Below are 71,221 nucleotides of genomic sequence, written 5' to 3' on the forward strand. Positions count from 1 at the left end.
TGTCCCTCCCCGTTGCAGCACTGCACTGCACACCTACTGCTAGTGCTTTGCTGCCTGCAGTGAACGAACAAGAAAAATTCAGAGGAGAGAGAGAGAGGGTTGAAACTTGAAAGGCAGTTTCGCAGCATCTGCACTGCAGCAGCACAAGCAATGCTGCTGCTGCTGCGCCCGCGAATCTCTTGCCTTTACCGCTGCTCTCGCTCCTGTCTCAAAACCTTGTCCCATCTCGCAAGATCAGCACAGCTTTCCCCCCTTCCTTGGCCGCCTTTCCTGCCTGCCTGCTCCTCGGGCGCAGCGACCTCCTGCTGCTGACACTGCCGGTGCTCGAGTGGAGTTCTGCAGCGTGCTCTGTGCTCTCTCTCCTCTTTCTCATTGCAGTTGCAGCAGCCGCTTCCCCTTCCTGTCACCCGTCCGTCCAGCCAGCCAGCGTATCCCACCAATACATGCCTCCTGCCAGCGGCCACCCTTGTGTCTGTGTGTGGATGGCTGAGAGCCTCGTTTCATCAGAGTGGTAGCTGTGCTGCTGCTGCTGCTGCTGGGGTGACTTGACTGTTCGGGGACACTTAACTTTTTGCCACTCTCATGGTTGGCATGAGCCCAGTTGTCACCTTTCTACGCGGTACTATTTTGTTTCCCCAACTGACCAAAATTTCAAGTTTTATTTCGGCTACGTGGCACGGCGAGTCAGCTTACCAGCGTGGCAGGTGCACGCAAAAATACCTCGCTGCCCCTTGCCTTATCCTTTAAGCGTGTGGGCTCACTCCCCGTATCCTCAGCTGCCCCCATTCTTCTTCTCCCTCGCGTTGAGGAGCGGCGCGAGGACCTATGGTGTTTGGCGAAAGCAAAGTCGGTGGTGCTCGTGGATGTAGGTGTACATTCCTCTCCTCTCTTTCCCCTCTCGTCTCCTCTGTGGTTCCGGTTGCCACCTAGGGTTCCCCATGTGGTTAGGGTTTTGATTTTGTTTGGGGTCATTAAAGTTCATGGTTTGTGTGTTAGTGCGCTTCGTAGGTAGTTGATTTGTTCGTCTTGCAGAATGAAGTTGTCAGATTGCCCTCCTTGATAAGTAGGATATTGTATGGATTGTATTCAATGTGATGGCTGTGGAGTTGGATCAATTTTAATTCCAAACTGTTTTCATTGTCGACATGTGCCAGGATTGATCCTGGCAATGCGTTTAGAATTGTTGTTGAATGTGCTAAGTTAACTGCCAATTTGGAGTATGGGCCACTAGAAATGGAAGATTCAAGGCATGATGTCTGGTTTGACAGTAGGTCTGTGTTCAATCTAAGTAACTTTGTTGAGGAAATGGCTAACAACATTATCTAGGGGCCTAGTCATCAGCTAATTGTGTGGGGAGTTGATATAGAAAGTGGGACTGAGTGGAAGGTAACAACTAACAAGCAGTTTGTTGAAATGGTGGGGGCTAGGATGGATGTTAAGCTGTTGTATCTTGCCTGTGAGGTCAGGGAAAAGGGTCAGTCAGCACCAGCTGGGCATAATGCTAGTGGTCGTGCAACATCTAGGGTTATTGCCTAATCTGTAGCACAATCAGAAGCAGCTGATGATACAGCTATGTCTCCCGAAGCTGAAACTTTCAGTGCACCAGAACCTGCTGTTGATTGGAGCACTCTAACCATAATACCCAATGATGATCAAGATGGTGAGGCTACTATGTTGGCCGATGAAGATGCAGTATTTGAGGCATATGGGTTCAAAGCTGCAGAAGAGGAAGCAACAGCTGCTGCAGCTGAAGAAGTTCCTATCCCATCTATCCCACCAGAGATCCAGCAAGAAATGGAGGAAACAACTATCCCTGTTGATGACAAAGCTAGTTTAGAGCCACTTATTGACTGGGATAGGGACAATCCAGATATGGATGTTGGAGCCATTTATCCCTCAATGCTTGAGTTCAGACTTGCAGTTATACAACATGCAATTGTTAGGGAGTTTGAGTTGCACACTGAGAAATCAGACAAGAAAAGGTTCAGGGGTTGCTGCAATGCCAAGGGATGTCCTTAGAGGATTAGAGCTAAAAACAAGTTTGATGGCAGTGTCAGGGTACATATTTTTTGTTTGTATCTTATAATTTGTTACTTACACTTGAGCATCACCATCCCTTTACTAATATTGGTGGACTGATAGTCAATATGTTTGCATGTGCAGGTATAGATAAATAACAGGGAGCATAATTGTCCATCAATAAGCAGAGTTGAAGGTAGGATGGCATCTCAAGCATGGGTTGAAGAAAGGGCTATTCCACTCTTGAAGAGAAAACCAGGGATGGGTGCAAAGAAAGTGAAAGATGAGCTAGAAGAGAAGTACAAAATCTAGATACCCTACGAGACTGTGTGGTATGAAAGGCAAAGAGCTTCTGACATTTTATTTGGTAAGTGGGATGATTCTTATGATTGGTTGTATAGGTTCAAAGCTGAGGTAGAGCTTAGATCCCCTGGAATTGTTATTGAGATAGGTACAGTGGAAGTAAATGGGAAAATTCATTTTAGCAAATTTTTCTGTGCATTCAAGGCTAGCATTGATGGGTTTTTACAAGGTTGTAGGCCTTACATTAGCATAGACTCCACTACCCTCAATGGGCAGTGGAATGGGCACATGTCTGCTGCCAATGCTATTGATGGACATAACTGGATGTTCCCTATAGAATTTGGTCTATTTAATTGAGAAACCAAGGAAAATTGTACATGGTTCATGGAAAAATTGAGAGAATCGTTAGGCCTGATGGACAAATTAGCAGTCTGTACAGACGCTTGTAAAGGATTAGAGGCTGCTGTGAAGACTATTTTCTCTCAAGCTAAACATAGGGAGTGCTTCAAGCATCTAATGGACAACATGAAAAGAAATTTAGAGGTGCAATTTATTTCAAGTACATGTGGCCTGCTGATAGGGCCTATCTCCCTGACAAACATGAGTATTTCATGAGCAAGGTCATCGCTGCTTCTGCTGTAGTGTTGCTATGGCTAAATGAGTATCACAACTTGTTGTGGGCTAGATCTAAGTTCTCACCTGACATCAAAAGTGACTACATCAACAACAACTTGGCTGAATCCTAGAATTCATGGATCAAGGAGCACAAAGATCTTCCTCTATATGCCTTAGCTAATGCTATTAGGGAGCAGACATTGAAGTTATTTGTAAAGAGGAGGACTATATCTAGAGCTCTGAAGGGAACTATACTGCTTGTTGTAGTTCATTAGATGAATGCTGCATCAAAAGGATTGGGGCACTTGAAGATCACAAAACGGGATAGAAACCAAGCAGAGGTGTCAGTAGTGTACAAAGATGAAGAAGTGAGAAGACATGTTGTCTACTTAGATCAGAAAATATGCACTTGCAGAGAATGGGAGGTCAGTGGGAAGCCTTGCCAGCATGCATTGGCAGTCATCACCACAGGGAGGAACCCAAACATGGAACAATACATAGATATGGCCTTCTCAATTGACAAATTTAAAGCTGCATATGCAGGAGTAATACCAAACATCACTGACAGGAATCAGTGGCCTCAAGTGGACAAAGGTTTCAAGTTGCAGCCACCAGTTGCCAAGCCGAAAAAGAAAACTGCTGGAAGGCTGAGGAAGAAAAGGATTTTATCTTGCTTGGAGAGGACAGAGAAAGCAACAAGACAATCAAAGTGTGATGACTGTGGTGAACTTGGGCACAGGAAAGGAAGCTCCAACTGTCCTCTAACTGGCACTAAGAAAAGGTATCACTCTAACCAAATTTACATCATTGTTGTACTAATAATCTGACTAACTAACTAAAAATATAGGAAAAGGACCAAAAAGATTGAATCAACAGTGGGGAGGAGGAAGTCGAAGACTGATGCACCTAAGGAAAGTTCTTCATCCAAGCAACCTTCTCCCTCCAAGCTAGCTCTAAATACTCCAAGAACAAGGGCAACAACTGCTAGGGAAGCAGCAGCAGCAGCTGAAGCTGAATCTCAAGCACAACTAACTTCAATTCTACCTGCTAAGAGGTATGTTTCATCCATTTTCCATGTTTTGGTCCATATTATAGGTTCAATTACCCAACAATGCATCCCACGATACAGGAGGTTGCCCTTAGATGAGCCTGTACCACTAGAGATGGTTGTATGTGAAGATCACCATGCACCTGCTAAGAAGATGACGCCTAGGAAGAAACAATTGGCTTCGAAGGTGAACAAGGCCAATCCAACCAAGACCTAATATGTTTGATAAGTAAGAAGTCTTAATTTGAGCTATTTTGTAATGGCTATGTAGCCTTGAAAACCTGCAAACAATGGCTGTGTAATCTATTTTGTGCTGTCAGTACTGGCAAAAAACATGTAATGGCTGGGGATAATGGTTTTGTTGCCCTGCATCTCTCATTAGCAATTGTTGAACTTTGTTAGCTAGAAGACTACAAACTTTAGTGCCTATGTTGCTGGAACATGTAATGGATGTGTTGCCTTACTCATTTTGCAAATTGCATGTTTGTGGACAATTTTTCAAGCACTATCATATTCAGTTTGTAAACCACAACATGCAGCTGAATTAAATGCATTAGACATAACATGATCCATACATGAGGATGAGGTTCATAGGTACATCAGGTTCATCGGCATTTGCCAAATTACATATCACCCAAACACTACTTGATAAGGTACATAATCCCTACAACTAGCAGTCCACCAAGAACCAACACCAACAGCTTCACAATTGAGATCAAATTCTCCATCTATGATTGTATTTGCCTAGCACTGGATGGAATAGACTCTGCTTCAACCTCTCCTTCTCCTTCATCATCAGTAGCCACATCGTGCAGTGTCACCTTGCCTAGCTCAACCAGCTTCTTCAGGTACTTATTTTGCCATTCGAAGAAGGGACATGTAGTTGGATCCTAAAAACATATCAATGAAAATGAGCTTCAAACTCACCAATGTAGATCCCAATTAGCAAAAAAAAAGGGAAAATGGATAAGAAACGATATCAGACGCAAACAGATCTCACCCCTGGCACGTTCGTCGGGCACTTGAAGAAAACCCTACCATAGTTCTCCTCTGTCCATGCTCGTAGCTCGATGACCCGAGCCTGACCACACTCAGGGCACTGGATCAGTGGGAGCCCGGTCTCATCTCCAACCAAGATGCGGCGCCTAGGGCAAACGGTCGGTCTAGCCATCGGCCGATAAGCCCTGCTCCCTTGCCTCGGCGACTCTCCCCGCCAGCGAGGGGAAGACATGGCGCGGCGGATGGCGAGGTTAGCAAGAAGAAGGAGTGGGAGTGCACTGGAGAGTGTGGCGTTCAGATCCACTCCTGGAGAAGAAGAGAAAGGAGCCGTTGGAGAAGAAGAATGGGGCAGTTGAGGATATGGGGAGCGAGCCCACACGGATAAGGGATAAGGTAAGGGGCAGCGAGGTCTTTTTACGTGCACACAGCTAAAATGTCTACAAACTGAAAGTTTTGACCAGTTTGGGAAAAAAAAATTAGGGCCGCTTAGAAAAGTGGCAATTGAGCTCGTGCCAACTCGGCGAAAAGTTAAATATCCGACTGTTCGAGCACAGCTGCCTCCGCGTGCACAGGGTATAGATAGGAGCACAGCTGCGTCTGCGTCTACGTAGGAGACAGGAAGAGGGTGAGGCCGTGTGTGGGAGAGAGGCAGAGAGCAGTGAGCAGTGAGGATCGGAATCGGAGATGGCTTGGAATGGCCGCTTCGGCGATGACGATGAGGGCAGCGGCCTTGAGCTCAGCCTGGGCCTCCCGGGCTACTTCTCCGGATCGCCAACCCAAGCTGCAGGTGCCGCCGCGTTCATTCATGTGCTTCTTTGCCTGATCAGGAACGGGTTCCATGGCTTCAATGATTCGATCGTTGTGTTCTGTGTTGGCCTGGTGGTTTCAGGTTTCGAGGAGAAAGCAAGCGGCGGCCTTGCTGCTGCTGCGCGAGCGAAGGGAAGCAATGGCTTCAAGGCCAGGTAACCGATGAATCTTTCATTCTTTCTCGCCGCCTGTTGCCCTGTTACTGCTTCTCCTGCTTTTGGTTGCTCCTCTTTTCTTTTCCTGAAACGAAATCCGGAACAAAAGACGGGGGAATCCTGCTCCTCTGTTTAGTTGATGAGTACGTATTTACTGTTCTACTGGTGCTTCATCATCTGAAGTCTGAACTGCCTGAATTTCAATTCTTCAGGCCGGCGGCGGCTGCTCCGGTCGTGGGATGGCCGCCGGTGCGCGCATTCCGGCGGAACCTCGCCTCGTCGTCGTCCTCCCAGCCGTCCCGCGAGCCATCAAGCCAGAGAGGCAAGGAGCCCGCAAGCGCCGGCGGCAAGGCCGTGGAGCCCGGGAACAAGGGCCTGTTCGTCAAGATCAACATGGACGGCGTCCCCATCGGCCGGAAGCTCGACCTGGGCGCGCACGCCGGCTACGACACGCTCTCCGCCGCCGTCGACCACCTCTTCCGCGGCCTCCTCGCCGGTTCGTGCGTGCGTGCGTGCGGATCACCACACCACCATGCGAGTGTTATATGAACTGACGATCGATCTCTGCTTGCCGCCAGCTCAAACGTCGGGATCAGGCGGGGAGCGGCAGGCGGTCGCGGGGATCCTGAACGGCGGCGGCGAGTACATGCTGGTGTACGAGGACGACGAGGGCGACCAGATGCTGGTCGGGGACGTGCCGTGGCCGTGAGTTCACCAGATCAGTTCTCTTTCTTGTCTTGCGATCGTCAACGCGCGCGCCTGCTCTGTTTACTGACCGACCAAGTTTTTCTTGATTGGTTCTTGCGTTCGACCAGGATGTTCATCGCCTCCGCCAGGCGCCTGCGCGTGCTGAGGAGCTCCGATCTCAACCCGTCGTCGGTCAGTGACGTCGCTCTGAAATCTGTTTGTTCTATTGATATCTTAGCCTCAAAATGTTTTGCCTGATCCTTGCCCCCTTTGTTCTTGCTTTTGCAGCTGAGGGCAGCGAGCAGGAAGAGAGCTGCAGCTGAGTGCTGACCTGCCTGGTGTACCACCCTGGAGTCTGGACATTTTGCGGCCTTTTCGGAGGGCCACCTGTGTAAAATTGAAGCAGTTTCGTCGATTTTGGTCACCATTACCATGCTGTGACCAATTAGGGAAGCAAGATTTTTTTTTTTAATCTTGGGAAGCAAGAATCTAGTAGAGGTGATGAGGGGTGTCGGTAGGATCATCATGTAGCCCTAGTGCTAGGACCTGCAGTGTCTGAACTTTTCTGAAAGTTTGATAAGGTTTTCTTGGCGCTGGATAGGACAGTTACCCTGGACTTTTCTGCCCGTCCAAACCAACCAGCCAACAGTATTTTTCTCTCACAATAAACTAGCAAAAGCTTCGTTCTAAAGCATACCATATCATATATTCACGGTGTAGATCTGCTCATGTAGAGTCCAACACAATTGGATTTTCATTTTATGATTTTCAATGATTTACTATCATTTTTCAAATAATCTGCCAAAATAAAAATAAAAGATAAAAGAAAAACCACCAAGGGAGACCACCATGGAGGTCAAGTGATCGGTTTTGAGAGACGAGGAAGGAACTATTTCTAGTTTTAGAGTTGAAGAGAGAAAAAGTTGACTTTTGTGATAGTTGAGGAAGGCAAACTGGACTTTTTTTAAATCCAAATGGTGAAACAAAAATGCCCATACGTTTTTTTTAGCAACTCAAAAATGCCCATGCGTGCTCGCGTGGTTGGTTGGACCTTTGCAAAATTCCATGCTGTTAGCACCTGCTATAGATTTTTTTTTTAGTGGAAGCACCTGCTATAGATGTCAGGACTGGCCCAACATGGGCTCGAAAAGGCATGGTCCAATCCTACCGAGTCAGGCATGGCCGTGCCGAAGGCGCCCATGGGCCTGGGGTCGGCCCATACATGACACGCTGGGCTGGCCCGATAAACACCGCACGCCCTACAGGCCGGGCCAAACTATCGACTTGCACCAGGCAGCCTTCGAGTTCGAGGAGAACAAGCAACTGGCCAAGCATTATCTTGTCATCAAATCAAAAAAAAGAAGAAGAAAAAAACCCTGGCTGTGCATCATCAGGAGCGTGTGACGTCAGACGTCAAATTATCGGATAAGAGCGGAGTCTGAAGCAGAAGACAAGAAGAAGACTTATTGTTGCTAATCTATATCTCTATCCCTAATAATAAAAAGGCAAAATTTCTGATGTTTTTTTTGTTTCGTCCAGCCCATTCTATCTTAGCCCAACAATCCGGCCGACTCGCTCTATCCCTCTGCGTCTCATGACCGCAGCATAAGCTTTTGTTGTTTTATAAAGCGTTGCTACGTTGTTTTGAAGTGCTTGTCTCCTACCTCATGGAGAGATTTAAAAGGACTAAATTGAGGCTATTACGGACAAGATCGAGACCAAGGGCCAAGGTGACCGTTTGGTAGAGGTCCTCAACCCGCTCCATCAACAGCTCAGCGTGCTGCCGAACCAAACGGCCTCCGCCGTACCACTCTGTCGGTTGGAGGCGGCACGCCCGTGCGGGGAAGCTGCGCGCGGAGGCGGAGCAGACGTGTGGGTGGCGGAGTTACCGGGGCGCGATAGGCCAGTCGCAGTCGCTGGGTCGCGAGGCCCGGTGGTGGAGGCAAGGCGTCCGGAAGGGAGCCGACGAAAGAGGCGCCGGGATGGTAGAAGAGGAAGAGTCTCCAGGAGCTTTCGTATGGTGGTTTCCTGGTTGGAGTAGGAAAAAGGCGGCGGCGGTGCATGCTGTAATCTGTGGACGTATCACCGGAGTTAAATCCAATTGAAAGGATCGGTACAAGCCCAGCGCTAGACCGGCCTAAACCTGTTTCAACTGTTTTCAGTGCGTTCCTAAAGCACTTGCTTTTACCTTGACGTGAAAGCACAAATAAACCGTGACCCTTTTTTGGGTTGTTAAATGATCCAACAAAAGTAGTTATTTATATTATATAATGTTTGTGCACTACTTATTTCATGTTGAGTTCGCATCAACTAGCCTTACTTTTGCAAGTATTTAACATATTTAATTTAACAAGACATTGATGATTATTTCCAAAAGGATTTAGTTATATGATAGAAGAGAATAAGATGAAAACAAACACTAATTATGTTAAATGTCCTCCTGCCTCTAAATTCACAAGTTACAAAGTATAACTATGAATGTATATTGTTTCGTTCACACATTTTACCTGACTGTCTACACACGAATACTGTGAACATAGATTGTATATGCAAATAGAGATCATTGACCAACAATAAAGAGTAAATAAAAAGAGTCTCGGACTATGTTTAATTGTTTATTCCTTGAAAAGTAATGTTTAATTGTTTATTGGACTTGAATATGTTAGTGTTTTTTTTCTCACGTTGCAACACACGGGCATATTTGCTAGTAATAATAAAGAGGCAAAATTTCAGCCCATTTTTTTGTTCATTCAATTTTTTTGTCCGTCTCTCTCACTACCGAACAATGAAGAGTTTCTTTCGTCCAGACTTATATATAATTCGTGCTCATACGAGTTAGAATATGCACGGCTTGAATATATGTTCTTGAGGCTTGGATAGTTAGAATCCTAATCTAAATAGATCCAATGAGTCTCCGAATACAATTCTAATCTAAATACAAAAGGTTTATAGTTTTATTTTCTGTTTTTATTTTTCCGTGGCCAAGTCACGTAGCAGAAATAGAATTCTAATAATATTTCTATCTATTTATTATCCTCCCGACATGTTGAGACTTTTTATTTTTGCCAGTGCTACGTTTCCTGATTGTTTTGTGATTTCCTTTTATTTAGCATCGAGTGTTTTTTTTGAGCATTTTCTGTTTTATTCTGTGTTCGAACGTTTCCCATTTTATTTTGCTTGTCTCCGTAGGAGGTACAGTCGGTTTTGGAGCATTTTCCGATTCCTTGTCTGTTTTTCGATCTACGGTGGTTTCCTTATTTTCTGGACTTTCGAGTTGTTTTTTTCACGTACAAAGTTTTCTTTTCCTGGTTTCCAATTCTAATTTGGATTTAGTTTTTTTTTCAATGGCTTCCGTGATTTTAGATTTGATTTTTGTTTTTAAATTTCTTTTTACAATGGCAAGTTTCATTTTCCTATTGGATTTTCATGTTTTCTATTTTTATTTTTCTTTGCAGCGATATTATAGACTCTGATTCCAAGATGCATCAAGCAACGGTAGGAAGTTCAATTTCAAGACGAAGTCCATAAATCGTTCACCTAACAGCACAACATGTTCTGTTGCAACACAAAAGCGTCTAGGTCACCACACAACATATTCCGTTGCAATGCACGAGTATGTTTTTTATTAAAAGAAGGTAAACAATAAATACAATATTACAGGTCTTTTAAACATTGATTCTTATTTATAATAAACAAATATTTTTATTACTAAGTTGTTGGTTTTAATTAGGAATAAATTATTATTATTATTATATGTGAAAGGATCAAAATGTCCAAGAGGGGGTGAATTGAGCTAATTCTAAATCTTTTTCAATAATTAAGTCATATGGTTAGCCCAATTAACCTCTTGTGCCTAGAATATGTTTATATTGATCTACCGCACAAAAGTTTAGCAACATATGTTCCAATCCTACTCTAGCATGGTAATTCTATGAATGTAAATGACAAGAATTGAATTGCTCAAAGTAAATACTCAAAGTAAAGAGAGGAGAAACACGGCGATATTTTGCCGAGGTATCGGAGAGTCGCCACTCCCCACTAGTCCTCGTTGGAGCACCCGCGCAAGGGTGTAGCTCCCCCTTAATCCGCGCAAGGATCAAGTGCTCTCTACGGGTTGATTCTTCGACACTCCGTCGCGGTGAATCACCCACAACCGCTCACAACTTGAGTTGGGTCATCCACAAGCTCCGTCGGATGATCACCAAGCTCCCAATCACCACCAAGCCATCTAGGCAATGGCGATTATCAAGAGTAACAAGCACGAACTCTCACTTGACCACGACAAGCCTAATGAGAAGGATGGATGCACACTTTGCTACTCTTGCTTTCACTAACGAGGACCCTCTTTGTGATTCTCAAATACCAATCACCTCACAAGGACCTTGCTCTTCTTGGCACTCTCAAAGATGTTTCTCAGATGTTGGAATGAGCAAAAGTAACCCCTCACACGAATGGAGGAAGTATTTATAACCTTGGTTGAAAAACAAACTGTTATGTGCCTCTGGGGGTGACCGGACGCTCCGGTCATATTGACCGGATGCTCCGGTCAGTTCTCCCTGAACTCTAGTGTTTAAGTTGTGACTGGACGCTGGACAGCGTCCGGTCAGCACTGACTGGACGTGTCTGGTCACAATTTTCCCTCTCTGAAACCTTACTGGAGTCGACCGGACACTGGCACCCAGCGTCCGGTCACTCACCTCTCAGCGTCCGGTCGCGTCTAGACGGTTTCACCTTGATCAAATGAACTGTTCGGACTCTGCGCCAGTGTTCAGTCACTCTAGAACCAGTGTTTGGTCAGCATTTGACCCTTCATTCACTTCCAACTCTCGATCATACGTGAATGAAGTTTGCTCCAATGGTTCTAAGGGCTTTTTAGGAGCTACCTAGTGCTAGATTTAGCAAGTGTGCCCCACACCTAACCCACTAGACTCACCTAGGTCAAGCTACCCGTCCATACCCCCTTAATAGTGTGGCCAAAGGAAAAACAAAGTCCTAAACTACTATAAGTGTCTCCTCAACACCAAACGACACTTAGAACTAGTCCATCCTTAACCTTATCGTCCATCCTTTAAAAACCGAAATGATTTTCATCGTAGGGGCATGACCACCATGATAGCCCAATCGATCTCCATTACCATGACCTAACTTAATTGTCTCTGCAAAACACATGTTAGTCACAGTAATCACGTATTGTCATTAATCACCGAAACCTAACTAGGGGCCTAGATGCTTTCAATCTCCTCCTTTTTGGTGATTGATGACAATACCACCTCGAGTATGTAAAAGAGTTGAGGTTTTTAACATGCTTGGATCATATAAGCTTTTGTCAATAAGAACAGAAGAGTTAGGCAAGCTTATATGACCCAAGCCAACATAATGTACTCCAAAGGTATGAAATAAGCATGAGTATAAGTAATAAAGCTTATTTGCATCGGAGTTAAACGCGGAAGCAAAGCAAATGAGCATAACACAAGTGATATGACAAATAAATAATTCAAAGTAGAGAGCACACATGTCACATATCACATAAATATCACGATCACAATTGTCGGTGTTTTGGACCGGCGAGCCCTCAACCGACTAGTGAAAATGTACTGCGTGCCTCTAATCCTAGATGGTGATGCAAAGAGACACAAGGTTTATACTGGTTTAGACAATAAGTGCCCTACGTCTAGTTTGAGAGAGCGATGTTGTATTCCTTGCACCGAGGTGCTTGTAGTAGGGGTTTACAAGCAGGGTGAGAGAGGGAGCTAGTCCTAGGTCTCTGCGTAGTGGCATGAGTTGCTTGAGATGTTGATCTCTTGCAGAGAGGAAGAGTGTGTGTTACAGAGCGTTGCGCATTGCTTGCGCGTGTATCTGTGAGTCAGTGAGTATCCGTCGTCAGTTCATCCCTAGAAGCGGCCCCGGTCACTCCCTTTTATAGTCGAAGGGAGGCACAGGGGCGTTACATGCATTTGCTACGTGGCGTTTCATGAGCGGAGGTGGCATGCCGAGCCCTGTAGCTTGTCACTATGGAAGCATGGTTGGTGGAGCAGCCTTGTCCTCGATGCACTGGAGCGACGCGCCGGTCACGCCTGATCCTGTGCGATGTGGGAGCTCCTGCAGCTTGGCGCAGAGTATGGTGCGTATTGCAGATGATGTGTCGGTTGCTGTATGTTGACAACGTAGAGAGCCGAGGCCTAGTCGGTGCAGAGGCTGGACCACTGTGGGGGCCTCGATGGGCATGAGTCCCGAGGCGATCGAGACCTCGAAGCGGATAGCCGAGGCTTGGAGGGAGCAGTTGGTCTTTGTACATTGATTCTGAGGTGACAGGGACCCGGACATGACTCTCCACGCTGCGCTGTCCTTGGAGCAGGTGGGGTTAGGTAGCACAGTGCCGCATGGGTGTCCGTCGTGGGCACAGTGCCGAGCATAGCGGCCGGTAACCCCTGCCCCGTCCTGTCCCGGACGGCATGGCGTCGATATGACTCATGTCTCGTCGGCCACTCCACTGTGTTGAGCCATCGTTCGGCTGATATCGCGGGAGCGGTTGAACGTGTTAGTTGGACGTGACGTCCTATCGGAGAAGTTGGTCAAGGTGGAGGTGACGGGGTTGTTGCCGAGCCAGCCTCGAGCAAGGCGGAGAATCAGTACCTCATCCGAGGCCTTGCATGTGGGGCCTCGAGCGAGGCGGAGAATCGGTACCTTGTCCGAGGCCTTACATGCGAGGTCTCGAGCGAGGCGGAGAATTGATTTCTTGTTCGAGGCCTTACGTGCGAGGCCTCGAGCGAGGCAAAGAATCGGTACCTCATCCGAGGCCTTACATGCGGGGCCTCGAGCGAGGTGGAGAATCGGTTCCTCGTCCGAGGCCTTACGTGTGGGGCCTCGTGCGAGGCGGAGAATCGGTTCCTCGTCCGAGGCCTTACATGCGGGGCCTCGAGCGAGTTGGGGAATCGGTACCTCGTCTGAGGCCTTACAGTTTGGGGCCTCGAGTGAGGCGGAGAGTCAGTACCTCGTTCGAGGCCTTGCGGTTTTGTTCTGGGCTAAGCCCACTTTGGGTGAGCCTAGATATTGTTCGAGGTGGGCCGAGCGGCCAAGCCGATCCTCGGATGAGGTTGTCTCTTAGTTTTGATTTTTACAAGGTCTAAGCGATTTTTTGGTTCTTGCTTAGGGGACCCTTTTTTATGGTACCCGACAGTAGCCCCTAAGCCTCGAGGAGAGTGTGAGTGCTCTCCCTGAGGTTTTGATGAGACTTGGCTCACGGTAGCTCCTGGCAGGATGGTGTTTCATACTCGAGGCCTTGGTGGGTGCGCGCGAGCGCACCCGCTGGGTGTAGCCCCTGAGGCCCTAGAGGAGTGGATTTATTTCTCTAGGGGCTTTTCTTATGTTGAGCGAGGGGTTTTATTGCGTTTGCCGAGCCCATGAGTGCGAGTTTAGGTCGTTGGGCCTCAGCTTGGTTGCAGGAAGAGCCCCCGAGCCTCTATGCGGAGCAAGAGGGCGATCAGGAGTTTCCCTGTCTTTTTTGTGCGGCCCTCGCGCATCCTTTTTGTTCGAAAGGAGGGGTGGAGTATGCCAGGCTACCCTCGGTGGGCGCGAGCGGTGACACCTCCGATGAGCTGTTATCGGTAAGTCCAAGTGAACGCCCATGCCCCATTCGATAGGGGTCGGCTGGTGGTCCAGAGACATACTCCAAAAGTACCAGAGGGCTTCTCTAGTGGGTCCTAGGGCTGTTCGATTGGCCTCGAGGGCTAGGTGCCTCCCTACGGGGGGATCCCATTTAGAGACATCTCTGCCGGTCTCAGACACGACTTAGGGCATCCTAAGCAATTGCTTGCTTGGGCCTCGGCCATGTATGGGCTCGCCCATAGTCATCCCTGACTCTATTTGTCCTAGGGCAGCTATCAAGACCCTCGGGGGCCTAGCCTTCGAACCCCTGGATCGTAATGGGCTCGGTGCCTTTTATCGTGTTTGCCGAGCCACCGAGTGTGAGTTTGGGTTGCTGGGCTTCGACCTGGTTGCAGGAAGAGCCCCCGAGCCTCTGCTCGGAGCAAGAGGGCGATAAGGTGTTTTCCTATCTTTTTTGTGCGACCCTCGCGCATCCTTTTCATTCAGAAGGAGGGGTTGTTTGTCAAGCCCTCGAGTGCGAGTTTGGGTTGCTGGGTCTTGGCTTGGTTGCAGGAAGAGCCCCTGAGCCTCTGCATGGAGCGAGAGGGCGATAAGAAGTTTCCCTATCTTTTTTGTGCGGCCCTCGCGCATCCTTTTTGTTCGAAAGGAGGGGTGGAGTATGCCAGGCTACCCTCGGTGGGCGCGAGCGGTGACACCTCCGATGAGCTGTTATCGGGTAAGTCCAAGTGGATGCCCATGCCCCATTCGATAGGGGTTGGCTGGTGGTCCAGAGACACACTCCAAAAGTACCAGAGGGCTTCTCTAGTGGGTCCTAGGGCTGTTCGATTGGCCTCGAGGGCTCGGTGCCTCCCTATGGGGGGATCCCATTCAGAGACCTCTCTACCCATCTCAGACACGACTTAGGGCATCCTAAGCAATTGCTTGCTTGGGCCTCATCCATGTATGGGCTCACCCATAGTCATCCCTGACTCTATTTGTCCTAGGGCAGCTATCAAGACCCTCGGGGGCCTAGCCTTCGAACCCCTGGATCGTAATGGGCTTGGTGCCTTTTATCGTGTTTGCCGAGCCACCGAGTGTGAGTTCGGGTTGCTGGGCTTCGACCTGGTTGCAGGAAGAGCCCCCGAGCCTCTGCTCGGAGCAAGAGGGCGATAAGGTGTTTTCCTATCTTTTTTGTGCGACCCTCGCGCATCCTTTTCATTCAGAAGGAGGGGTTGTTTGTCGAGCCCTCGAGTGCGAGTTTGGGTTGCTGGGTCTTGGCTTGGTTGCAGGAAGAGCCCCCAAGCCTCTGCATGGAGCGAGAGGGCGATCAGGAGTTTCCCTGTCTTTTTTGTGCGACCCTTGCGCATTCGTTTCGTTCGAAAGGAGGGGTTGTTTGCTGAGCCCTCGAGTGTGAGTTTGGGTCACTAGGTCTCGGCTTGGTTGCAGGAAGAGCCCCCGAGCCTCTACATGGAGCGAGAGGGTGATCAGGAGTTTCCTTGTCTTTTTTGTGTGACCCTCGCGCATCCTTTTCATTCGAAAGGAGGGGTTGTTTGCCGAGCCCTCGAGTGCGAGTTTGGGTCGCTGGGTCTTAGCTTGGTTGCAGGAAGAGCCCCTGAGCCTCTGCACGGAGCGAGAGGGCGATCTGGAGTTTCCCTGGCTTTTTTGTGCAGCCCTCGCACATCCTTTTCATTCAGAAGGAGGGGTGGAGTATGCCAGGCTACCCTCGGTGGGCGCGAGCAGTGACACCTCCGGTGAGCTATTATCGGGTAAGTCTGAGTAGAGGTCCGTGCCCCATTTGATAGGGGTCGTCTAGGGGTCTAGAGACACACTCCAAAAGTACTAAAGGGCTTCTCTAGTGGGTCCTAGGGCTGTTCGATTGGCCCTAGGGGCTCGGTGCCTCCCTACGGTGGGATCCCATTCAAAGACCTCCCTACCGGCCTCGGACACGACTTAGGGCATCCCAAGCAATTGCTTGCTTGGGCCTTGGCCATGTACGTGCTCGCCCATAGTCATCCCTAACTCTATTTGTCCTAGGGCGGCTGTTGAGACCCTTAGGGGCCCAGCCTTTGAACCCCTGGACCATAACAGGCTCGGTGCCCAGTTCCTTCGTCTGAAAGGAATCGGGTGGGGGATATTCCCTTCCCATCGGCTGGCGACGGTGGTTGCGCCTTTTGAGGCGATTCCTCGAGGAGATGGAATGGCACCTACCGCTGCTGTGGTCAGATGCGACACGATGTCTGCAGATGGGACGTTACTGTGCGTGCATGGTTAATAAGGAAAAGGTGGACGCGTGGGCGGTTTAATCGGATCCGGATTAACTGCACCAGATCTAAGGGAAATTTCCCCGGTTTTGTCGCCCGTCTATTTCGCCCCCTTCCCTCATAAATACATGAAAAGCCTCGCCCCTCCCCTCCTCACCTTGCCTGCATACGTTCGACCTTTCTGCCCTTGAGCAGTTGCTAAGAACAGAGAGCGCTGGGGAGAAGAAGGGAGAAGGGGGAGGAAGAGAGAGAGAGAGAGAGAGAGAGCGAGCCTTACCGCCATAGCCACATTCTCCACCGCACCCATGGCTGGTGGCTCTGTTGTCCTCTAGGCGGATCCTTGGGGTCTATCCGACGTGTCCACGGCGACGCTGCAGTCGCTCATCGACGACGGTCTCCTCTGCCCGATCACCGACCTCGGCAGACTAGAGTGGATTGCTCCGAGGGGTGAGCCGGAGCCGAGGCCACGCGATGGCTACATCGTGAGCTTCATGTCCTTCCACGAGTGTGGTCTTGGCTTGCCGACAGACCAGTTCATGCAGGTGCTCCTGCATTACTACGGCGTGGAGCTCCACAACTTCAACCCCAACTCCATCGCGTAGGTGGCCATTTTCGTCACCGTCTGCGAGGGGTACCTGGGCATCGCCCCCACTGGGAGCTATGGCTCCATCTCTTTCCGACGGGGCTCACCACCAAGCCGACGAGCATGGCGGGCACGCGGAAGGCGATGAGGGCCGGTGGCTGCACTCTCCAAGTGCGCCAAGACCGGCAGCTCCTCTACATCCCAGCCCATCTCACATCGTCTAACTACCGCTAGTACAACAGCTGGTTCTATCTCCGCAATGATGATGGCGGGCTTCCCCCCTATACCGGGTGGGTTGTGGAGAGCCAGCCGGAGAGGTGGAGGTATGGCGTCCCGGTGGTTGATTAGCCCAAGCTATGGCCGCTCCTGGAGGCGCTAGAGAGGCTGCATAGCCACGGCCTTACAGCGGCTATGGTCATGGCGGCCTTCCACCACCAGAGGGCGCTACTGCTGATGGCTCAACGGCAGCGCCTGTTTGAGATGACACCGGTCGAGCCGATCGATGGCGTCCGGATGTCTGCTGTCACCCTCTCTTATGAGGAGATTCTACGTCGGGTGAGAGAGACGGTGGAGGGGTGGCTGAGGAGTAGTGGTCTGTCCCCGTTCCTGATGCGCCCATCGTAGGGGTACCTCTCTCTAGTAAGTCATGCGCCGTTGTGGCCCCCGAGGCCTCCTTGCTCCTTGCATTTTCCTGTTCCCTTATTGGCGTTCGCTATTCCTATAGGGGATGAGGGATGTATGAGCCTCCCCACCGCCTGTTCCCGAGGACGCAGAGCGGTGGGCGGTGAACAGGGCGCATGCCGAGGCGCGGAAGAAGTTGAAGGATGCCGAGGAGGCAAGGCGCAAGAGGAAGAACCTTAAGCGTGACGGGCTAGAGAAACATCGCCAGCAGTAGAGGCACGATGGTCTCTCGGTGGAGCCGTCTCCATCACCATCATTGTCGGATTCCTCGAGCGATGATGATGAGAGCAAGGTGGGGCGGGGTACCCTAGACCATCTCCCTGACGTCAGGAGAGGACGCCTCAAGGTCAGCGATCGCTCGCCCTAGGGCTTAGGCTGACACGCCCGAGGCACGGCCATTAGGGAAGCACGCCATTAGTCCAGTGGGCTCAACGATAGAGGTGGAGCAGGCGGTAGCGGAGGTGGAGCAGGGGGCGTCGGAGCCCGGTGAGGGCCGGCCGACACCGGCAGACACGGGGGCCGTGCCACCATTGCCACCACTGCTGTTGCAGAGGACGAGGGACACAGTGCGGAAGCTATTGTGTCCCTGTTCAGGGTAAGTGTTTTGTCAATGGAGTTTGTAGCATCTTCCACTCATTCCTTGGCCGTATGCTGACCTCGTGAATGCTTTGCCTTCAGCCAGAAGCATCAGGCAGAAGCGCTCGTCTTAGCACCACGTAAGGCGCTCAAGGTGAGCACTAGCTCCACCGCCCAATGGGTGGTGGAGGCGCGAGCCGCCATACAGCGCAGCACGGCGTCGGCCAGGGTTGACCCGAAGGAGCCGGTCACCCAAGGAGAGGCTCCGAGGCAGCCACGAAGCAAGTGGGGGAGGCGGCGTCTATGCCCCACGAGGCCGAGGCCCACGAGTCAGATGAAGCCAAGGCGCCCTCCATCGCTGAGGCCACCGAGGGTGAGGCCGAGGCCCCTAGGACCTCTAGGCCGAAGTGGTGGAGGCTGGGGCTTCTAGGCCTTCCAAAGTCTAGGTGGCGGGCACCGGGGCTCCTAGGACCACCGAGGCCAAGGTGGCAGAGGCCGGAGCTCTCGAGACCACCAAGGCTGAGGCGGCGGAGGCGGGGCAAGCTTCAATACTGCCCCTGGTCCAAGACCTGCCGCCATCGCAGGAGAGCACCTAGGAGGTGGAGGTTCATTCGATCTCCTCCGACGATACTTCCTAAGGGAAGGAGGTTGCGGACGACGAGGCAGCCAGCACCATGGAGCAGCCAACTCTAACCTCTAGCGAGGGAAGCTCAGCCCTTGTCCGGGTACAACCCGAGCCCCACGGGTGGGATCACCCGTGTGTCTTATGGTGGAGCCAGGATGACCCTAAGGGGGAGCCTCTGTTCGCCCTCGAGGACACGGCCAAGGGGGGCGCTGGGACTCCTTCGAGCAATTTCGCTGTCTGGCAGAGCAGTCGCTGTGGACGGCGCTATCTATCGTGGCTGACGATCTGCCTGGTGTTGCCCAGGTGCGCGCTTTCTTTCCCGATGCTGTGTCATCTTTTTCCAAGTTTTCTCGCAGTGCTTGACCCCTATTCTGCCTATCTAAGAGCTCGAGGCCCAGTCCCTTGGGAAGTCGTTGTTCCTCTGGCGGTAGAGGGACGTCTGGGACTAGCTTCGGTAGCAGAAGGACTTGCTCGCCAATGCCAATGAGCTTCTATTGGCGCAGAGTGCGAAGGTGGAGAACCTCCGCCTTCGCTGTGCTGATATGAAGGCCAAGGCGGCCATGGCTCAGGAGCAGGCCGCCCCTTTGGTGGCGCGGATCAAGGAGCTGGAGGAGGAGTTGACTCGGGTGGCCGGCGAGCGGGACACCTTCAGGTCCTGGGCCGAACAAGTGGAGGCCTCTGCCAAGGCTATCGCTGGGTAGCTGGGGGTGGAGCAGGGCATGCACCTGCTGACCAAAGGTGCCCTAGTGGAGGCCCTCAAGGTGGCCAAGGCCTCTTGGGTCAAGGCCTTAGCCTGGAAGGAAAAGGCCGAGGGTGAGTCCCGTTGAGCCGCGCCCCTTGTTTTATTTGTTTTTCTTGTGTTTGACCCCTGACTCCCCAATGTGATGCAGGGCTGGAGAGGGAGGCTTCCAAGGTGGCCAAGGCCTCTCAAGTTGAGGTCCAGAGCTAGAAAGAGAAAGCCGAGGGTGAGTCCCATAGGCCTTCGCCCCTGTTCGACATATTTCCTTTTGTGCTTAACCCCATCCCGCTTGTCTTGGCGCAGGGTTGGAGAAGGAGGTCTCCCGAGTAGCTGAGGCCACCATTGAGGTGCAGGTATTGCTCAAGGCTGAGATCCTGGAGCACAACACGCTATAGAGCGCCGCCCATACTGCCTGTGAGGCCCTAGAGGTTGGGGGGTCGAATCGGGCAGCTCCCTCAGGAGCCGCTTGATTGCGTTGAGCGGCCGAGTCCGTGAGCGGCTCCGGGGGGCACTGTGTATGGGCATCAAGAGCTCCCTGGCCGTCATCTCCTCGCACTACGTCGGCATCGACCTTGAGGCCATCAGCGATGGTTACGTCTTGGCCGAGGATGATGAGGAGGCCGAGGAGGAGGTCATGAAGCTGGTGGAGGTGGCTGAGGCCCCTAGCACGGCGTTGGCCAAGTTGTTCGAAGAGGAGGTGGTTCCTCCTACACCAACTGCCAACACTGGTGACCCTAAGTTCTGACCTGGGCCAAAGGGGCCATGTAGATAGATTAGGATTTAAATTATTGTACCATAACGCTTGTGGCCGTCGAGGCCTTTTTAAAGTACTTATGCATATATGCTTTTTAATTGTTTTTATTGTATTTCCGAGCCACTGCCCTCTGTCTCGTCTCTAAACATATCACTTGCAAAAAACTTCCTTGGAGCCTAAGCTGCCCCTTGGGCAAAAGGTGGTGAGGGAGTTGCCGTAGCCTGGAGGCATAGGCCGTGTCGCGGCTCGGCCGACCTTTTGGCCCTGAGATAGACTTTCGGTCCTTAGGTTTTTTACAATCGATTTGTCCGAGCGCGCTAGAGAGTTTGGCATAGAATTTTTTTTCGAAAAACGACTAAAAACAGTGACTGGGACTTAGGGGGGGGTCCCCCCTTCTAGCCCCCGAGGGAGGCTCGGTTCTATAGAGGTAGAGCCAAGTCTTGTTCGAGCCCGGCGGTGGGCACATCTATAGAGGCAGAGCCGATTCTCCCTTGTAGCATTATCGTAACGCTGATCCCCCATCGATAGGTTCGGGGGGTTTCTCGAAAAAATAGAATAACTAAAGAACGCTTCTTTATTGTATTTTGAGAAACAATGTATATAATGCTTGGAAATTTAAGGGTAGAAGCGACGTAGCTGTTCTATGTTCCAAGCGTTGGTGAGGATTTCACCCTTCTCGTTGCCTAGCTTGTAGGTCCCAGGCCTCTGGCGAGGGAAGCTCAGCCCTCGTCCGAGTACAACCTGAGTCCCGCGGGTGGGATCACCCGCGTGTCTTGTGGCAGAGCTGGGATGACCCTGAGGGGGAGCCTCTGTTTGCCCTTGAGGACACGACCGAGGGGGGCGCTGGGACTCCTTCGAGCAATTCCGCCATCTGGTAGAGTAGTCGCTGCGGACAGCATTGTCTGTCGTGGCTGACGATCTGCTCGGCGTTGCCTAGGTGCGCGCTTTCTTTCCCGGTGCTGTGTCATCTTTTTCCGAGTTTTCTCATAGTGCTTGACCCCTATTCTACCTATCTAGGAGCTTGAGGCCCGGTCCCTTAGGAAGTCATTGTTCCTCCGGTGGGAGAGGGACGTCTGGGACCAGCTTCGGTAGCAGAAGGACTTGCTCGCCAATGCTAATGAGCTTCTGTTGGCATGGAGCGTGGAGGTGGAGGACCTTCGCCTTTGCTATGCTGATATGAAGGCCGAGGTGGCCATGGCTCGGGAGTAGGCCACCCCTTTGGTGGCGCGGATCAAGGAGCTAGAGGAGGAGTTGACCTAGGTGGCCGGCGAGTGGGGCACCTTTAGGTCCCGGTCCGAACAAGTGGTGGCCTCTGCCAAGGCTATCGCCAGGTAGCTAGGGGCGGAGCAGGGCGCACACCTACTGACCAAAGGTGCCCTGGCGGATGATGAGGACATCGCCACGCTGGACACATCGACGCCATGGTCTTCCCCAAGTTGCAATTCGTTTCCAACTCAGCTGCCACGTCGTCCTCGGATTCAGCAGACACGTCGTCACTGTTTCGGTCATAACTTCCTCATACGACATCGAAACGGGCCGTTCTTGGATGCGTTGGAAAGGGGACGACGACGCCGTCGTTTTGGATCTGGTCCCAGCTCCAGAAGGTCCGTGGATCATTCTGTGTGACCACGGCAAGGTGCTGCGTCACCTATTTGGGCCAACTTGGCCATGTATCGTGTTGGGCCTTAAGCCCAAGTTGTGGGCGCCCAACCCCTGGCCGTCCCCAACCCTAGGTCGAGTCTTAGACTATAAACACAGCCGCCGCCGCTGCTACACAATTGGGTTTTGTTTAGAGTTTAGTTTTCCATCGAGAAACTGAATCGTTCATTATAACTGTGGTGACAAATCCTTTTGCAGTGATCCAGGGCCCCCGTTCTTGATCTCCTCCACTGTGTCGATTAGTCCTTTGGAACCGAGTTCTTGAACCCTCTATTGATATTCGCGTCATTCATATTTGCAATTTCAGATTGCGTGTTTTACCTTCTTGCTTGTGCTCTTCGATTCGCTTGCAGGAAAAGCCTTCTTGGCGAGGTCAATCAAGTTGTGCTTGGTTGATAACCAACGGAGCAGTGGTGTAACGGTTGCAGGGTTCGAATCGTGTCTGATTTGAAGCCGGATCGCCAACGTCGAGATCTCCACAAATCGAACTTACCGGCTACCTCTCGGAAGATCGGGCCTGTACTCATCAATTGGTATCAGATATTTCAGGTTTACCGCGAGGTATAATCTCGTTTGCCTTAGATTCATATTTGTTCATTACCTAGAGTCCACAAAAAGCCCAAAAATATTTCAATTTCCGCTGTCCTATCGCCCTTTGTGCCTTTGCAATTTCGTTTCAGATTCGTGTTGTTGAGTTTGTGTCCGTGGTCGAGTCTTGTTGCTGGTTTAGGATTGTGTTCGTGGTCGTAGTTCAATCGCCCGTTGCTGTGATTTTGTTTTCCGCCGCTATCCCATCCACCGTTCCCAAACAACAAGTCGAAGCCACCACATTACTCGACTTGCCCCGCTAGCCGCCTTGTGTAACTTCTCGCCGCCGCGCAAACCCTAGATAGGTTGCCAGCCGCTCTTATTTTGCCTGCATCGCAGCCCTCCTTACATCATCAGGCGAATACCTACTACTGTGATCGGTGTTAGAGTTTAGGGACGTTTTGCCCTAACTGCCGCCGCCGTGTTGTGCCTCACGGAAAACATACCTTGAGATACCTTCGGTAAAACAGGCATAACTTTTCGCTCGTTTATCAGAAAAATCTGAAATTTTTTGTGCAGCTTCTTGACACCATTTGGACCCGACCCAAACTCGGCTTCGCCCTGTTTGGTTTCGTCAAAATTGCCAAAAAAATTCGGGAAAATAAAGAAAAAAAATTGTCAAGGTTTTTGCACGCTTTTCAGAGAACGTGCTGAATTTCTGTAGACCACATCCCACCTCAGTTGTAGGTGCCAATTTTTGTGGTTGCATCTTTTGTGATCCTTGTTCAGAGAAAAGTATAAAAAAAATAGTAAAAAAAAAAAAATTTTGATTCCTACTAGTGCCTTTTGGAAAAATCCGGGGAAAAAAATCAGGAAAAAGGCGAAATCCGGGCTATTTGCTTGTTCCGTGAGTTCTTTCGATCGTCCTTTGTTTTCACCTTGTTGCGCTACGTCTCGACACGTCTTAGCCAGCACCTGTGATTTGTACTTTGGATCTAGATTGAACAATCGCTACTCTGCACTCGTTAATTGCTAATCCTTGTTGTCATATTGTGTGCCTACCCATAGCTCCACATATTCTTCTGTCAGCACAGGTTCATCTTGCAACTGTTACCCACGCTCAACAACAGATTGCTTCGCCACTTTGGTTTTGCTCCTGTTTGGCGTTGGTAAGAATACAGGCAAGACGGTGGTAAGCCGCTTGTGATTTTGCATTCCACTTTCACCACCATCACCACCACTTGTTTCCTTTTAGTTGATAGGGATAATACTTTGGTGTTGTCTTTTTCTATCTTCTAACCATGGCAGGAACTCCGACGGACTTCAATGAGTGCGTGTCCAAGGGCGAGCTTGCAACGTTCATGACTGAACAACGCAATCTTATGACCGAGCTGACGCGCAACGTGAATAATCTGGTCACCCGCATTGAACAGCTTGAGCAACGCCCTCCGCCTTATCGTGCTGATGATGAAGATGCGGATGCTTTTGGTGATGAAGATGCGTATGCTGACGGTGGTGCCCGTCGCCGCCTCAACTTCAATCGTCGCGGCATGGGAGGTAATAATCATGGTAATAATGATCCTTTTGCTAAAATTAAATTTAGTCTACCTCCTTTTGCTGGTAATGTTGATCCAGAGGCATATTTAGATTGGGAGCTTGCTGTTCAACAAAAATTTGATTCTCATAATGTTCCTCCTGAGCATAGAGTTAGACTTGCTACTAGTGAGTTTACTAATTTTGCTTTGTTCTGGTGGAGTGATCTTTGCAATGCTAATAATGCTGCTGCTGTGCCTCAAACTTGGAATGTTTTAAAGCAACGTATGAAATCTCGTTTTGTTCCTCCTTATTACCAACGTGATTTACGTTTGAAACTACAAACTTTAAAACAAGGTGATAAAGGAGTAGAAGCATACTATCAACAATTGCTTATTGGTTTAGCACGTTGTGGTATAAATGAAGATGATGATGATGCTAGTGCTAGATTTTTTGGTGGTTTAAACCATGATATACAGAACATACTTGATTACAAAGAATGGCGCAATTTTTCCCAATTGTATCATCTTGCTATTAAGGTCGAACGAGAAGTACAGGGACGCAAACAACACCAGCCTTTCAGGTCTAACAATGGGAGGAATTTTCAGCAGCGTTCCGAGCCGGAGACGCCCAAGCTTCCTGTTGCACCACAGCCATCTACACCTCCATTTTCTTCCGGGGTAAGTAAATTGTCTAATGTGCAGTTTCCACAGCTGAAGAAAGGTGGCACTCCGGGTGCTTCTACTAGCTCCTCCTCGTCCAGCTCTAAAATCATTTGCCACCGATGCAAAGGCATGGGACATGTCATGAAGGAATGCCCCAGTCGTCGCGCTTTCATTGCTACCGAGGATGGATATGTAAGTGCTAGTGATGTTGAAGATGATTTAGCCCTTGCTGCTAACATTGATGCAGATCCCATTGAGGGCGATCAAGACAAGGAGGCCATCACTATTGACTCCGTGGCTGCTGCCGCAGACTACCCTAGCCTTCTTGTGCAGCGTGTGTTGAGTACACATGTGGTACATGAAGAAGAGATGAAGATCCAACGCCACAATTTGTTCCACATGTATCTCATTGTGCAGGGTTGTCGTGTTCTCACTATCATTGATAGCGGGAGTTGCAACAACTTGGTGAGTTCAGATTTGGTTGACAAGCTTGGCTTGACCACACGACAACATTCGTATCCATATAAACTTCAATGGTTCAATAATAGTGCTAAGACTAAGGTATCTAAATCAGCACGCATTAGCTTTTTCACAGGCTCTTATCATGATACTGCTGATTTTGATGTTGTCCCTATGCAAGCTTGTTCTATTTTGTTAGGTCGCCCATGGGAATTTGATAATGATGCTTTACACCATGGTAGAACTAATACATACACTATCATACATAAGGACAAGAAAATTACATTGCTACCTTTGTCTCCTACGGATATTATTAAACATGCTAATGAGATAAAAAATAAACCTCCAACAGACATTGCTAAAAATAATGGGATTAAGTTAAAAGGAGGTGCTTTTCTTGCTACAACTCCTGCTACTGCTGAGTTATGTGATAATCCTGATGCACCATGTTATACTATGTTTTGTCAACCTTTTATGTCTGGTGCATTGCCTGCTGTCACTAACCTTTTGCAGGAGTTCGCTGATGATGGGATGGAGTCGAGGATGACTACAATTCTACAAGGAGGGGATAATGAGGACATCGCCAAGATGGAGTCGAGGACGACTCCAATTCAAGAAGGGGAGGATGATGAGGACATCGCCACGCTGGACACATCGACGCCATGGTCTTCCCCAATTTGCAATTCGTTTCCAACTCAGCTGCCACGTCGTCCTCGGATTCAGCAGACACGTCGTCACTGTTTCGGTCATAACTTCCTCATACGACATCGAAACGGGCCGTTCTTGGATGCGTTGGAAAGGGGACGACGACGCCGTCGTTTTGGATCTGGTCCCAGCTCCAGAAGGTCCGTGGATCATTCTGTGTGACCACGGCAAGGTGCTGCGTCACCTATTTGGGCCAACTTGGCCATGTATCGTGTCGGGCCTTAAGCCCAAGTTGTGGGCGCCCAACCCCTGGCCGTCCCCAACCCTAGGTCGAGTCTTAGACTATAAACACAGCCGCCGCCGCTGCTACACAATTGGGTTTTGTTTAGAGTTTAGTTTTCCATCGAGAAACTGAATCGTTCATTGTAACTGTGGTGACAAATCCTTTTGCAGTGATCCAGGGCCCCCGTTCTTGATCTCCTCCACTGTGTCGATTAGTCCTTTGGAACCGAGTTCTTGAACCCTCTATTGATATTCGCGTCATTCATATTTGCAATTTCAGATTGCGTGTTTTACCTTCTTGCTTGTGCTCTTCGATTCGCTTGCAGGAAAAGCCTTCTTGGCGAGGTCAATCAAGTTGTGCTTGGTTGATAACCAACGGAGCAGTGGTGTAACGGTTGCAGGGTTCGAATCGTGTCTGATTTGAAGCCGGATCGCCAACGTCGAGATCTCCACAAATCGAACTTACCGGCTACCTCTCGGAAGATCGGGCCTGTACTCATCAGCGGAGGCCCTCAAGGTGGCCAAGGCCTCTTGGGTCGAGGCCTTAGCCTGGAAGGAAAAGGCCAAGGGTGAGTCCCGTTGAGCCGCGCCCCTTGTTTTATTTGTTTTTCTTGCGTTCAACCCCTAACTCCCCGATGTGACACAGGGCTAGAGAGGGAGGCTTCCAAGGCGGCCGAGGCCTCTCAGGTTGAAGTCTAGAGCCGGGAAGAGAAAGCCGAGGGTGAGTCCCGTAGGCCTTCGCCCCTGTTTGGCTTATTTCCTTTTGTGCTTAACCCCATCTCGCTTGTCTTGGTGTAGGGTTGGAGAAGGAGGTCTCTCGGGCAGCTAAGGCCTTCGTTGAGGTGCAGGCGGTGCTCGAGGCTGAGATCTAGGAGCACAACGCACTGCAGAGCACCGCCCGTACTGCCTGCGAGGCCCTGGAGGTCGGGGGGGGGGGGGTCGAATCGGGCAGCTCCCTCGGGAGCCGCTTGATCACGTTGAGCGGCTAAGTCCACGAGTGGCTTCGGGGGGCACTGCATACGGGCGTCAAGCACGCCCTGGCCGTTGTCTCCTTGCACTACACCGGCATCGACCTTGAGGCCGTCAGCGATGGTTACGTCTTGGCTGAGGATGACGAGGAGGCCGAGGAGGAGGTCATAAAGCTGGTGGAGGCAGCTGAGGCCCTTGCCATAGCGCTGGCCAAGCTATTTGAAGAGGAGGTGGTTCCTCCTGCGCCGACCACCGACGCTGGCGACCCTGAGTTCTGACCTGGGCCAAAGGGGCCATGTAGATAGATTAGGATTTAAATTATTGTACCATAACGCTTGTGGCCGTCGAGGCCTTTTTAAAGTACTTATGCGTATATGCTTTTTAATTGTTTTTATTGTATTTTCGAGCCACTGCCCTCTGTCTCGTCTCTGAACATATCACTTGCAAAAAACTTCCTCAGAGCCTAAGCTACCCCTTGGGCAAAAGGTGGTGAGGGAATTGTCGTAGCCCGGAGGCATAGGCCGTCTCATGGCTCAGCCAGCCTTTTGGCCCTAAGACAGACTTTCGGTCCTTAGGTTTTTTACAATCGATTTGTTCGAGCGCGCTAGAGAGTTTGGCATAGAATTTTTTTCAAAAAACGACTAAAAACAATGACTGGGACTTAGTGGGGGTCCCCCTTCTAGCCCCCGAGGGAGGCTCGGTTCTGCAAAGGTAGAGCCGAGTCATGTTCGAGCCCCATGGTGGGCACCTCTACAGAGGCAGAGCCGAGTCTCCCTTGTAGCGTTATCGTAACGCTGATCCCCCATCGATAGGTTCGGGGGGTTTCTCGAAAAATTAGAATAACTAAAGAATGCATCTTTATTGTATTTCAAGAAACAATGTATATAATGCTTGGAAATTTAAGGGTAGAAGCGACGTAGCTGTTCTATGTTCTAAGCGTTGGTGAGGATTTCGCCCTTCTCATTGGCTAGCTTGTAGGTCCTGGGCTTTAGCACTTGGGCGACGATGTACGGCCCTTCCCACAGTGAGGTCAACTTGTGGCGGCCCTTATTGCTCTACCTCAGTCTCAGCACCAGGTCGCCCACCTTCAGGTCTTGGCTTTGAATGCGCCGCACTTGATAGCATCGTAGGGCTTGCTCGTACTTGGCCGAGTGTAGCAGCGCGACATCTCAGGCTTCCTCTAGTTGGTCGAGGGCGTCCTCATGGGCAGTGCGATTGCTTTGCTCGTTGTAGGCCTATAGCCTCGGGGAACCATACTCCAAGTCAATGGGGAGGATGGCCTCGGCCCCATAGACCAGGAAGAATAGTGTGAACCCTATGGCTCGGCTTGGAGTGTTCCTCAGGCTCTAGATGACCGACGGGAGTTCGGCAAGCCATTTCTTGCCAAATTTCTTCAACCGGTTGTATATTCTTGGCATGAGACCTTGTAGGATCATGTCGTTGGCATGTTCTACTTGGTCGTTTGTCCTAGGGTGTCCTATGGCCGACCAGGCCACATGGATGTGGTGGTCATCGCAGAATGCCAGGAACTTGTGGTCGGTGAATTGTGTCCCATTGTCAGTGATGATGGTGTTTGGAACCCTGAACATGTGGATGATATCAGTGAAGAACAGCACCGCTTGCTCGGATTTGATTCGATTGATCGGACGAGCCTCGATCCACTTGGATCACTTGTCGATCGCTACCAGCAAATGGGTATAGCCCCTGGGGGCCTTCTATAGAGGCCCAACCATGTCGAGCCCCCACACAGCGAATGGCCATGTAATGGGGATGGTTTGGAGGGCTTGGCCTGCCTCGGTGGTGATGTACCGTTGGAGGCGCCCGATGGGCTTCGCCTGTACAACTCGCCGTTGCTGAGGACATAAGTTTTGGCTCATCGCGCAAGCTATCGGGCTTCAGTCCTATCTGTAGGAAGCTCTCCTCGAACGAGGCAATCAAGGAATGGGACTCGCCAGTCCGTGCCCTGGTCAACCTTAGGAGTCTCCGCGTTGATTTCCATGGCCTCGAGCTTGGCCGCAAGGGTCTTGGTGGCAGAGGGGGCCTCGGGCCCTGCGGTGGGCTCAACCGGTGGGCCCTCTTCCGCCGCCGAGGCGTAGTCAATGGATGGCTTATGGAGGTCTCTGGCGAAGATGTTCGGGGGGACCGGGGCCCATGCCGGCGCCATCTTTGCCAGTTCGTTCGTGGCCTCGTTGAATTTTTGCGCAATGTGGTTGAGTTCGAGATCATCGAACTTGTCTTCTAGGCAACGTACCAACTTGTAGTATGCCTCCATTTTGGGGTCATGGTAGTTCGACTCCTTCATTACTTGATTGATGACGAGCTGTGAATCGCCTCGTACATCGAGATGTCGTACTCCAAGTTCGATGGTGATCTGCAAGCCATTGACGAGGGCTTCGTACTCGGCTGCGTTGTTGGAGGTGGTAAAGTGGAGCTGAATCATGTAGCGCACATGCACTCTGAGGGGTGAGATGAAGAGCAGACTTGCACCTACCCTGGTCTTCATCAGGGACCCGTCAAAGTACATGGTCCAGCATTCTACCTGGATTTGAGCAGGTGGCAGTTGGGTATCGGTCCACTTAGCCACAAAATTGGCCAAGGCCTGAGATTTAATTGCTTTCTGAGGCACAAAAGATAGGGCTTCCCCTATGAGTTCGATGGCCCACTGGGCTACCCTACCCGAGGCCTCCTGGTTCTGGATTATCTCTCCCAGGGGGAAAGATGACACCACGGTCACCGGGTGGGATTCGAAGTAGTGACGCAGCTTGCGTCGAGCCAAGACTATGGCGTAGATTAGTTTCTAGATGTGGGGGTAGCATGTCTTAGTCTCGGAGAGCACCTCGCTGATGAAGTAAATAGGTCATTGGATGGGTAGAGTATGCCCCTCTTCCTGCCTCTCGACTACTACGGCCACGCTGACCACTTGGGTCGTTGCGGTGACGTAGAGTAAGAGGGCCTCGCCCTTGGTCGGCGGCACTAGGATGGGAGGATTGGTGAGCAGTGTCTTGAACTTGGCGAGGGCTTCTTCAGCCTCGGGGGTCCAAGAAAAGCGTTTGGATTTTCTCAAGAGGCGGTATAGAGACAAGCCTTTTTCGCCAAGGCACGAGATGAAGCGGCTTAGGGCCGCGAGGCATCCCATAACCCTCTGCACTCCCTTGAGGTCTCGGATTGGCCCCATGTTGGTCACGGCTGAGACCTTCTCTAGGTTGGCCTCGATGCCACGCTCTGAGACTTTGAATCCCAAGAGCATGCCTCAAGGGACCCCGAAGACATACTTCTCGGGGTTGAGCTTGATGCCCTTCTCTCTGAGGCATTTGAAGGCTATCTCCAGGTCATCGATGAGATCACTGGCCTTTCTAGACTTGACCACGATGTTATCCACATAGGCCTCAATGGTTCGCCCGATGTGCTCGCTAAAGACCTAGGTCATGCACCGCTGGTATGTGGCCCCTGCATTTCTAAGGCCGAACGACATAGTCACATAGCAGTACATGCCGAATAGGGTGATGAAAGAAGTCATGAGCTGGTCAGATTCTTTCATCTTGATTTGATGGTAACCGAAATACGCATCAAGGAAAGATAAGGTTTCACATCCCGCAGTGGAGTCAATGATTTGGTCAATTTGAGGTAATGGGAATGGAACTTTTGGACATGCTTTATTCAAACCGGTGTAGTCTACACACATCCTCCACTTCCTATTTTTCTTCTTAACTAATACAGGATTAGCTAACCACTCTGGATGGGACACTTCCTTGATGAATCCGGCTACCAAAAGCATCTGCACTTCCTCGCCGATGGCCCTACGCTTTTCCTCATCGAATCAGCGCAGGCGCTGCCTCACTGGTCTAGAGCCAGCCCGGATGTCCAAGGCATGCTCGGCGACTTCCCTCGGTATGCCCGGCATGTCCAAGGGACTCCATGCGAATACATCAGCATTTGCGTGGAGAAAGTCAACGAGCACGGCTTCCTATTTGCTATCGAGGGTGGCGCTGATCCTCAGCGCCTAGCCATTGGAGCAGGTGGGGTCAATCGGGACGAGTTTGATGGCCTTTGTGGGCTCGAAAGTCTCGACATGATGCTTGGAGTCAGGTGCCTCGCTGCCAAGTTGGTCGAGGTTGATAATGAGGGTCTCGGCCTCCACGAGAGCCTCAGCATACTCGATGCATTCGACGTCACAGTCATATGCATGCTCGTATGTGGAGTTGACAGTGATGACGCCATTTGGGCCTGGCATCTTAAGCTTGAGGTAGGTGTAGTTGGGGATCGCCATGAACTTGGCATAGCATGGGTGTCCTAGGATGGCATGATAGGTCCCCTTGAACCCAACCACCTCGAAGGTGAGGACCTCCTTGCGGTAGTTGGAGGGAGTGCCAAAGTAGACAGGCAAGTCGATGCGCCTGATGGGTCGCGTGTGTTTCCCTGGCACGATGCCATGGAAGGGCATGGCATCACCTTAGAGCCATGATTGGTCAAGCCCCAGGAGTTCCAGGGTGTTGGCATAGAGGATGTTGAGGCCGCTGCCTCCATCCATCAACACCTTAGTGAGCCGGGTGTTGCCGATGATCAGGTCGATGACAAGTGGGTACTGCCTCGGGTTTGGGACGTAATTAGGGTGGTCATCCCAATCAAAGGTGATCGCCTCCCGGGACCAGTCGAGGTACCGAGGAGTGGCCACCTTAACCGAGAAGACCTCCCGGTGCTCCTTCTTTCGTTGACGCGCCGTGAGGCACGCTGAAGGCCCGCCAAAGATCATGATGGCATTGTACACCTCGGGGAACCTGTCGTCCTTGTCGTCGTCCCTGTCGCTAGTGCCCTTCTTCTTGGCATCGTCATTAGGGAGCCTAAGCTTAGCATAGTAACGTTAGAGCATGGTGCACTCTTTGAGGGCGTGCTTCACAGGGCCCTAGTGGTAAGGGCAGGGCTTCTTCAGCATGTCATTGAAGAGCCTAGGGCCTCTGATAGGGCCTCAGGGATTCTTGCGATCTGTGGCTACGACAAGACCAGCCTCGAGGACCTCCTGCTTCCCCTGGTGACCTTTTTTCTTTTTCTTGAGGAGGTGGGGGGCCGAGGCCCCGGGGGCCTCATCCCTCCACTTCCCCTTGGCATCGTTGTCGAGGAAGATGGCCCCAATAGCCTCTTCATCCGAGGCGAAGTTGGTGGCAATGTCGAGGAGCACGGCCACCGAGGTCGGCACGTTCCGGCCTATTTCTCAGACCAGGTCCCGGCAGGAGGTGCCAAAGAGGAATGCTTGGATGATTTCTGAGTCGCCGACGCTGGGAAACTCGGTGCATTGCTTAGAGAAGCGTCGGATGAAGTCTCAGAGAGACTCGTCTAGCTTCTCGCGACAACTCTTGAGGTCCCAGGAGTTCCCAAGGTGCACATATGTGCCCTAGAAATTCCTGACAAAGACCTTTACCAAGTCACGCCAGTTGTGGATCTGCAAGGGAGGGAGGTGTTCAAGCCAGGCTAGCACTGAGTCTGACAAGAACAAGGGGAGGTTTCGGATGATGAGCAGGTCATCGTCCGCGCCGCCTAGCTGACAAGCTAGGCGGTAGTCGGCCAGCCATAGCTCGGGGTTGGTCTCACCGCTGTACTTTGTGAGGTTGGCCAGTTCCGGAAGTGGGCGTTGTGGATGGCCTTGCTGAAGACTCGAGGGCTAGGTGGCCTAGGAGAAGGACTGTGGCCCTCCCCACTATCATAGCAACTGCCTCGGTGTGGGTGGTAGCCTTGGGCGGGCCCCTTGTTGCCGTGGCGCCGTTGCCCGCTGACCACATCGTGGTCGTCTTATGCCTCATGTCGGTCGCCAAGGCGATCGTGCACCGAGGGGGCCTTATTGGCCGTTGGTGCCCGAGCAGGCTCGGGACGAACCAAGGCCTCTCTACCCTGTCGAGGCGATGCCATGGGTAGTTCCGAGGCACCTCTGCGCCATCTAGAGGCAGAGCTTTCGGCCTGCTATACCGCAGCAGTCTCAAGGAGGTCTCGGAGCTTGCCGTGGACCAGTCGCCCCTCTGTGGTAGAGGGCTTGGGCATAGTCTGGAGTAGCATCGCCGCTGCCATGACGTTCTGGCTAGCACAATTGAAGATAGGGGGTTGCTCGCCCCCTACGTCGTTGTTGATGCGGTGGTTAACGTCACGAGCCCTCCACCGGGCTGCTCCGCTATCACCGCGACCCTGCTGCTCTTGCTCGAGGGTGTCTCAGAGCTACTGCAAAAGGAGTCGGTCCTGCTCGACCTTGGCCTAGAGCTCACGGAGCTGCTCCAGGTCAAGGCATCAAAGTTCCTCATGGGTGGGGTTCTCATTCTGTGCTGCCGGAGGCTCGATGCGTGGAGGTGTGGGGTCGCCTGCCCCCTCACAGAGCGGGAAGCGACTACCTATCCCTTCGTCCTCGTCGCCCATGCTCAGCATCCCAAACTCAATGTAGAAGCACTCACAAGTGGGATCATAAGTGCCTTCGTTGTCAAAGTTAGAGTAGCCGAAGCAGTAGTCACTCACAGCCATGAAGCGGCGCATGGCTTCAGGGTCATGGAGCTCAGAGAAGTCCACTCCGGCCCACGCCTCGTCCTCCTTTGAGGAGTCAGCGTGGGTGTGGGTCGAGGTAGTGGCGTCGAGGTTGAAGCGTTGGTGGCGTCTTGAGGGCTCTGCGTGAGTAGAAGCGTAGGCGGAAGCATAGGCGGCGGTGGCATTACTCAACCCGTAGGGGTATGGGGATGGTGCCATCACCGGGCTTTGCTCCGCCAGAGTCGACTCCTCAGGAGGTGGTGGGGTAGAGCTTAATGATGGGGCATCACTGTGCACCACCGGCGTCTTTCCCTTGCCTAGGCTTAAGCAGGACAGGTCCCCAATCAAGGACTCCATACCAATAGCCGTGCATGGGATACCGGCGAAGCGCGGTGCATTGCCCTGAGCTCGCATGGTGTCGGGGTGGTCCCACTCATGTCGTGCCTGGCGAGCACGATGAGAGCGGTGGCCTAGGCGCCGTCTATGCCTGGGCTGTTGGTGCATGATGTCGTCGTCGGTCGGTGGGGCTCTAGGTGTGAGGAGTACCATATCATACTCACATCCTAGAGACATGAACTCTAGGCTCCTGAACTAGAGCACCGTGCCGAGACACAGTGGTCACACGAGGTCTACCATCCAGAACTTGATGGGATGACTAAGCTGACACGCAGTATGGCCCCTACCTAGCGTGCCAACTATCGGTGTTTTGGATCGGTGAGCCCTCAACCGACTAGTGAAAATGTACTGCGTGCCCCTAATCCCGGATGGTGATATAAAGAGACACAAGGTTTATACTAGTTCTGGCAATAGGTGCCCTATGTCCAGTTTGAGAGAGCGATCTTGTATTCCTTGCACCGAGGTACTTGTAGTAGGGGTTTACAAGCATGGCGAGAGAGGGAGCTAGTCCCAGGTCTCTATGTAGTGGCGTGAGTTGCTTGAGATGTTGATCTCTTGTAGAGAGGAAGAGTGTGTGTTACAGAGCGTTGCGCATTGCTTGTGTGTGTATCTGCGAGTTAGTGAGTATCTGTCGTTAGTTTGTCCGTAGAAGCAGCCCCGATCACTCCCTTTTATAGTCAAAGGGAGGCATAGGGGCGTTACATGCATTTGCTACGTGGCGTTTTGTGAGTGGAGGCGGCATGCCGAGCCCTGTAACTTGTCACTGTGGCAGCATGGTCGGTGGAGCGGCCTTGTCCTCGATGCACTAGAGCGATGCGCTGGTCATGCCTGATCCTGTGCGACGTGGGAGCTCCTATGGCTTGGCACAAAGTATGGTGCGTACTGCAGACAACATGTCGGTCGCTGTATGTTGACAACGTAGAGAGCCGAGGCCCAGTCGGTGCAGAGGCTAGACCATTGTGGGGTGCTCAGCGGGCGCGAGTCCTGAGGTGACTGAGACCCCAAAGTGGATAGCCAAGGCTCGGAGGGAGTAGTTGGTCTTTGTACGTTGATTCCGAGGCTACAGGGACCCAAACATGACTCTCCATGCCACGCTGTCCTTGGAGCAGGTGGGGTTAGGCAGCACAGTGTCGCATGGGTGTCCGTCGTGGGCATAGTGCCAAGCACAATGGCCAGTAACCCCTACCCTGTCCTATCCCAAACGGCATGGCGTCGATGCGACTCATGTCTTGTGGGCCACTCTGCTATGACGAGCCATCATTCGGCTGATATCGCAGGAGCGGTTGAACGCGTTAGTTGGACGTGACGTCCTATCAGACAAGTTGGTCAAGGCGGAGGTGATAGGGTTGTTGCTAAGCTAGCCTCGAGCAAGGCAGAGAATCAGTACCTCATCTGAGGCCTTGCATGCGGGGCCTCGAGCGAGGCGGAGAATTGGTACCTCGTTCGAGGCCTTATGTGAGAGGTCTCAAGCGAGGCGGAGAATCGGTTTCTCGTTCGAGGCCTTACGTGCGAGGCCTCAAGCGAGGTGGAGAATTGGTACCTCCTCTGAGGCCTTACGTGCGGGGCCTTGAGCGAGGTAGAGAATTGGTTCCTCATCCAAGGCCTTACATGTAGGGCCTCAAGCGAGGCGGAGAATCGGTTCCTCGTTCGAGGCCTTACGTGCGAGGCCTCGAGCAAGTCGGGGAATCGGTACCTCATCCGAGGCCTTACGGTTTGGGGCCTCGAGCGAGGCGGAGAGTTAGTACCTCATCCAAGGCCTTGCGGTTTTGTTCTAGGCCAAGCCCGCTTTGGGTGAGCCCGGATATTGTTCGAGGTGGGCCGAGCGGCCCAACCGATCCTCAGATGAGGTGGGGGTTTGCTGGTGGTTGTCTCTTAGTTTTGATTTTTACAAGGTCTAAGCGATTTTTTTGGTTCTTACTTAGGGGACCCCTTTTTATGGTACCCGACAACAATAATATCATGATTACGATCACACTTAAGTAGTTCAATGCATAATAGTAAACATGAATGCATAATGTATCACACATAAAACTCCAAATGTAATAGATAAGCTATAAACTAATAGATAGACTCCTCCTAAAAGTATCGCTCCCCCTAAGACTAACATACTCGATCCCTCTCCCCCTTTGGCATCAAACACCAAAACCTAAGGGTCATTGGTGGGGTTGTAGCAGAAGAGTCGGGCACTGAGGTGTGAGGAGCGAGAGGGAACTATGTGCCATCATCATCTGATCCTAAGCTCTGAGCAGTCTGACCCTCTATAGCTAGAAGCGATGCTGAAGCGGTCTAGGTCGGATTAGGGACAGGTGCGGCCTAAGACTCTGTAGGTATGACTGTAGTAGGTGGCTCTGATGATGCAACTAAAGAAGGGAGCGTCTCTATAGTCCCTGTAATAGGTGCAACTATGGAAGGACCTGGGACATGTAGCTCTAGCGGAGTAGGCTGCCCTGTCAACTCATTGAATAAAGCACCAAGGCTCCTAGAAACTGGGGTGAGCACTGATGAACTTTGAGGCAGAGTAAAGCTCGTATGAAGAGGAGTGAACTATGGGATTGGCACTGGCGAAGCAAACCACTAGGATACCTACTCTATAGATGAAGAAAACTATGGCGCTGGTGGTCCCTGACTCTAAAGCCCACTAGGTTGTAAACCTAGAGTCATAGAAGTGGTGGTAGGCTGACCAAGCTAGGGTGAAGGCTGTGGTGGTGGAGCCCCAATAGCTGTCACAACATGCTGCATAAACCCAAGTAGCTGCTGTTGCATGAGAAGCTACTGCTGATGTATGGCCTACTGCTGCTGCTGTGTAGCCTACTGCTGCTGGATCGCCTACTGCTGTCGCTAGAACTCATCCTGCTAAGTCTAAAACTATGCAAATGTAGCAGCGGTCTCCTGATCTAGGTGAGCCTGATCTTGCCTCATCCGCTCAAGTATGGCAAGTAGAGCAGGGTCTATCTGTGGTGCAGGTGGAGCTGAACTGGAGCTACCAGCCTCATGGTCATGTCATCGTGGAGGCATCTGAGAGATTTCGTGGTAGTCATCATCTAAGCTGTCACTGGGGTTGCTCTCGACCATTTTTCCTCCTGCTAAGCATCAAGTTGTTCCTCCTTTGTAGCTACTATACCCCTAATAGTCTCATCCTGCTAGGCTATAGTCTCTGGCACCCTTAGATGACGACGCGGTTGGCTAGGAGTCCTTACTGCAATATGGCGGATCATCTGAGACATGTTGTATGTAGGGAACTCTATAGTAGCACCACTATACTCTGCTAGCATCTCAGGTGGCCTCATAGTAACTACCATGTGGATCAGGAATGTAATCTAGTGAGAATATGGCAGCTGTCTATGACCCCTAAACCCCTATGCAATAGCATCCTCCATCTCTGATAGAAGGACATCTCAAATGTTAAACATAGTCTACTGCATCAGAGAGTTTAGTAGCCATAGTTGTATGCGAGTCAAGCCCTCGTGATACCCCATCCTCGGAAGTAGTGTCCACCTTATAATAGCATCAAGCACTCTAGTAGTAGGAGTGAGATCACTGGGTGTCCTACTCGACCCCTCGCCGAAAGGCTCTGAGAAGCAATGGTGGACTAGATCTGTAGGGGGCACAAGACTGCCGTGAGGGCGTCTGGGAGGCACTGTCTGTCCATAGCAAACCTCATGTAGCCGGATGGGCTGCTCCTAAAGTCTGAGTATCTCTCTGACCCTAGAGCTCATCAGCCTATAATCTCTGCCTCTAAAAGCAAAGTGAATGAATCTATGCAGCGGGTCAATCCAAAGTGTAGCATAGAACTCACAAACCCAAGATAGAACATATAAGCCTATCCATCCAAGTAAATCTGTCAGCCCTGGCAGGTAAGATAGGAAAGGGCAAATATGCTCTCTAGCTGCTGCTATAATGGACTTAATGTTGCACACCCTCTGAGATCTAAATATTGCCCTACTTTTAAGATATGCATTCTAAAAATCTTCCTACAGTGGTGTGTAGAAGCCCTCTGAAGCTCGATCATCCCTCCTTGGCGGGAACCACTGCTCAAAGTCCACAAATCTAAGCTGTTGCACCTGCTTGGTCATGGTGGCCCTCAAATCTAGATGAGTCACTAAAGGTGGACCCTGTGGTCTAGGAGGCGGACAAGAACCCCTCCGATATGTCTCTGGCCTCTGTGTGACTAGAGCATGGGTACAACCAGAGCGGCATAACTATGGCTGAGGTGCCTACTTTGTCTCCTTGGCCTGCTCTCCCTTCTGAGTCTGATCTACTGGCTGTGGCTGCTGCTGTGACTCCCCCTGAGGCTGACTCTCATCAATAGCCACACGCCGTCCTCCAACCATGACAGTCCTAGCTGGACCACCATGATGGCGCTCAACCTGCTCAAGTGCAGCCCTCGTAGATGGAGAAAGCTGATCTACAATAACAACACCACTCTGAGTACCTCCTCTCTAAGCGCGCTATGGCCACTTCAACTATGGCTGCTCTTGTTGTATCTGCATTAGGGTACTTGCGCTTCCTCATTGCTAGCTTCTTCGTCGCCTTGCCTTTTGTATCTGCAGGATGGCGAGGCAAGGGCCTTAGATCCTTATCACCGGGACCTACTCTGACATTCTTGACACAAGCCATCTGATGAAGCTAAAAAGAACAACTGCCCTGACAAGAATCAACTGCCATCAGTCATTTCTGAGGCTTGGCCTCGATCCGTACTCGTGAGCTTGGCCCCGAGTTGATTGACAACTGCCAATGTGACCCCAGAAACACCGACTTGCTGCACGTTAGAATAGATCAGATTTATAAATAAATACAACATATCTAGAGATACGAAACCCTAAGAAGCAAGCAATAGATATGAAATTGGAAACAAGAGCTTGCTACCTGATGAACCGGTGAACCGAAGAACAAGGAACGGATTGGGGATCTACCGGATCGGCACTGTGAAGCTAGGGTTCTGGCAAAGTGCTGCGATAGCTAAGAAGATGTAGGGCAGTGGATTAGGGCACGACATGGAGCAATGTGGCACTAGTGCTTGGCTATGGTGAGGGCGATGCTAGGGCACGAACTCAACGGCGTTAGGGTAGGGGCTTGGTGGCGCTAGGGTAGAGGCGCGGGCACTATAGTGGCGCTGCGGTTGAGGCATGGACTGGAGGTGGTGCGTTGGAGAGGCTGTGCGTGGGCACGGTGGCGAGGCAATATGGCGCGATGAATGGCGGTGGAACGGGCATGGGAGCATGGTGCGGTGGTGCTGGAGACACGAGCTCACGACGGGGCAGGCGCTGGAGCAGGACGCGGTGGCACGACTATGAGCAGGCGGCGCAGAGTAGGTGGCGTGGGTAGGAGTGCCGCTGGTGGATTCGGCGGCCAGGGCACGGCGCTGCGGCTCGGGACGGCAAAGTCGGTGCGGGGGTGCCGGATTCGCAGTGGATGAAGATTAGGTCAACCGGCGATGGCAGTTGTATGGTGGCCCCCGATGAAATAGAAAAGGAAACGGAGAAGAAGTCCTAAATCCACATGATTTCTACTGACCGGACGCTCTGGTGGCAATGACCGGACGCTGCCACCTAGAGTTCGGTCGATTCTAGAGAGGTCCAAAACCCCTAGAATCGTGACCGAACGCGTCCGGTGAACCTCGACCGGACACGGCCAGAGTCCGGTCCACACTTCCTCCATCATCTTCGCTCGATCTGATGCTGAACCACCATCTGACCAGACATTGAACAGTAGAGTCCGGTCACTCCATCGCAGCAGGTTCACCTCCTGTGAACTAACCGGACGCTGGACATCAGAGTCCGGTGCAGCGTTCGGTCACTCTTTTTCTAGCAAATCTTCAAAGTTCTTTGTGCTGCCTATTCCCAATCAAGTCCTAACTTAAATAAGATCCAAATAAAAACCAATTGGGACTGATGTGAGTGACCTCTCTCAAACCCTCAATTTTTTCAAAATATTTTGCCTTAGGCTATATTTCTTTTTAAGAAAATAGGCAATAAGAGGGCAATTGAAGATAAACGACAAAGCAACATTCATGCATATGCAATGCAATACTTGAAAGTAAATCTATTTGCTTGTCAAGTTTGATCCAAGGTTAAGCTTCTTCACTCGCTTTTTGGCGGTTATCTTAACCATGTTAGACAAGCCCTAAGAGCATTACCATAAAGTAAACATATTGTATATTACAATGCAATGCAAGGGACAACACAAGCTCATTTTTTAGTAAACTTACTAAAATCAAGCACATTGAACTCATTCCGCAATCGACAAAAAATCGCCTCATCTAGCGGTTTAGTGAAGAATCCACCAATTGATCCTCGGTCCTTACACCTTCTAATGAAATATCATTCTTTGCAACATGATCTCTAAGAAAGTGATGGCAGATATCCATGTGCTTGGTGCGAGAGTGTTGAACTGGATTATTTGCAAGTTTTACCTTGCTTTCATTGTCGCACAAAAGAGGTACCTTTTCTAGAACTACACCATAGTTTAGCAAAGTTTGTTTCATATAAAGAATTTGTGCACAACAAGCACCCGCGGCAATGTATTTTGCTTCGGTGGTGAACAAAGCCACACTATTTTGTTTCTTGCAGAACCAAGATACAAGTGATCTACCAAGCAAATGATATCCTCTGGATGTGCTTTTTCTATCAACTTTGCAACCGGCATAATCCAAATCGGAATAGCCAACTAATTCAAATATAGCTCCTTTAGGATACCAAAGACCAATGCTTGGTGTGTGCTTAAAATACCTAAGGATTCTTTTAACGGCAATCAAATGAGTTTCCTTAGTATTAGCTTGAAATCTAGCACACATACACACACTAAAAATGATGTCGGGCCTAGATGGGGTTAAATATAATAAGCTACCAATCATAGAGCGGTAGAGAGTTTGATCAACTATGTTACCTCCCTCATCTAGGTCGAGATGTCCATTAGTTGGCATTGGTGTCTTGATTGGCTTACATTCATTCATCTTGAATCTCTTGAGAAGATCATTTGTATATTTCTCTTGAGAGATGAAAATCCCTTCTCTCATTTGCTTGACTTGAAAACCAAGAAAGAATGTAAGCTCTCCAATCATTAACATCTCGAATTCCTTCGACATCAATTCACCAAACTCTTTATAAGAATCTTCATTTGATGATCCAAAGATGATATCATCAACATACACTTGACAAATGAAGATATGTCCATCAAGCTTCTTGGTGAATAGTGTGGTGTCGACCTTCATAATAGTGAAGCCCTTCTCAATGAGGAAGTCCTGAAGGTGCTCATACCAAGCTCTTGGGGCTTGCTTAAGCCCATATAACACCTTGGACAACCAATAAACATGATTAGGATATCTAGGATCTTCAAACCTAGAAGGTTGATCAATATAGACTAGTTCATTAATAAAGTCATTTAAAAATGTATTTTTCATATCCATTTGATATAGTTTCATGTCATGATTGTGATGCATATGCAAGGAGGATACGAATGGCTTCTAGTCTTACAACCGATGCAAAGGTCTCTCCAAAATCCAAACCTTCAACTTGAGAGAACCCCTTTGCAACTAGTCTTGCCTTGTTCCTCACAACAACGTCTTGATCATCTTGCTTGTTGAAGAACACCCACTTTGTTCTAATGACTCTTACACCTTTTGGTCGCTCTTCAAGAGTCCAAACTTCATTGCGGGTGGGGTTGTTCAACTCTTCATGCATGGCATTTATCCAATCCAGATCTTGAAGAGCTTCTTCTACCTTGGTAGGCTCAAAATAAGAGACAAAAAAGTGATGTTCAATGAATGAAGCAAACTTTTGTGAACGAGTCATTACTCCCTTTGATGGGCTCCCTATGATGAGATCTTATGGATGAGCTTGTAGTAGAGGTGAATTTCTTCTATCAACCACTTGAGGGGGGGGGGTTGTGGAGCATCAACATCATGTGCTTGTGTCACCATTTGCTCATGGGAGACATGAGTGTCTTCATTTTCTACTCTCCCATCTTTTTCACCATCTTGTGGCACACTTGATGAAGAAGGTGGATTGATCACTTGTACATCATTTTCATCATCATTAGGCTTGATGTCTCTAACCGAAATATTCTTCATGGCCTCCCTCAATGGTTCATCACCTACATCATTAAGATTCTCATGTGCTCCTTGGGAGCTGTTAGATTCATCAAATTCCACATCATATGTTTCTTCAACCAAGCCGGTGGCATGATTAAATACTCTATATGCTTTAGACTTTGATGAGTAACCAGCAAGAAAACTAATATCACAACATCTTTGAAACTTCCCTAGGTGTTGCCACTTCTTGTAGATGTAGCATTTGCAACCAAACACCCTAAACAAGGAGACGTCTGGCTTCTTCCCATTGAGCAACTCATAAGGTGTCTTGCCAAGAAACTTTTGAAGGAATAGGCGGTTGGATGCATAGTATGCGATGTTGATAGCTTCCGCCCATAGAGCTTCAGTAGTGTTGTATTCATCAAGCATTGTTCTTGCAAGAGTGATCAATGTTCGGTTCTTCCTCTCAACTACACCATTTTGTTGAGGAGTATATGTTGCAGAGACCTCATGCTTGATTCCAACTTCATCACAATAGGCTTCTATGTTTGTGTTGTCAAATTCTTTGCCATTGTCACTTCTAATCTTCCTGAGCTTCACTTCAAATTTATTTTATGCTCTCTTGGCAAACTTCTTGAAGCATGATGCAACTTCAGATTTATCATGAAGGAAGAATACCCATGTGTATCTTGAATAGTCATCAACAATTATAAGACAATAAAGATTTCCTCCCAAACTCTTATATATTGTTGGTCCAAATAAGTCCATATGAAGGAGTTCTAGCACTCTTATGGTTGATATGAAAGCTTTTGTTGGATGAGTATTTGCAACTTGCTTGCCGGCTTGACATGCACTACAAAGCTTGTCCTTCTCAAACTTCACATCCTTCAACCCTCTCACCAAATCATTCTTCATTAGCTTCTTGAGTGAGCTCATCCCAACATGAGCAAGTCTTCTATGCCATAGCCACCCAAGTGTTGTTTTAGTGAATAGGTAAGTCTTCAAATTAGCATCTTCGAAGACGAAGTCCACTAGATATAGGTTGTTGTATCTAAATCCTTTGAATATCACTTAATCATCATCTTTCTTAGATACAACAACTTCCTTCTTGGCAAACAAGCATTGGAAACCAAGATCACATAATTGTCCAACGGATAGCAAGTTGAAGCTCAATGAAGCAACATATAGCACATTTGAGATAGAATGATCATTTGATATTGCCACTTTGCCCAATCCTTTAACCTTGCCTTTTGAATTATTTCTAAATGTGATTCTTTCTTGTCCATCTACTTCTTCATCTAGTGAGGTGAACATACGAGGATCACCGGTCATATGTTGTGTACAACCACTATCAATAACCCAATGACTTCCATCGGTCTTGTAGTTCACCTTGCCATCACCCTTGGCCATAAGGCATAGCTGTGTAGAGGATGATGACGGTGGTGGCGGTGAAGATGATGAAGAGTCAATAACAATGGCGGCCACCTTTTCATTATCACTATCATCATCAGATGAGCCACTAGATGAATCAATGTCCATGAGCCAATCACTGATGATGTATGCCTTTCCACTTTTCTTCTTCTTGTGGAAGTCCTTCTTGCCATCTCTCTTCTTGTATGGCTTGTTTTTCTTCTTCTCGTCTTCTTCTTCATTGCTTGAGTCATCTTTCTTACCCTTATACTTGTTCTTGAACTTGTCTTTCTTGGGCTTGGTGCATTGGTGTGCTAGATGACCAAGTTCTCCATAATTGTAGCAATCCATCTCGAAGATTGGCTTCCTTCTAGAGCTAGTGAAGAACTTCTTCTTCTTACCATCAAACATGATGCCACTCTTGTTGAGCTTCTTTAGCATCTTGGTGGTTCTTCTCACCATGAGAGCAAGACTTGCATCATCAATTTCATTATCACTTGAGCTCTCATACTCAAGCCTTGCTTTGCCCTTCTCTTGGCTAGCTTTGAATGCTAAGTCTTTTTCTTTCTTCTTAGTAGAGGATGAGCCATCTTGTGGTGTGATGTGCATGTACATCTCATGAGCATTGATCTTTTCCAAGATTTATGTTGGTGTAGCGGTGGAAAGATCACCTTGATGAAGCACGGTCACAAATATGCCCATATTTATCAATGGAGAGGACACTCAAGATTTTTCTTACAACATCGGATGGTTGTATTTGAGTGAGTCCAAGCCCATTGACTTCCTCTACAAGAACATTCAAACATGAGTACATCTCATTAGCACATTCTTTAGGAAGCATCTCAAAAGAGTTAAGTTTTTTCATGACAAGATGATAGTGTTCCTCATGCTCACTCTTTATTCCCTCATGGAGCGTACAAACGTCCGACCATAGTGCATGGGCGTCCTTGTGGTTCCTCACCCGGTTAAACACATATTTGCAAAGGCCTCTAAAGATGGTGTTTCGAGCCTTTGCATTCCATTTCTCGTAATTCACCTCATCGCCTTGTAGGTGTGTAGCATCCTGAGGTTTTGGGAAGCCTTGTGAGGCGGCTCTAAGTATTACAACACCTAGAGCTTCTAAATACGCCTCCATGCGGATTTTCCAATATGAAAAATTATCCCCCTCAAAGATAGGAGGGGGTCCATCCCCGTGAGACATCTTTCTCTAGACGGTTAAGTCTAATTCGTGGGCACGAGGCTCTGATACTAATTGAAAGGATCAAGATGCCCAAGAGGGGGGGTGAATTGGGCTAATTCTAAATTTCTTTCAATAATTAAGTCCTACGGTTAGCCTAATTAACCCTTTATGCCTAAAATGTGTTTCTATTGATCTACCGCACAAAAGTTTAGCAACCTATGTTCCAATCCTACTCTAGCATGCAATTCTATGAATGTAAATGATAAGAATTGAATTGCTCAAAGTAAATGCTCAAAGTAAAGAGAGAAGGAGGAACATGGTGATGTTTTGCCGAGGTATCGGAGAGTCGCCACTCCCCACTAGTCCTCGTTGGAGCACCCACGTAAGGATGTAGCTCCCCTTGATCCGCATAAGGATCAAGTGCTCTCTACGGATTGATTCTTCGACACTCCATCGTGGTGAATCACCCACAACCGCTCACAACTTGAGTTGGGTCATCCACAAACTCCGCTGGATGATCACCAAGCTCCCAGTCACCACCAAGCCGTCTAGGTGATGGCGATCACCAAGAGTAACAAGTACAAACTCTCACTTGACCACGATAAGTCTAATGAGAAGGGTGGATGCACACTTTGCTACTCTTGCTTTCACTAATAAGGACTCTCTTTGGGATTCTCAAATCTCAATCACCTCACTAGGATCTTGCTCTTCTTGGCACTATCAAAGGTGTTTCTCAACTGTTGGAATGAGCAAAAGTACCCCCTCACACGAATGGAGGAAGTATTTATAACCTTGGTTGAAAAACAAACCGTTGTATGCCTCTACGGGGTGACCGGACGCTCAGGTCAGTTCTCTCCAAACTCCAGTGTTTAAGTTGTGACCGGACGCTGGACAACGTCTAGTTAGCATTGTCCGGACACGTCCGGTCACGATTTTCCCTATCTGAAACCTTACTGGAGTCGACCGGACGCTGGCACCCAGTGTCCGGTCATGTCCAGACGATTTCACCTTGATCAAATGAATTGACCGGACTCTGCGCCAGCGTCCGGTCACTCCAGAACCAGCGTCCGATCAGCATTTGACCCTCCATTCACTTCCAACTCTCGATCATACGTGAATGGAGTTTGCTCCAATGAATCTAAGGGCTTTTTAGGAGCTACCTAGTGCTAGATTTAGCAAGTATGCATCATACCTAACCCACTAGACTTACCTAGGTCAAGCTACCAGTCCATACCCCCTTAATAGTACGACCAAAGGAAAAATAAAGTCATAAACTACTCTAAGTGTTTCCTCAACACCAAACAACACTTAGAACTAGTCTATCATTAACCTTGTCGTTCATCCTTTGAAAACTAAAATGATTTCCATTGTAGGGGCATGACCACCATGATAGCCTAATCGATCTCCATTACCGTGATCTAACTTAATTGCCTCTGCAAAACACACGTTAGTCACAGTAATCACGTATTGTCATTAATCATCGAAACTCAACTAGGGGCCTAGATGCTTTCAATATGAATCGGCTGATGACCTAACTAATCAAACTGTAAACTTAAATTTTAAATACTTTGTCATCCAATCTAATAAAAATAAATATTTCTTTAAGCTATCCGCACATGCCAGTGCAAATATCTAAGTTGTCTGCATATAATAGTGCAACTCTCGATAAGGCTGACATGTGGAAATCGAGACACGGATAATCCTCGCTGACTTTTATTAAGATATTAAAATTACATATTTTTATGGATCCTCGAAAGAAGCCACACAACTTGATATCTAACTCTAGCCAAAAAAATAAATAGATAGAGCCCGATTCCATTAATGAGCCGGTTCATTTGTGATTGCCACAACAATCACTCACAATATCAAAAGTAGCACCTATACAAATGAAGCTATCACGACATTGAAGCTATGCAGCAAGCTAAAGCGAACAGATCAAACTTATGATAGTTTTTTTCTCCCATTGCAACGCACGGGCATGTTTGCCGGTAATTAGAAACTACAAAATTGAAAAGTAGTGTTTTCTTATTGTTTTGAAAATTTCTATGATTTATGTTTTTTCTGGCCCTGTTCTGTGACACTACTTCAACAGTACTTTTCAGCGAACAAACAGTGTTTTTTTTTTCACAACATTTCAACATAAGTAGCAGCATAAGCCAAATTTTATGGAAACGAATAGGGAGAATCTATAATGAAAGTTAATATGGAGACTTCATTGAGTCCCAATTGTTGGTGCCCATGTCAAGTGTCAATTGTTAGCCTGAGAATCTCTTTAAGCTAATTAAATTAAAATTAAGTGGTACTCATCACTTCATTCAAAATTATAAGTTTTGGCTTTTTTATATATGTTTTTTTTACTATGCATCTAGACATTGTGTATTTTAAATGCATAGCAGAAGTTAATTTTTTAAGAAAAACAGGAGGGGTTTCCCCACTGGGTTATTAAACTTGAAAGTTATATATATATAAAAGATCAAACGTCTTGTAATTTATAACGAATGGAGTGTATCATTTTGTTTTGGACCGCTGGTCTGTCTCCTCGAGTTAAGACTATGCTTTCAGGAGATGAACAAGTTAGAGGTACAGCTGCTCCATCTCAACTGAGAATTGACTAGAAAGCTGAACTCACCAAAAAGAGTAGGACTGTGCATATATAGCAACTTTCCATTAGAACAGGCTTGGCAGATTCCAAGCAAATTTGTTTTTGAAAACATACAGGAATTCACTACAAGTACATCACGAGCGCCAGAAAAGGGGTCCGGAACCTGCACAACGACACACACAGCCATTCAGTGCTGGGGCTGCGAGTGAGCAGCTGCGATCAGGGCGGCTCCGAGACCGGACCCGTCCTTGGTGAGCTTCACCGCCAGCGACCTCGACGCCTCCTCCCCGAGCAACTCCACCAGCGTGCCCTCCAGGCACTTCCTGAACTCGGCGTAGTGCTCAAACAGGCCACCGTCGATGGCGACAACGGACCGGCGCCCGTCGCCGGGCACTGCTCTCCCTATCTTCCTGAGGATCCCAACGATCCCTGCCGCAGCCAGCCGGGCAGACCTGCTGGTGACGATGTCGCAGATCTCGACGACCATCTTCCTTGTATCCAAGGAAGTGTCCATGATCTTGAGGTTGTCGGCCAGTTTCTCAGCCACGATTCTCAGGTCAGGCGTATCGTCATGGTGCATCGCTGAGATATCAGGAGTCCTGAAATGTCAAACATACGTTTGATCAGCATTTAGTTTTAACTTTTTATGTCTGTTGAGAAATTGAAAAACGCAGGTGATGTTCTAATTGGTGGTTCACCCTACTGTGCTTAACTCTGGTGTTTGATATAACAGGCAGCTGTTCAGAGAAAAGATATATACCTCAGAATGAAGCGAGTTTTGAGCTTAGTGTGGCTGACATTGCCAAAGATTGAAGATTGTGATGCGATTTTATGCAGTACCCTCCTTACAATTTCGCCAAGATACATCCCTGAAATCAACTTCTCGAAGATCTGAAAACAAGTAACAGTTAAACTTTGTAAGCAAAGTTTTTTTCTTTACTAACACGAATAAGAGAACCATTGTCCATGCTTCCTGTCAAACCTACCTGTTCCCCTGGGTTTAAGCTTTCCTCATCCAAGGCTTGATCATATTCTGTGATTGGGAGGCAGGACGAGTCGAAGTTACCCCATTCTGTGTTTATCACCTGAAATGCAGAAAGCATGGTGAGAACACTGCAAAAAGCAGGCAGGTAACCCTGTGCTGCTCTACACAAGTTACATGAATGAAATGAAAAATATTATCAGGACATCCAACATTACCATGTTTCCTGATTTGGGTAATTCTCCCTCCAACTTCGGTATGGCGCTTGCTTCTTCAACGTACGCGGCATTTGAGCCAGTACCTAATATCACACCAATGACGACATCCTCATCATTGTACCGACCCGCAGCCAATGTCCCGACGGTATCGTTGATCTGAGGCATGAAAATGCATTGTCAGCCTGTGATCGTACGAAAGGAGCTGAAATAGATGGGGTCAGAAGCTAAGGGCTAACCAGTGCAGCCACATGCATGTCGACGCCTTGCTTCTCCATGGCCGTCTGCAGCTCAGCGACAACATCCTCACCTACCTGAATAGTTTCAGAAATGCTATGGTATAAGAATTGTATTGTATAGACTTGCAAGATTTTGCATAAAGCAATATGTTATGGTAACTCTAGTAGGTAACAATAACTATCTACAATTCACAGCCACAAAATGAAATAACGAATGAATACTTACAGCGTCGTCAATCGAAAATGCCTTGGTCCACTTGATGAGCGTGCCTGATGCAATTGACGTTTGTCGCACAGGGAAAGAGAATGTGAACCCGAGTTCTCTATGCTTATCATCAAACACATTGCTGTGCCCTTCACTCGCGATATACTTGGCTAAAGCTGAAGCGATAAAACCAAACAGCTCCTGAAGAATTCAACACCCAACGACACCAAGGATGAGCTAGGGCCGGGGCGCAAATGGACAGTATACAATTAATAAACCGTGAAAATGTGTGTACTCACTCACCGAAGCGTTGCCCGACATGAGGTGAGGAGGGATGGATACCTCCTTGGACTCTCGTTTGGTGACACGCTTGTCTTTCCCCGCGAGGTGCACGCGCAGGACGCGGAAGTTTGTTCCGCCGAGATCCAAGGCATAGAAGACACCCTCTTCGTTCCTGAGTTCACAAGCATAACATGTAAGCAAAGACTGACAATAGGTGAATATTGTTAGATAATCTACTGCTACCTTGTGTGAACACAGCAAGGAGAAGACGGCGCCGAATTGCTCACCTGCAGCACTGTAGGTACATACAGTGGCTGGCGCAGAGTCAGCCCTGCAGCATGTGCGTTGTCCTGAGACTAGATAGATAGAGTTGTATAAATAGACTACCACGACAACTCAGTAAAGAGAGTTCAGATTTGCCATCTCCCAGACAGGGCTTCGGCCAACGCTGGTGTCTTGTACTGTGTGTGCATGCTCTGTTCTCCCTTCTTCTAGCTCTAGCCATGCGGGTGCTCGGCAACACTAGCGGGTGCTCGGCAAGACTGGTGAGTGGTTCACTCACCTAAGCCGGTGATCCTGTGGGCCAACAAGTGGTATCGGAGCCGTACAAGCGCCATCGCTAGACTAACCGCTGGCGATGACGGGCAGTTCGGAGATGGGCGACAGCAGTGGCACTGTTGTGGCTGCCCAGCCATGACCGGAGGTCGTTGTTCGCACGGTGCGAAAGGTCAGCGGCACCAGTTGGCCAATGCTGACTCGCACCAACTATGTCGAGTGGTCGGTGACCATGAAGGTCAAGCTCAGGGCCCGACAACTCCGGAATGCTGTTGATAAGGGCACCGACAATGAGGAGGATGACATGTCAACGTTGGAGGCTATCCTCGCTGCTGTACTGGCGGAGTATAGAGAGCCGTTGGGGGCGAAGAGCTCGGCTAAGGAGGCGTGGGAGGCTATTGCGGCGATGCGCGTCGGTTCCGACCGCGCAAAGAAGGCGACGGCCCAGCTTATGAAGCAGGAGTACACCAACCTCAAGTTCAAGGATGGTGAAATGGTGGAGGACTTCTCCCTCCGCCTGCAGACGCTCATCAGCAAGCTGAAGAGCCACGGCGTCACCATCGACGAAGAGGAGGCGGTCTCCAAGTACCTCCGCTCCGTGCCGGCAAAGTACATCCAGATCGCTCTCTCTATAGAGACGATGCTGGACTTGTCCACCCTCACCATTGAGGATGTAACAGGCCGTCTACGGATGGTGGACAAGCGCCTGGAGCAGGCGACAGCAACGAAGGACAGCGGGAAACTCCTGCTGACGGAAGAGGAGTGGGCTGCTCGGAGAAACTCCGGGAAGGCAACCTCCTCCAGCCGCGGTGGCAATGGTGAGCGCCACGGCAAGGCTTCTTTGGAGAACAAGCAGGTCGACCCCAACGTCTGCCGGCGTTGCAGGAAGATGGGTCATTGGGCACGGGAGTGCCCAAACCGCAAGCAGGTTAAGAAGGCTCAGGCTCACTTGGCGCAAGCCGATGATGAAGATGAGGCCACTATCCTGACAACGACGTTCTGTGCACTGCATGACGTCGAGACCGAGGAGAGGGAAGAGGCGACGACAGTGGAAGGACCTGGGAAGGCCCTGAAGACCGTAAACCTCGACGAACCACGCGTCCAAGTCCACCTCGGATGTGTGGGCGCCGACTAGGAGCAGCGGTGGTATCTGGACTCTAGTGCCAGCAACCACATGACGGGCTCTAAGGAATCCTTCTCCGAGCTCGACGACGATGTTACCGGTACGGTGAAGTTTGGTGACGGCTCAAGGGTGGCTATCCAAGGGCGCGGCACCATTATCTTCAGGTGTCAGAACGGAGAGCACCGCGCACTAACGGATGTATATTACATCCCACAGCTGCGTTCCAGCATCATCAGTATTGGTCAGCTAGATAAGCGCGGTAGCGAGGTACGGATCAAGGATGGAGTTCTTAGGATTAAGGACCGGGAGCAGCGACTTCTTGCCAAGGTTAAGAGGTCCCTGAACTGGTTGTACCTGCTCGATCTGAAGGTAGAGTAGCCGGTGTGCCTGGCGGTAAGGCACTCCGAGGAACCGTGGATGTGGCATGCCCGGTTCGGACATCTCATTTTCGACGCGCTTGGTCGGCTGAAGAAGATGGTCCGAGGACTACCGCACATCAAGCACGGAGGCGAGCTGTGTGACAGCTGTCTGGCCGGAAAGCAGAGGAGGCTACCTTTCCCAAAGGCGGCCAAGTTTCGCGCGAAGGACGCTCTCGAGCTCGTCCACGGCGACATCTGCGGACCGATCACGCCTGCTACAAACGGTGGTCGGTGGTACTTCCTCCTGCTCGTGGATAATTGCAGTCGCTACATGTGGCTGCAACTCCTGACGAGCAAGGACGAAGCGGCGGCGGCGATCAAGAATTTCAAGATGCGCGCGGAGGCTGAGAGCGGCAAGAAGCTCCACGTGCTGAGGACTGATCGCGGCGGCGAATTCACTTCGGTGGAGTTCGCTGCATACTGCGCGAATCAGGGTGTGGGCAACACCACACCGCGCCGTACTCGCCACAACAGAATGGCGTGGTGGAGCGATGGAACCAGACGGTGGTCGGCATGGCCCGATCCATGATGAAGGCCAAAGGCATGCCGGCAAGGTTCTGGGGAGAGGAGGTGACCACGGCGGTGTTCATCCTCAACCGCGCTCCGACCAAGGTCCTGACGGGCAAGATGTCGTTCGAAGCTTGGTATGCGCACAAGCCGAGCGTGTCCTTCCTCTGGACATTCGACTGTATCGGCCACGTCAGGAAGACGAAGTCGAAACTCACCAAGCTAGAGGACAGGAGCACACCCATGGTGTTCCTGGGCTACACGGAGGGTACCAAGGTGTACTGGCTCTACGACCCACGCGGAGACATGGTGCTTGTCTCATGCAATGTCGTGTTCGACAAGAAGACAGCTTGGGACTGGAACAGTCCGAGCACGGGGGAAGCTGGCAGCTTCACCAACACCTTCGTCGTCGAGCACTTGGTCATCCACGGTGGTGGAGATGCTGGGGAAGAGGTGCCGAGCACTCCGATGGTAGAGCCGAGCACTCCTGGGGCAGTGTCGAGCACTTCGGGAGGGATACTGAGCACTTCAGAAGGAGTGCCGAGCACTCCTAGAGAGATGTTGAGCACGTCCGGAATGGTGCCGGGAGGTTCTGCAATGGTGGCGACCACGCCAGGACGAGTGCCGAGCACTCCCGTGGCGAAGGCAAGATGTCTTACAGTGGTGTCGACCACTCCAAGACTGAGGGTTTCGCCGTCAAGGGAGAGGAGCACAGGGTGCTCCGACTTCGCAAGACGCTCTACGGGCTGCGGCAGGCCCCTCGAACATGGAACGCCAAGCTTGACGCCACGCTGGGCGAGCTTGGGTTTCAACGGTGCGCAACCGAGCACGCGCTCTACACGCAGCGACGGGGAAGGAGGAGCTCATCGTCGACGTGTATGTGGATGACTTCATCGTCACCGGCGCGCGCACGGAGGACATCAACAGCTTCAAGCACGAGATGGTGACTCGTTTTCGAATGAGCGATCTTGGCGCACTCTCCTACTACCTTGGCATCGAGGTGAGACAAGGGAAGGAGGAACTCACACTCGGTCAGAGCGCGTATGCCTCCAAGCTGTTGGAGAGGAGCGGCATGGCTGAGTGCAAGCCATGCGTGACTCCGATGGAGGAGCGGCTGAAGCTGACGAAGGCCAGCACCGCGGCGAAGGTGGATGCGACACTCTACCGGAGCATCATCGGCGATCTGCGCTACATAGTCCACACGAGGCCGGACACTGCGTTCATCGTGGGCTACGTCAGTCGCTTTATGGAGGATTCTCTCTGGTGGATCACTGTGCTACCTAATCCACATGAGGCCGAACATTGCGTTCGCCGTGGGCTACGTCAGTCGCTTCATGGAGGATCCCAGAGACGATCACAGTGGATCATGGGATCATCTTCCCAAAGACCGGCAGGAGTAGGCTGCAGCTCACTGTGTTCAGCGATGCAGACATGGCGAGGGACATCGATGAACGACGGAGCACCTCGGGCGTGCTCGTCTTCCTCGGATCGGCCCCAATTTCATAGTTGTCGCTGAAACAAAAGGTGATGGCGCTATCTACGTGCGAGGTAGAGTACGTAGTGGCGGCCACAACGGCGTGCTAAGTTGTGTGGCTACGCCGGATGCTGGGCGAGCTGACCGGCGTGGAAGCTCACCCACCAGCATTGATGGTGGACAACCAGCCCGCCATCGCCCTCGCGGAGAATCCGGTTCTGCACGACCGGAGTAAACACATCGACGTGAAGTTCCACTTCCTCAGGGACTGTGTCGATGGAGAGCAGATCGTCACCGAGTTTGTCGAAACTGGTCGGCAACTCGCGGACGTCCTCACCAAGCCGCTCGGACGTTTTCGACTCACGGAGCTGAAGGAGAAGATTGGCATGGAGGGGGTATAAGGGTCAGCAGTAGGATTAGGGGAAGATTGTTAGATAATCTATTGCTACCTTGTGTGAACACAGCAAGAGGAAGGCGGCGCCGAAAAGGCCCCCGGCTGTGATACTGTAGCCGCTGTAGGTGCAGGCGCCGAACTGCTCACCTACAGCACTGTAGGCACATGCAGTGGCCGTCGCAGAGTCAGCGCTGTTGTTATCTAGTTACTGTTACAGTATGTGCGTTATACTGAGACTAGGTAGATAGAGTTGTATAAATAGACTACCATGGCAACTCAGTAAAGAGAGTTCAGATTTGTCATCTCCTAGACAGGGCTTCGGCCAACGCTGGTGTCTTGTACTGTATGTGCATGCTCTGTTTTCCCTTCTTCTTCTAGCTCTAGTCATAGTGTGTGGGGACGGACAACGTTTGTTCATGGTCGGTACGGCTAGTGGGTGCTCGGCAAGACTGGTGAGTGGTTTGCTCAGTGAATCGGTGATACTGTGGGCCAACAAATACAGCAGACACGGGCAGCTGGAAAGATTATAAAAGTGACCATCAGGACAGCGACCTTTGTATGTTTTTTGTTTTGTATAGGATGACTTTTTATCTGGTTTGATTGACTTCCACCAAAAGCTAGACTTGTTTTCGTAGGCTGGACAGCCGGTGCAACAGATCACTCATGATGACTATTCAGTAGCAGCTGGCACCACGCAACTGACTGTTCAATTGTTGAGCAGGATACAGATTGCTACGTACTTAGACAGGAAAGAACACAGCAAGGCAGGGACAGCATCATGAATTGCGCCTGCTTATTTGCCAAATTTTCTGTTTTGAGCTAAACTAGTCACAGGTCGGACATTATCTCCATTATCAAGAGAGAGAGAGAAAACAATCGTAGCAAAAGAAAAGGGGGCATTGTGCGCTGGCACTCAAGTCCAACTTCCTCGCAGTTGCTCTGCTAGTCTGCTCCCAGGACGTGCCAGCTTGCTGCAGCGCATTGGAGCCTTGGAGGGCAGGCTGGCAGGCTCGCGAGCTGGCACGTGCCGCCGCACAAGGGTAAGGGTTGACGCCAACACGCGGACGGACACGCCAGCACGGGTCGCGTCGAGCGGGAGGACACGCGTTCTATATACGGAAGGGACGAACAAACAAACAGAGACAAGGCAGCTCCAGCTCGTGCTAGCAAACGAAAGCCAGTTCGTAGTTCGAAACATACCATATCATCGATATTAATACGACGACGACGACGATGATGATGAAAGCAATCGTAGCACTAGAATCTAGTTAAAGAACAAGCTAGAAGTACTCGTGCTACTACTAATGTTTGGGGAATTCGGCGATGGTGGTGGTGGTTGCGGCAATGGTAACAAAAGGAATTACCCGGTGGGGAGGTTGTCGACGTAGGAGATGATCATCTTGACGTTGCTGCCGCCCTCCTCGCGCAGGCCGGCGCGCATCTCCGCCTCCATCGCCGCCGCCACCTCGTTGAGCCGCGCCGCTGGCGCCGCGCACGCCTCGCGGAGCTCCGCCACCACCCGCTCCGCCGCTGCCGCCGCCGCCGCCGCCACCATGGTGGACGTCGACCCCGGCCTCGTCACCGTCGTGGAACAGCTACCGGGCACCAACCTCCGCGCCCAGCGACCGCGCACCGGCTGGCAACAACACGAAAGCCGCGACCTTTGGGTGGGCGCGAGAGGAGAATGCCAGATCCCGCCCCCGGAATCAGCCCGAGAAGCTGAGATTTTGGGTTCTCACAGGCCACACCGACGAAGACGAAAAGATCTGTACTGTACGCGCTATCCACTGGTAGAAAAAGGAAAATCGGTGGAGCACGACCTTGGGTTGGGAGGATTCGTGGCTCTGGCCGGGAGCTTTATTTATAGCCTCCGTCCCCTCCGGGGTCCGGGACGAGGATAACACTGTACGAGACGACAACGGGTTCCCATCGCCATCGGGGCCTAGAAGCGGCTGACTCGGACTCGTACCTGTGGGTAAAATAGATTTTTTTCCTTATTGGATTTGGATATATCTAATTATTAATTAACCCTTGCTGGATAAAGACGGCGGCGGCGCATGGCCTTGCCAAGAGCGCTGCTTTGAATTGTCCTCCTCCGCCATAGCCCACGGGAAGCGCATGAACAGAACAGTTGCTTGGCTTTGACCAATGACCACTTGACCAGGGGCTGCCGCTGGCGCAGTTTTTTTCTTCTTTTTTTTGGGTACAATACGTACAATTGCCGCCGAGGCGCCGACATTGGTGTCATGTTCATGTCATGCCAGTGTGCTTTGCGTTCGTGTTCCACGAGTCACTTCTCACCGGTGATCAGGAGAGCCTCAGACGGTTTACAATCGGAGTCTAGATCACTCAAGCCTCGGTTCATCGGAACGTCACATTTCTTTGGATTCATTGCTTTCTCTCGTATACAGCACGGTTTACCAGATGGAATTCACCGGATGAAACTTTGGTAAAAAAAATTTATAATTTCCTCTGTCTCAAAATAATTGCACATCTTATTTTATGAAGAATCAAAATTTTCAGTTTGATTAAATATAACAAAAACATATTGATATCATACTGTGTAAAAACTATCCTTAAATTAATAGATGTTTTCATAATAAACATATTATAAGGTACAAATATTGATAATATTTTTTTTATAAATATACTTAAACTTAAAATTTTGACTTTTCAAAAAACGAGCCAATTTTCCAAATTGAAATAGTCATTATAATGAAAGTGTTTTTGATGAATCTGCTACTAGCATGGACATAATGTTTCATGTGCATATGATTCTTTTAGATTCCGATGGTCAAAGCTAACAAGGATTTTAAATCGACATTAATCCAATTGGGGAGCTAGATCATGAGTTGTGAGACAATAGTTGTGTTTTGGCAATATAAGCAAGACAGACTGTTAGGAGTAAAAATTCTTGTTGTCTTTCAAATCAAAACTAAATCCCCTGGAGAATTAAACTTATATATTCCCAGCTTATTCTAGCTTTACAATTCAGTTTATATAAGCTTAAATAGAGTTAACAAAAACCCAGTACTGATATTTGGAGCTACACTTGGGGAACTAATTATTCTTCTTCAAGAGTCTACACCTAATTATGGGAAATGCACAAGTGCACGAAGGATACAATTGGCTTTGGAAATCTTCTTACCAGCCAAACACACACAGTTCGTGGAAGTCGGGATGAGCACAAGAAACATTTTGAGAAGAAGAAAGATGCACCTAGACAGTTATACTTATGTCCTTTATTCTAGCAACATAGAAGAAACTTTGGAACACCTTTTCTTGGAATGCACTTTTGCAAGAGCTTGCTGGAATCTGCTTGACATAAACCTCCCATCAAATATTGATGTGCAGTGGAGGCTACAGATCATCAAAGACAAACTCAACTCCCCTTTCTTTATGAATGCAAGCTTAATGTGTAGGACAATTTGGCCAGCTAGAAATTATTTGATCTTCAAAAGAATTCAAGCGAATATTCAAACCTCAAAGGAAATCTTCAAAAGAGAAATCTCCTTGCTTTTACATAGGATCAAAGATACCTTAGCAAGCAGTCTTGGCACATGGATCCAAAGTCTGCCATAACTTTCATCCTAGGTTTTATTTTTTTCCTTTCTTTTTTTTTTGGTCTCCTGAAACTTCTATAAAACCTTGCTACTAGTTTTGTTATTTAATTCATTTCAGTAGGTGCTGGAGCCCCTCTTGACTCCTAAAAAACCCCACAAAAAAACAACCTATAAGCCAATACGATCCAACAACTTCCTTCTTTCACATTATAAGTTAGACAACATAAGCTCAGGGTAAACAATAGTCCTCGATAGAAAGAACCGTTTCAAATTGTTGTTCATTTGGGCTTAATTCTAACTGAAACCTCACTTATTTGACTAAGTTTTTTTTAAGTATAGTAACACCTTTAGTTTTAAATAAATGCATTATAAAATATAGTATTTCATAAAAAAATAGTAAAACTAATTTGATGTTGTAGATATTAGTGGATATTTCTATGAACTTAGTTAAAGTAAAAAAAAAGAGGTGGGTTTTGGATGTAAAAATCTTGTCGTAGTTCCCTTGCAAACTAGTATATTTTAGTATGATTCTCGTACGTACTAGTATACTCCATCTGTTCTTGAATAATAGATTCTTAAAATGTTTAGGACATATTAGTATGACAGAGAAAATATCATATCACCCTTTATTAATGAGAGTAGTTGCGTACTGCTCGGTGATTGTTCCAAAAAAACACTAATTATAGCATTTACTATACACATCTAACTACAGGAACTGCACACTGAATTGAAAAATGAGAGAAAGTGCAATAAATGTGAGGAGACTTTGAGAAAATGAATGAGCTAGGGAAACATTCAAGCTCCTATGATTTACATCTAGAGTATTTATTGAGAGAGAGAGAGGTAAGCGTGTTTAGTTCTCACCCAAAATTCAAAAAAAAAAAATGCTACAGTACCCATCACAAAAAGTGCTACAGTACCTATCGCATCGAATCTTGCGATACATGCATGGAGCATTAAATGTAGACGAAAAAAAATTAATTGCACAGTTTTGTTAAAAATTGCGAGACGAACGTTTTGAGCCTAATTAGTCCACGATTGAATACTATTTACCAAATAAAAACGAAAATGCTACGGTAGCCCAAATCTCATTTTCAGATGGTCAGGTGGTGGCTGCTTCGACCAGCCTGTCGAAGGTTTGACGTGGGTAGATGGGATTGGAATTTCGGACGGGATTGCCACCTCACTATGACGAGGCTGACACGCTCCTCCGACTGATCAGATCAGGCCAGGTGGGGCCTGCCCGTGACTTCTCCCCGTCACCCTCGGCTGGGCTGCAACTTACCTGTCCTTTACACGTGGAGGCCATTCACGCCTTCCCTTCAGAAGCTAGGCCCACACGGATGACTCCGTCTACTCGCACACGTGGAGGCCATTCTATTTCGAGGACCTGCTTATGCGTTTAGAGATATAAATAAATATTAATAATTTTCGTCTTCTTGATTTCTGTCGCCTGATCTCTCACGCGATGGGTTTGAGACAATATTTATTGCTTTGTTGCTAACCGTTGATAGAAGGAATAATAGAGCACATGACTATAGTTAGAAGACTCTGCCTGACAGTTTGGGGAAAAAAAAAGCGCCTATTTAATGGCATTTCCCTATTTTTGACTAGTCACAAACCTAGAAATGTATTTTTTTTTTATTTTAAGACGGAGAGAGTACATGGTAGTGGTGTGGTAGCAATTTTGACGTACCGCAGCTGTGGCTGCTTCTAGCGGTAGATCTTCATGCATTTTTTAGATAATGGAAAATAGCTCTGGCTTCAGCCTTCTTCGAAAAGCAGCATCAGTCAGCATTACTCCACGCAAAAATAAGAAAAGACACTCAACATTAAAACTTATTACAAGGTTCTGAACTAGAGACTGAGACGGTACACAAAAGGCCATCCATTAGACGCCAAAAAAAAACTACATGACACTTCAAGTAATTTTTTGCGAATTTGATCTTTGTAATCATCCGAGCGCTGTTGAACCTAGAACCGAAGCCAACACGTCCCCCTGAACAGAACCTTGAAAAGTGTTCTTGGGTGGCCATTGTTAAAACGAAATCATTTCTTGTGAGCCAAATTGCGCAGCAAAGAGAAGCAGCCCTAGTCAATAATAAGTAATTCTGTTTGTTGTCTCCCAACTTAGACCAACTATGAAACAAATGTAAGCTGCTTGTTGGTGGCTTGAAGCCAAACACCAAATAAACCACTTGGCATAGAAAACAAGCATAATGACATTCAAAGAATAAATGTTGGATCATTTCAGACTTACTACAAAAGCAACAAAGGTTTACTCGCGTTCTAATTTATTTTAGTGAGATTATCCTTTGTAAGTAACACACCCTTTTTTAAAACCATAGAAAAATCTTGATTGTTAAGGGAATTGTCATATGCCAAATTTCCTGTGGGACATTAACTCCATTATTGACTATGTGTCTATACATAGATCTAACCAAGAATAAACCATTTTTGTTTAAAGTTCCAAGCAAAAGAGTACCTATCGTCATTTAGATTAACGAGTGCAACTCTTGCAACTAGGCTATGTCATTCCAACAGTTTGTTCTCAACTAGTGCCCTTCTATATGATACATTGAGAGGGTTTGTGTACACGTTGGTTCAAACCCTTTATTTGAAATTTCATGGATGGACCGCCAAAAGTTATGTACTTGTTGATGGAGAAAATGAAATAACGGAGTGTTTGGTTTGAGGAATCAACCCGTTCTAGATGATGCATCCTAAATCTATTTATCAATTCTAGTGAAATAGCCTAATCCCTCGTACTATATTAATTATTAGCTTGTGACAAATGAGGTGGTTACCACAAATCAAATAAAAAAACTAGAGAGTGAAATGATGATAAGTTTTTCTCAAATCTTTCGCGTCCGGTCAACTGAGCCTAGACACGCCGCAGCACTAACATGAATCAAGAAGCGGGATGAATAGTGTGAGATAACATGTGCTGGAGCACATAGTTGCGAGATTGAGTTTTTCCTGCCACCTCCTCCGTCGTAAAGGTCGCAAGACCACCTGTGCGTGGTCGCAATTTTGTTCGAGAGAGCTTGTAACGAACTGGATATGAATCGGTGGATTTGGTGGGCGAATTCAGAGTTTTACTGCGAATGTAACAGAGTTCTTAAAGGGTTGCGGAGGAACCGCGATTCTTCTACTTCTACTATGATCTACTATGGAACTATTCTGTTACAGATTCGCTACCCATCTCCTTCATCCTCGCGGCTTATATAGCCGGACGCCACAGCTGTCATCCGTCCGGCAACAGCGCACACGGCAACCGCCTTGCCGGACGAGCAATAGTACGCCGCCTAGTCACTGCCTGAGGGGTCCACCTGTCAGGTCGTGACAGAGCTGCGCTGGGCTTCGCCGAGGCTCCTGCTTTCACCTGATGCTCAACCGTCTGCTGATGAGACTCAACTTGCAGCAATAGCAGCCTGGCTGCCCTCTTTAAGCCATGCAAAAGGACAACGTATAAAATGCTCAAAAAGGAAAGAAAAAGGGTGTTGCAAATCTGGAAAGCTTTCACAGCAGGACTGTTGTGCGCGCGCGGCTGCTATATATGCTAGCTTGAATGAAGAAACAAATGCTCGAAAATGACGGGTCTCTCTTTATTTCTGCACTGCGAGTTTGGGAGCAGACTGTGAACTTAGATTTTTCGTTTCTGTGAGTGGGTTGGTGGATTGAAAGAGACGAGAGGCTGCTGGCGAAGCTGAGACTGGACTTGCAATAGCAGCCTCGCTGGCTCTCTTCTTAGAGAACAACAAAGGATGACAAAGAGATAATGCTCATTTATTATCTCTCACTTTGATCTGCCGATTGTTTAGCGGTATTATTCATATAATACTCCTATCTATCAGTAGAGTTCTCTGTGGCTGCTAGCTTTAAAATACCGAAGACTCTGGATGCGTCATCATTGACAAGAAATGTGAGATCATCAAATCAAGGACCGTGGCAACCACGACAAGTTGGATCCCGGACGTTTTGGTGCCGGTTCGGCCCAGCCCATAACTTGAAGCATTATCGTTTGGGGCCCAAGAACGATTTACACTGACAAGTTGGATGGTTTGGACGTTTGATTAGGCTGGTTTCTAGGTTGTTGCGTAAGTCCCTGAATTCATGGTTGCTTCAAATTTGGACAATCATACAGTTCAGATGTAAAGAAAACTCTTTACAACATAGGACTTTCATGTAACAAATCTAACTGGATACAATAAGTTTGTTTAATAACGAATAATAAAACATGGTTGAATGGGCTAAACAAGAGGAAGAAGCATGCTAGCGGCCTAGCGGGGAGCATCATTTCGCTGCGCATGGGGCCCATGGGCCGCGGCACAGAACCGGAATCCACGTCGTACGATAGTTTTTTTTTTTTTGAGTTGAAAACGAATGATGATTTCTCAAAAGGAGGAGACTTCAATCAAATCAAACCGAATGAATCACTTGTACAGCAAGCAATGAATGTCATCAGTTCAAACGACCAGCATCATAATTTCACAGGGAAAAAAAACACAAACACTCCTGGAGCTGGAGTGGAGCTTCGCCATTCCTCCCGGTCCCGGCCGAGCCGTTGGTTTGGTTGGTTCGCTCACGTCACGTGCGCGGCATAATAATGCCCTGCCACTGCATCCTGGTTCCTGCAGCAAGTACATGTTCCTTTTCCCCGGAGCCGGAGGCCACGGGCCACGGGCAGGCAGAGAGAGAGACAAGGACGCGAGGCGAGCGTGGCGCGGCGCACGGCCGGGGCACGCGCGCGACGGCGGCATGGAGTGCGGCCCGCGGTGCGCCGCCTGCGGCCTGCAGGTTGCTCACTGGTGCGCGACGCGAAGCCACGCGCGATTATGATGGATGACCGGACGGACGCGGCCTCCTCATTGTGCCGCACCGCACGGCCGGACACACGGGACACCCCCCATGTGATCCGCCCTGACCGCTTGGTCGACGACGCCAGAGCTGCCGTTCCTTCTTCCCCACCCGGTTCCCGTTGGCGTCGGTTTCAGTTTCAGCTCACTTCCGGCCGCACCGCACGGCCTCCGAGGCGTCCGCGGGCCGGCCGAAAGGCGCACTGGTAACTGGTGTACTCCTGGTTGATGAGTTACAGTACACGTACTGACATCATACACATGACCGTGTCCTGGATATGCCTCGTAGACTGCCTCCAAACCCCAGCGACCTAAAATACAATACGTATTCGTTCTTTGGGTAGCGCTACAGATAAAGGGTTCAATACCTATTTTTGGTCTTCTCCAACAACAAGACACAAAAGACAAACCTTTCTGCAAATAGGTCTACAAGAGAGAGGATACTCATATTTAGGTTATGCCTCTTCCAGCACCCAAAATGGATCTTCCGTATAAGTACTCTGTTAGAGTCTATAGGTATTGTGTTGAATATCCATTTTGGGTTTGGGTTCCGCAATGTGTCTCCCGTTGGAGACAGCCTAGCGTTCCGGATATGCCTCTCATTAGCGGATCCTCATCAAATAGTACTACCATACATTCTCTGTCGAAAAAAGTCCACATTAGCTCCCTCAACTTTTGCGAAAATATGTTTTTTCTCCCTGAACTCTAAAATCGGGTAAATCACCTCCTCAACTTTTAAAACCATTCGTTTTAACTCCTTGGCCGGTTATAAGCGGTTTTCAAAGACGGTTTTGTTTTTTTCTTATTTATTTATTTTGGCTGAATATTTGAAAAATCATAGTCAATCATAGAAAAATCATAAAATAGAAAATCCAATTTTGTTGGACTCCACATGAGTAGAACTACACAATGAACATATAATATGGTATGTTTTAGTATAAATTTTTTGCTGTAACTTTAGATCTATGTTTTTTATAATTAATTCACAGTTACAGTTCTACGGTCTAATTGTGGTCAAATTTTTATGGTGGGCTAATTATTGTATACTTGAACTGTGGTTAAAATTTCATATTCATTGGACCATGTATAACTTAGTTATAGATTTATATAACTTAGTTATAGATTTATAAATACTTTTAACAAGCATACAACTAAATAAATCTATAATTAAGTTATAAATGATCCAATGAGTATAAATTTTTTACTCCAATTCAAACATATAATAATTAGCTCACCATAAAAATTTCACCACAATTTGACCATAGAAACTACAGCTATAAAAGAAAAGCATAGATCTAAAGCTACAGTAAAAAATTATACTAATACATACCATATTATATGTTCACTGTGTAGGTCTACTCACGTGGAGTCCAATAAAATTGTATTTTTCATTTTATGATTTTTCTACGAATCACTATATTTTTTCAAAGATTCAGCCGAAATAAATAAAAAAGAAAAAGACAAAACCGCCTTAGAAAACCGCTTATAACCCGCCAGGGAGGTACAGCAAACAATTTTGAAAGTTTAGGGAAGTGGTTTACCTGGTTTTATAGTTCAAGGAGAAAAAGCAGACTTCGCAAAAGTTAAGGGAGGTAATGTGGACTTTTTCCTTCTCTGTCCTAACGCTTCGTTGATGGGCCATGACTCCAACCCAACAACCCACGCTCCTTCGTTTCTCAAAAAAAACTGCTCATCCACACATTCCTATCCACTCGTCCCTCTTCTTGTCGCTCTTATTCGCTCGCCTACCGCCTCCGATCTGTAACACCCCTGGTGTTACGATCTTATTTAGCACCGAGATTTAGGCCTAAGAAAAATTTCCGAAAACGAGTTTCTCGGATTTTGATTTAAAACAAACTTGAAGTTATAAGTGAATCATGTGTGACTCACTTTTGTGGACTCAAATAACCGCCTAAGTTAAATTACTCAGTGCATAAATATATTTAGGAATCTCTGACAACAATTCTAGCAAATAGATAGCGAACGGTTGGTTCTATTAGATTAAGCATGAAAATCATTTTTTTAAACAAAATAAAATATAACTTGTATGTAGTACATGAATAAGTTGGGAGCGCAAGTTTAATAGATGAAAATGCAACTCTTGTTTTGGTGAGTAAAAGTTATTCAATAGTATAGATCATAGCTCAGAAATCGAATCCGAGATTTAAACTAGAACTTTTCGTGAGTCGGCGAGAAATTGGATTTATGTTCGAAAGGTCAATTTTGGCAAATTGTGTTGAGCAAAATAGTTCTATAGTGCTTAAGTATTTCGCTCCTAGGGGTTAGTATGCAGTATGGGCTAGGTCATAATATACTTGTCAGTGGAAATCGATAGGGTTTAGACCTTTTAGAAATTAGGGCAAAAAGCGCTAGTGGATGTTAGTTCAAAACTAAAAGTTATAATTTTCTAGGTCAGAAATGATAATAGACAGTGCTATGTTGGCCTTTAAATTTCGGCAAAGATACCTCAACACTAATGTTATGCTTTTGCACAGTTGGTTGCATCAGGGTAAGTGCTTAAGCATGGGACAGGTCGTAGTTGCATTGGGGGTTACGACGATCACTCTAAATTAACCGAACTTTGATAGAATGCGTTGAGGACGTGTTGTTGGCGCTCTGTTCGTGAACTGGCAACTGTAGCAAACGATCTCGACCGCTCACCTCAACTACCTCGTCCTGTTCTTCTTGGCCATTCATTCCACCTACCCGAGCTACGGCTGCTGCGTACCACATTTGCCCTGCTTTTTGTCTTTCTCAGTCTCTGCCTCTATTGTCTACCTCCGCTTGTCTTACCTACTGCTATTGCCTGTCTCTGCTGAGCACCCGCCATGGCTACGCCCACAGTTGCCTAGCCATGTGTGCTTCTACGCCGGCCACTATGGCAAGGACACCCAAGTGGGCCATGCGCGCATCGGTGCTAGTGCTGTGCCACCCGTGCTGCCGCGCCCTGCTGCTGCGCCACCCCTTGTCGGCGTCGCTCATCCACCACGATACCGCCTCACCTCCCATGGATGACGATGTCAGGGACCAAATGAAGGCCCACACAGGACCATAGCCCATGGCACTGCCCCTCCTAAGCCCCGCATTGCCCTGCCCCTCGTCCCTGTCGTGGCCGCACCATTGCCGACCGTGCCGTCGTCTGCGTCGGGTCGCCCTGCTGCTGACGTTTGCATGTAGCACCAGCGCCCCCTCCTCTTCCTCCCCACAGCGCCATAGCCACCCATGCCAGGAGCACCGTGTCGCGCCGCCTGTCCGCCATCATCCGCGTTGGGCCAATCCTACCGCTGATGCTCGCCGTGGGTGCCCCACCGGTCGCACCGGCTATACGGTTGCCGCCCACGTGTGCGAACGAAGCTACCGATGTCCCACGCGTCATCCTGCCATCCCCGCCTGGTCGGCGCCGCCCCGACTGGTGTGCTCGGCACATCGGCTTGCGCAGGCAGGCTGCAGGGGGCCGGCTGAAAGGTCGAGATGGCGGACTAGAGGGGGGGTGAATAGTCTTTTCTAAAAATAATCGTGTTGGCTAACCGAAACAAGTGTAGAATTAAAACTATCAGTCTAGCCAAGACTACACCCCTCTATTTATGTTCTCTAGCACCTTCCAAAGATAGTAATTAAGCAACAAAGGTGCTGGGCTAGCTAGAGCTCACCTAATCAATTCAAGAAGCAAGATCACACAAACCTATGCCACTAGTACTTCAAGCAACAAGGGAGCTCCTACACAAGCTAGTAAGCAAAAGCACAAAGCCACCTAAGCTCACTAGTAATGCTCAATAACAAGGCAACCAATGCCAAATTAGAGAGCGCAATTACTTAGCTAAACAAACTAAGTAATGTGACTAACAAGGTTACACAAACTAAATTAGCTAAGCAAGGGAGCTACTTCTATGCTACACAAGTAAGAAGGTAACTAGTAAGCTACATAAACTAACTAATTACAAGAGCAACTACACAAGCACAATGTATATGAAATATAAATGCAAGCTTGTGAAAGGAGATTGCAAACCAACGGGAAGAACAAGGTTGACACGGTGATTTTTCTCCCGAGGTTCACGTGCTTGCCAACACGCTAGTCCCCGTTGTGTTGACCGCTCACTTGGTGGTTCGGCAGCTAATTGGCATCACCCGCCAAGCCCGCACGTCGGGTGAAACATCCTCAATTTTCCACAAAGGGAAAATCCACAGAATGAATTATAATATGATGAAACCAATAGTTGATTCCATCATATTATCATATATCAGTCGATATCACAGTCATACATCGTAAGATTACAAGAATACAAGATATTACATCACTTGGGAACACACCTATTACATAGTTAATCTAGCGGAAGACTATCGAGTGAAGGCTCCTCCTTCACGGGTCATCATCAGAGTTGGCATAGTGCAGCGTAGATTCCATCTCCGAACCAAACTTGAGCGTAGGCACGAGACCTCCTAATCCTTCAAAAGTCAGCATCTCTGAGAAGCAGGAAAAATCTGCACACCACCAGAAGTGTGCAGGCCATGGTCAGCACCGATGAGCTTTAGTGGAAAAGATAAAACAAGGGGATCTGTGAAAGGTCCTAATATGGCTAGAGGGGGGGGGGTGAATAGCCTATTTAAAAATCTACAAATCAACTAGAGCAATTTGATTAGTATGACAAATAGCGTAATGCAAACTTGCTCTAGCTCTACAAGGGTTGCAAGCCACCTATCCAACAATTCTAGTTGCAATGAATACTTAGGCACACAAACTAGCTATGTAATTACTCACTAAGAGCTCTCAACCTTACTACTCTAAAGAGCTCAACTAGATGAATGTAAATAATAAAGCAAGCTCTCAATTCTAATTACACTAAAGAGCTTGTATCAACTAGTTTGCAAGAATGTAAATGAGTGAGTAGAGTGATTATACCGATGTGTAGGGGATAAACCAATCACAAGATGAATATATAGCCAATCACCGGGAGAATGACAAAGAAGAGAGACAATCGATTTTCTCCCGAGGTTCACGTGCTTGCCAACACGCTACGTCCCCATTGTATCGACCAACACTTGGTGGTTCGGCGGCTAAGAGGTGTTTCACAAACCTCGTCCACACGATTGGACACCGCAAGAACCGACCCACAAGTGAGGTAACTCAATGACACGAGCAATTTACTAGAGTTACCTTTCGGCGCTCCACCGGGGAAGGTACAACTCCCCTCACAATCACCGAAGGCGGCCACAAACAATCACCAACTCGTGCTGATCCTTCACCGCTGCTCCAACCGTCTAGGTGGTGGCAACCACCAAGAGAAACAAGTGAAATCCGCAGTGCAACACGAATACCAAGTGCCACTAGATGCAATCACTCAAGCAATGCACTTGGATTCTCTCCCAATCTCACAATGATGATGGATCAATGATGGTGATGAGTGGGAGGGCTTTGCTAAGCTCACAAGGTTGCTATGTCAATGAAAATGTGCAAGAGTTGTCCCTTGAGCCGGCCATGGGGCTATAAATAGAGCCCCCATCAAATAGAGCCGTTGTACCCCTTCACTGGGCAAAACACGCTCTGACCGGACGCTCCGGTCATACCGATCGGACGATGGCCCTCAGCGTCCGGTCGCCCGATGGACGCCACGCGTCACCAGCTTCAAATGCTGTTCATCAGATTTCAACGGCTACGAAGCTAACCGGACGCTCCGGTCAAAACTGACCGGACGCTGAAGCCCCAGCGTCCGGTCGTTTTCAGTAAGCTCCCTGAGGCATGTTTTTTCGACCGGACGCGTCCGGTCCACCTTGACTGGATGCAACCAGCGTCCGGTGCTCAACCCTTAGCCACTGTGCAGACCTGTCAGTTTGACCGGACGCAGAAACCAGCGTTCGGTGCATCTCAGGTCCAGCGTCCGGTGCAACACCGAAACTGGCGACCTCTCTGCCAGCTCGACCGGACGCAGCCTTTCAGCGTCCGGTCGTTGAGTGACCCAGCGTCCGGTCAGTAGACCGACGCTAGCATCATTTCGACCAACTCCATTTCAACTCTAACTTCTTCACCCTTACTCAAATGTGCCAACCACCAAGAATTTTGCATCCGGCGCAATAGAAAATAGACATTTCATTTTTTCCAAAAGCGCCGAATCCCGCCGACCCAAACCCATCTCAACCCTGCAAACACCTTGTGCACATGTGTTAGCATATTTTCACAAATATTATCAAGGGTGTTAGCACTCCACTAGATCCTAAATGCATATGCAATGAGTTAGAGCATCTAGTGGCACTTTGATAACCGCATTCCGATACGAGTTTCACTCCTCTTAATAGTATGGCTATCTATCCTAAATGTGATCACACTCACTAAGTGTCTTGATCACTAAAACAAAATGGCTCCTACATTTTATACCTTTGCCTTGAGCCTTTTGTTTTTCTCTTTCTTCTTTTCCAAGTTCAATCATTTGATCATCACCATGCTATCACCTTTGTCATGATCTTTGTCATTGCTTCATCACTTGGAGTAGTGCTACCTATCTCATAATCACTTTGATAAACTAGGTTAGCACTTAGGGTTTCATCAATTAACCAAAACCAAACTAGAGCTTTCAATCTGGCGATCCTAACATTTGGCTGTGGTTTGCATCCTTAGCGCATGAGAAGTAAGTAATAGTAGTAATGTAATAATAATATCCAGTTTTTAACACATTCCCAGCCACACACATCCACATCCATCCATATCCATCCACCAACCCATCCCAACCATAACCACACCACCATCACCACATCTCATCTCACACGCTTAGGTCGACAGGCCGACTCCCTCTCGGCACTTGTCTCAATGGCCCGTAGCCCCTGGCTCACGGCCGGAAAATACCCCAAACCCTGGAGGGAGGAAAGAAGGACTCATCTCCTATCTAGTTTAAGCAAAACCCAGGAAAGGTCCATAGCCGACAAGTCGGCATATGTATCGATCGATCAACCAAACACTCTGTAGAGGTTTTACATGCCCACAAGATAGCCATCCTCGACGGTGCCCCATCTAGGCAGATTCCGACCGCTTGCTAGCCTAGAATGATGCCACCCTACCTCTTAGCCCTAGAACATCCCAAGTCTAGTCTGGGATGGCTGATACTGTGAGTCGTAGACAGAGCCGGGGCCCTCCAGATGTCAAGAGCCATGTCCACAAGGCCTCCTAAAGTCTCGAAAGGGTGTGGGGGAAACCGCACGCCCCGTACCTCCTTGCACATGTTCGCCTAGCAGTAGTGGCATTGTTCTACCAAGTAGTCCGACCGTCCTGCACCATATAGGGCGAGTGGGATGTAAAGGATTCCTGGTGAGTCTGAGTACTAGTAAGTCCTTAGGGATTGACTAAGCCAGAATGTCTCCATCAGGGTTTCCATTTTACGTGCCACCATAGCACCTCTACCCTGGGCTCCACCTCTCCGAGGTTCACACCCAAGGACACCTCCAATTACCATTTACCCGCCATAGGTATTCCACATCCAAGTGCCCAGGTAGCACCACATAGCAAGACTTGCCCTAGGCTCGTCGTTATTCCAGCTCGGTCGACACAACCCTCACTCTCCATGCACCCAAGACACACGCAACACGCTCACACACCACTAAGTCCAGTACCCATAGCCAAACCATTCCCAGGGTTCACCACCAGCATCACATCCCAGATATAATGCGAAGTGGAGTTAATAATAAGTATAGTGGTGTAATATGCAAGCAAGCAGGCAAGTAAGCATATATAAGTGAGCGAATGCGCAAAGCTAGGTGACGTGGTAGAGTGGGTTGCATCAGGGTAATAATGGCTCAGGTAGTAGCATGCATCAAAGTATTATCAAAGGAATAATTATAAAGCGCTAGTAGTTCTAGATATTATGCAATGTCTAATAGGATTCTCTAATAGAAGGTGCTGCCATGACACCTGCGGTGTAGAGGTAGTAGTGGTACAGCTCTCCATTCGTTGGTGTTCTATTAGTGGGGTCACCTCCTCCTGCGTTGACTCCATTCCGCAGTCCTTGTCGTCGTCCATGTTCTCTTGGTCCGATCGTCAGCTACTCCGCGAAGCGACTGAAAGCATCTAGGCCCCTAAGTGGATTTCGGTGATTAATGTCAATACAAGATTACTATGACTAACGTGTGTTTTGCAGAGGCAATTAAGTTAGGTCATGGTAATGGAGATCAATTGGGCAATCGAGGTTGTCATGCCCCTACGATGGAAATTGTTTCGGTTTTCAAAGGATGGACGACAAGGTTAAGGATAACTAGTTCTAAGTGTCAATTGAAGTTGGAGAGACACTTAGAGTAGTTTAGGACTTTATTTTTTTCCTTTGGCCGTACTATGAAGGGGGGTATGAACGGGTAGCTTGACCTAGTTGAGTTTAGTGAGTTAGGTGTGGTGCACACTTGTTAAAACTAGCTCTAGGTAGCTCCTATGAATGCCTAAGATCCTTTGGAGCGAACTTCATTCACATATGATCAAAAGTTGGAAGTGAATGGAGGGTCAAATACTGACCGAACGCTGGCTCCGGTGCGACCGGACGCTGGCCGCAGGGTCCGGTCAGTTCATTTGACTGAGGAGAACAAGTCTGGTGTGACCGGACGCTGGAAGGTCGTGTGACCGGACGCTGAGGGCCAGCGTCCGGTCGACTCCAATAAGGGTCCAGACTTGAGAAAGTGCGACCGGACGCATCCGGTCAGTGGTGACCGGACCCTAAGTATCCAGCGTCCGGTCGTTTACAGTAAGCATCCAAGAGCGACCGGACGCGTCCGGTCGGTACTGACCGGACCCTAACAGCGTCCGGTCATCACTTGAAAACTGTTCACGGGTTGAACTGACCGGAGCGTCCGATCAAAACGATCGGAGCATCCGGTCACCCCACAGAAGCTCATAACGGTTCGTTTTTCAGGCTGCCTTATAAATAGAAGCTCCACTCGTGAGTGGAGTAACTTTTGCTCATTCCAACAGCTGAGAAACACATTTGTGAGTGCCAAGAAGAGCAAGGTCCTAGTGAGGTGTTTGTGATTTGAGAATCCAAGAGTGAAACCTCATTAGTGAATCAAGAGTAGACAAGTGTGCATCCATCTTCTCATTAGGCTTCGCGTGGTCAAGTGAGAGTTCATGCTTGTTACTCTTGGTGATCTCCATC

General features: G+C 48.8%; 2 protein-coding genes and 1 pseudogene across 2 annotated transcripts; 2 read left to right on the forward strand and 1 right to left on the reverse strand.

Moving 5' to 3' along the window:
* Positions 1-1,572: 1,572 nt before the first annotated feature.
* LOC136515486 (uncharacterized) lies at positions 1,573-4,387 on the forward strand (annotated as a pseudogene).
* Positions 4,388-5,530: 1,143 nt separating this feature from the next.
* LOC136518343 (auxin-responsive protein IAA16-like) lies at positions 5,531-7,284 on the forward strand. Its single transcript, XM_066511994.1, has 6 exons — positions 5,531-5,771; positions 5,874-5,946; positions 6,159-6,442; positions 6,525-6,651; positions 6,762-6,825; positions 6,922-7,284. The coding sequence occupies exons 1-6, from the start codon at positions 5,669-5,671 to the stop codon at positions 6,961-6,963; spliced, it is 693 nt and encodes a 230-aa protein (XP_066368091.1). The 5' UTR covers positions 5,531-5,668; the 3' UTR covers positions 6,964-7,284.
* Positions 7,285-47,322: 40,038 nt separating this feature from the next.
* LOC136517648 (hexokinase-7-like) lies at positions 47,323-55,504 on the reverse strand. The gene is made up of 8 exons (XM_066511267.1): positions 55,048-55,504; positions 49,233-49,383; positions 48,951-49,130; positions 48,725-48,799; positions 48,489-48,644; positions 48,275-48,373; positions 48,049-48,179; positions 47,323-47,887 (listed from the first exon to the last, which is right to left on the reverse strand). The coding sequence occupies exons 1-8, from the start codon at positions 55,236-55,238 to the stop codon at positions 47,476-47,478; spliced, it is 1,395 nt and encodes a 464-aa protein (XP_066367364.1). The 5' UTR covers positions 55,239-55,504; the 3' UTR covers positions 47,323-47,475.
* Positions 55,505-71,221: the final 15,717 nt, after the last annotated feature.

Source organism: Miscanthus floridulus, chromosome 17, assembly GCF_019320115.1.
Source record: "Miscanthus floridulus cultivar M001 chromosome 17, ASM1932011v1, whole genome shotgun sequence".
Classification (NCBI taxonomy): Eukaryota; Viridiplantae; Streptophyta; class Magnoliopsida; order Poales; family Poaceae; genus Miscanthus; species Miscanthus floridulus.

Excerpts from the sequence above, each read along its gene's own strand:
- LOC136518343 (XM_066511994.1), top strand. The coding sequence starts at position 5,669 with ATGGCTTGGAATGGCCGCTTCGGCGATGACGATGAGGGCAGCGGCCTT. Across the intron at positions 5,772-5,873 it reads ATCGCCAACCCAAGCTGCAG|GTTTCGAGGAGAAAGCAAGC; the intron begins GTGCCGCCGCGT and ends TGGTGGTTTCAG. Across the intron at positions 5,947-6,158 it reads AGCAATGGCTTCAAGGCCAG|GCCGGCGGCGGCTGCTCCGG; the intron begins GTAACCGATGAA and ends TCAATTCTTCAG.
- LOC136517648 (XM_066511267.1), bottom strand. The coding sequence starts at position 55,238 with ATGGTGGCGGCGGCGGCGGCGGCAGCGGCGGAGCGGGTGGTGGCGGAG. Across the intron at positions 48,645-48,724 it reads ACATGCATGTGGCTGCACTG|ATCAACGATACCGTCGGGAC; the intron begins GTTAGCCCTTAG and ends TTCATGCCTCAG. Across the intron at positions 48,374-48,488 it reads TACCCAAATCAGGAAACATG|GTGATAAACACAGAATGGGG; the intron begins GTAATGTTGGAT and ends TCTGCATTTCAG.